The sequence below is a fragment of the Podarcis bocagei genome, assembly GCF_964188305.1.
Source record: "Podarcis bocagei genome assembly, chromosome: 10".
NCBI lineage: Eukaryota > Metazoa > Chordata > Lepidosauria > Squamata > Lacertidae > Podarcis > Podarcis bocagei.
In genome coordinates, this window is record NC_138135.1 from 34,549,724 (window position 1) to 34,601,195 (window position 51,472).

The 51,472-nt window shown below is 43.5% G+C and overlaps 2 protein-coding genes across 2 annotated transcripts; one reads left to right on the top strand and one right to left on the bottom strand.

Moving 5' to 3' along the window:
- Nucleotides 1-9,834: 9,834 nt before the first annotated feature.
- Nucleotides 9,835-18,673, bottom strand: PHF5A (PHD finger protein 5A). Its single transcript, XM_081209615.1, has 4 exons — nucleotides 18,394-18,673; nucleotides 16,422-16,445; nucleotides 13,707-13,873; nucleotides 9,835-10,338 (listed from the first exon to the last, which is right to left on the bottom strand). The coding sequence occupies exons 1-4, from the start codon at nucleotides 18,443-18,445 to the stop codon at nucleotides 10,249-10,251; spliced, it is 333 nt and encodes a 110-aa protein (XP_081065741.1). The 5' UTR covers nucleotides 18,446-18,673; the 3' UTR covers nucleotides 9,835-10,248.
- A 535-nt stretch (nucleotides 18,674-19,208) lies between these two features.
- ACO2 (aconitase 2) lies at nucleotides 19,209-40,861 on the top strand. Its single transcript, XM_081209519.1, has 18 exons — nucleotides 19,209-19,361; nucleotides 22,343-22,485; nucleotides 23,779-24,037; nucleotides 25,298-25,390; nucleotides 26,448-26,606; nucleotides 27,524-27,674; nucleotides 28,610-28,714; nucleotides 30,084-30,175; nucleotides 30,633-30,738; nucleotides 31,288-31,445; nucleotides 31,557-31,630; nucleotides 31,929-32,040; nucleotides 32,742-32,864; nucleotides 33,330-33,485; nucleotides 35,411-35,602; nucleotides 37,132-37,264; nucleotides 38,522-38,643; nucleotides 40,382-40,861. Exons 1-18 carry the CDS (start codon nucleotides 19,326-19,328, stop codon nucleotides 40,517-40,519), a joined length of 2,352 nt encoding a protein of 783 aa, XP_081065645.1. The 5' UTR covers nucleotides 19,209-19,325; the 3' UTR covers nucleotides 40,520-40,861.
- The last annotated feature ends 10,611 nt before the right edge of the window (nucleotides 40,862-51,472 follow it).

The window sequence follows — 51,472 nt, forward strand, 5'->3', positions numbered from 1 at the left end:
GCTTAGGCTGCATGAGAGATCAAGCTTTTATACTGAAGACTTTGCCCCTTGTAATCTGAGTTAATTAATCTGCAATAACTACCAACAAGCTTTCTTCCATACACATAATCATTTATGGAGACAGAAATGCTCCCCGCCCCTAAGGATGTGCTGAAGGTGGGAAAATTCCATATTTCCCACCCTTAAGCCTCACTAATGGTGTGAGTGGGTGGTTAGCACCTTTCACCACCAATTAGTGAATGTGAATATAGAGACAAGGGTTGGTAATTATATTTGATTCTACTCTGCTATCTTCAGTTAGGGCTGAGAAAGATTTCAGACTAAAGCCCTGGAGAGTTGCCAGGCAGTGTGGGTAATACTGAGCTAGATGGGCACATAGTCTGATTGGATATAAGGCAGCTTCCTGCCTCTGACAAATGAAGCAAGAAATATTGTATAGCCTGGTGGTATCTATGCATGTTTATTTGGAAGAAAAACCCATGATATTCAGCAGTGCTTACTTCTCCAGTAAGAACCGTAGCTTTGAAAAAGTATACACCTATTCTGTACCTCCTACTTTACTCCATTAAATGCTGATAATGTTTGTATGTCATCATACCAATGAAGGATATTTGAATTAGACTGAAACTGAACAATCTCTCCCCTTCCCACTGAACATTTTGGTTCACCCAGTCCTGTAACCCTCCTGTCTGGTGCTGTCAGATGCCAACTCCAGCCTCAGATGACACAGCCAACAGACAGGGGTGATAAGTGATGTAGTCCAGCATTAGAGAAATGCTCACTGCAGGGTCAGGCCAAGACATTTTGCAGCCTGAGGTGCAGCACAAGATGGTGCACTTCCATTTGATATACACAATGCAACTGGACTGGTAGCTGGATTTTATTTCATCACAGGCCATGGGGCAGTGGCCTCCGCCACACCTGTGGGAACCAGGTTCATTTAGGGCGGCCAGGCCATGTGGCAGGCGGAGCTCTGGCATCCAACAGCGAAGAGTGGATCTTGGAGCCAGGAGGAATGCCTGTGAGGCTGCCTCTGCTGCTTCCTAGCATCTGTTGCCTCATACGGCTAGCGGTAAGCGTAGGCCCTGTACAAAAATTGGGTTCTGTGCTTAGATTTTTAAAAAATAAACATGCTGCAGAAATTACATTTTATAAAATGACAAGCTAAACATGTTTAGGATGGATTTGTAGATTAGGGCAACAGCGCTTGTACCACGGAGTAGGACCACTATTTGTAAACACATTATTCAGTTTAGTTAAGAACTGCTTAATGTAGGTTAATTCTTATTATAAAATATGTACATAATTTTAGTCCACTAAATCAAAATTGTGTTGCTTTCCTCATTTTCATAAGTGATGGGCTTTTTTCAACCAGGACAATGATGATAGTAGCAGCTGGCTTAATTATGCCATAAAAGTGTTTCTGTGAGCTGATTCAGTGAATGGAGGATTATAGTCGAAATTTAGTTCTTATTGACTCAATTGGCTCTTAGTACCTGTTTATATTACATTTACCTCTCAGGAAAAATCCACCTGCACTTTAAACATACAATATTTTGACAGGTGAAATTGACACTCTATAATACTTGTCTCTGTAAATCAAATTAAATACTCTGCACTGCAGATTTCACTCATCCTTTTCCATGCATTGTTCCCAAACATTAAGTGGGTGTAAGTGGGGTAAGCTTTCAAATTCCTTGTGGCCATCCTAAGGAGAAACCACTCTGAGGAGGCTGGGAGAGCAATTTCAAGCCATCTTTTTAAGCCATCTTAATTTTGAAGTTCCTCTCAAACCTCTGCATGGCAAGAATCTTCTTTAAAGAACAGTAAGATAATTTCCTGCCCCATTGCTTTTGAGGGTGTTCTGCAGAATAGGCTTACCAAGAGAGAAATCCTATACATCGTGTGTACTCAAAAGCAAGCCTCATTAAGTTCGATGGGACTTACTCAAAAGTAGCGTTTTCCAGACAAGTAGCTATGTTAGCTGGTTCCTGCAAAAACATCGAAGAACCCTGTGGCACATTAAAGGTAAACACATTTATTATGGCATGAGCTTTCGTGAAAGAGAATCCGTTTCATTAGATGCAAGAGTCCTTTGGTGTGCAACCGATAACTTGTCTATAGCATTGGCAAAGTGGTGCTGGTGTGGAATCAGAGACAAAAACCTATTTGGCTGTTGTTCCTGTAGCTCTTTCGCGGAGCCATGCCCTGCTAAAATAGTCTTGTCATAGCAGGAAATTGGATCCCCGACCATAGGATCTTTCAAAAAATGGCAGCTGTTAGTTTCTTTAAAAGGGAGAGAGAGAAGGGAGGGTTTGCCCTTGCCTGGAAACCGTGGGCTAAGACTTTACAGCTCTGTGGGAAGCTTAAAACTATCTGCTTTTTGAGTGCGTGAACTTTCTTAAGAGCTCACTTAAAATGCGTGAGGTAGTCTTGGCCCCTTCCCCTTCAATCTATGGAGAGGGCACTCAGAGGCACATTGCGCAGTCTCAGGATACCCTCTCGCTTCACAACAACCCAGACCTTTTGCTGGCACGGAAAACAGATCCTGGGGCTGAGGGATCTCTGCGATCCATTCCCCAAATGCCGCCCCCCCCCCAATTTTCTTGGGAGTTATCCCCGTGGTTAAACCAGACTATTGAGATCTGCGTGTGCGCGAGCGTGTCCTATTCGTCGATCGACAAACCCAATTTTATTTTTTTCTCGTTGGAATCCGAGCGTAGAATATACGTATTTATTTGTAACACGGTGGCATAAGGGGTTGGCGTGCGCCATCAGATCTCCCCACTGGCTGCCTTGCGTTAAGGCACGCGAACTGCAGGCTGCACAGAAGCGCACCTCTATTTCCCTGTTTATTTTCATCCTTCAAATGCCGGAGGGTATGCAAATCAGCTCACAGCCCCTAAACAAAACCCCACAAGGCACGGATGTCAGATGGCATTTTAACTATTCATGGCGTACGTTTCCCCGCTCTCAATTGCAGGTGCTACTCCGCATGATTCAGGGACTACTTTTTCAGCACTGCGCCTGTGCATTTGCCTTCGTCGACGTAACTTCAGACGCAAGCACTGAGATAGGCAGAACAACCTGCAAGGTGTAGGAGCGCAGGCTGTTCTAAAAATAACAGCACCATGCTAGCAACAGCCTTCCCATTGGCTGGAATCGTTAGGGAGTTTGGCCCATCGGTCTGCTGCGTTAACCAGTAGGCTAAAAGCAGGGTGGGGTCGGCTAGGTTTGTGTGTAAAACTGGAAAGGCAACAAGGTTGCTGGGAAGTGTAGTTTTTGCCCGTAGGTTCTCTAGGCCTGAAGTTGCCAAACGAAGGTTAAAAACAAGACTTAAGGAACAATGTGAAGCTGTGCTGTTCAAAATAAGGGATGTGTTGTATTTTATCTGCTCTCATGGGCAAATATGCTGCTTAGTTTGTGTCTCCATAGAGCATTTCATTGGTTGTTTATAGGGAGGTGTAGAGACACATTCTGTGCATCTAAACCCCTATTAGCTATGGAAATTATTCTATGTTTTTCTTTTGCCTGTCTGTATAGCACACAAGCAGGAAAGCAGGACAGGTTTAGACTGCCCTGTATGAACCATTTGGGTCTTATAGTAGATAAAGTGTCTCTCTACTCCTTATTCCTCCTATTCACAGTTAAGCATGCGAGAGCTGCATTTACTACTTACAACAAAAGCCAGGGGCTTTGGCATAGTCCTAAAGCCAGTAGAAATATCTTCTACAGCATTCATGTTACTGATTTTTATCGTATGTTAATATTTATTTATTACACCTCTACTAGAAGCTCCAGAGATGTAAACAAGCATATAAGTACAATTTTGGCAGTCACATAATGAGTGTAATCCTAACTGCGCTTACTCGAAAGTCCACATTTCAATGTGGCTTGTTTACTCAAAAGCACAGTTCGGTATTGAGCTGTAAGGCTGCATTCTTAAATATACATGCTTGGAAGTAAACCTCACTGAAATTGATGCACCTGCTAGGGGCATACCATGGATGATTAATTAATATGAAATGAAATATTACTTGTATCAATAGGATAATTTGCCCTATATTATTAAAAATAAATTTGACATGTTTTAAACCTGGATTACTATTCCTGTTCTTCATTGTGCTGCTCATCTTCATTCCACTCAGTGGGACATTTGTAGTTTCCTATCCATAGTAGGAAAACTTGGTGGATTGTGCCCAGAGTGAACATGACAGCTCCACCAGTTAAAATAACAATGCATTTGTCCAAGAGGATGTTAGCAAACCTGCTAATCCAGACAACAGAAAGGTAGGACAGAATTAATATACAGTTATACCAATTTGACTTAAATGAGACTAAATATTATGTCCCTATCCTAAACACACTTAATGCAAGTCTTTTTAAGTTCAAATCTCATTGTTCAGAAGACTAAATGGAGCGCTCAAAAGGATATGTTTTTCAGATTTCATATAATCAACTCAATCTACATCTAGTAAAATGAAATTACAGCAGCATTTCTATACACATTTACCTGGAAGTGTCTTATTGAATTCAGTGGGACCTCATTTGTTCCATAAAAGTAAATGGACCTTAAGCTCATTTACAGCACAGTTCTATTAGAACTACTGTATCTTAAATCCTGGAAGCTCATATAATTAGAATGTAATAAATGTACAGCCCAGTATGCAATCTAGCATAACAGGTTATGTTCTATATGTAGGCTATATGATCATCATAATCATTATGTATATTAATAGCAAACTCAGTTGCTGAGTTACGACAGCTATGTAGCCAAAATGGGGCTACTGAAAATACAAGAAGTAAAAATATAAACATGCTTGAGAGAACCTGAAAATAAGCAAAAGTAGGGAAAAATAATTATATAAATTGTAATAACATTTTGTTGCAGGCCCCACTTGTAATATCATATTCTTTCGCCAGCATATTTGGTTGTTTATTAGGCAGACAATGTTCCAAATATTTAAATAAAGGCAATGACACCCAGAACTGTCCACTGACATACTATGTAGAGATGCCTCAAGCATTAATTTTTCCATGGTTCATGTGCTCTTTTTACAAAGGTGAAATATAATATTCCAGTCATCTATGCTATACTTGAAGGAATACATGCACCCTGAACCACTATGCATGTTTATGAAAAAACAGATCCTTGTCTATTCAGTAAGGCTTGCTCCACAATACATTGAAATGCATCTATATTTCCATGATCTTTTCATCATTCGTATCCATTTGGAACCAGTCAGGGAGAATTAGGAAGACAAACTGAAATAGAAAACATTTTCAGCAAAGACACACAATTTATTATTAAATCCAGCTATTCCTTATTTTGCTTCTAGTAAACCAGCCTTACATTAGACTGACCAGTCCAGTTTCAAACTGACACTGCAATTTATGTAGCTTTTCTAACAGTGCAATATCCTATACATGTCTACTCAGAAGTAAACTCCACTGACTTCAGTGGAACTTATTCCTAGGCGAGTATAGGATTACAGCCTAAGATTACATTTTAATTGATTTTAAATTGGTTTAAATTGTTTTGCACTTTTTTTAAATTTCCCAGGCACATGGGCAGCCCTAATGGTATTTTATTATATTATTAAATCAGTTTTTAGTATTTAGTAATTTTATTATTGTATTTTTTATCTGTAAATTGCTTTGGAACTTTTTAGTGGAAACTAACACACACATTTAATACACTTTAAAAATAATCCAGAAAACATAGTTAATATTGCTGCCAATGACTGAATAAATCCTATTCATAGGAGAGGAAAAACATTCCTTCCACCATACTAGCTTTGCTGTGAGTTTTTAATACCAAGAAAGACCAGTCAGTCTATAATTAGGTGTAACGAGCACTTACTCATTGCCCAGCATTCTTTACCTTTACATCACCTGACACTTACAACCCAAGGAAATTAGTTCTTTCCTGCCTTTCAAATGAAGAAACAGTTTGACAAGGAGCAGTTACTCACCATGAAGGTGCAAAACACAATATATACTACAAAGTCAGACTTATTCATCTCAAATCATCCTCCAATTTAGTTCTCTTTATCTTAAGACTGAAAGGTGAGAGGTGTGGACTTTTGTGAGGGGAGGAACAAGTCATTCTCCTCTACCCTCTTCTTGATTAATGGCATTAATAGGGCACCTGTGGCCATCCAGGTATTATTGGACTACAAATTCCATCCCTCCTGATGATTGATCGTGCTCACTGGGGATGATGGGATGAGGGCATCCAACACCATAGATTCCTCATCCCTCCTTTATGTCTATTTCCCTGAGCTGACTTACCAAGCTGGAAATCATGGGGCCAACTCTGTTTTTCAGTGTCTTTATGCCTTCCCTCAAGTGCTCACCTGACTTGGGAAAACTTGACCAGGTAAGATAATTGCTTCCTTGACAAGGATAGTTGGGATGGCAAAGTCTGAGAAGCCATGAGACAGAAAACTACTGAGTTGATCACACCCATTTTAAGATGGTTACATGTAAGACTCAGGAAGATGATCAGGCATGTGATACACATGATTAAAGCATATTACTAACGGGCTATTATGGGCCACTCCAGGTCTCCTCACATGAGCAAATTTCAGCTTAGTAGGTATGACTCCTTTCTTGGCCTAAACAAAACATTGCAAGGTTTATTTTCATAGAACTTGGCCAGCTGTGCATCTAATGGGACACAAAGGCATAGATGTGAACATAACAATGCATTTTAAGCAGGGCTAGCTGAAAGGTACATATATTCTCAACACCAGAGAGCACAATTTACACAGACCTTCATGCAAGTTTTGTTGTGTGTGGGGTTTTTTTGTTTTTACAAATTGTATTATTGTAGGACCAACATGAGTTCAGCATCCATACCATAAATATTTGCTTCATTCTTTCTATACAATAATCTCACAAGGCAGGCTTTGGGCTCCATTTTCAGAGGAAAAGCCAGGCTGAAATATAGTGACTGGATTTAGGATTGGTAAATGCAGGCTTGAAGAAGCTATTCTCCATAGAGGTTGCACTGGTTTTCAAATCTTTTAAAAACACTCTTTAAACTTTGTAACTGAAAGATAAGGAGCCCATGCTATTAGTGACTACACATCAAGTGGTACAAGCTTTTGAGTGCCAAGGTCGCTAAAAGTAGTGCACACTGTATCTTGGTAACATTGGTTTCCCTGGAGATTTACTAATGCAGGCCTGTATAATTTGTAATTCCTCAAGTTGAAAATAGCCCACCAGCCACATTATTGTGGCATGCCAAACACTCCCCCATTCCAATTTTGCAGGTCCAGGAAGGAAGTAAAATCAAGTTTATTGAGCCCCCTAGATGGCTGCCACATGTGCCTAGTGGAATTCATCCAGCTTGGTGATAAGGCAAGATGTTTAGTCTCATAACAAAAAGTTGCAAAGAAATCAGAATAAATTTCTTATCTGAGCAGCCTGCTTTACATTGTCACTTTTGTTGGATTTTTAGGCATTAAAACCAGTCTCTCAAACCTGGGTCCCCAGATGTTGTTGATACCAGGATCAGTGGTCAGGGATGATGGGGGTCGTAGTCCAACAAGTTTGAGAAAGGCACAAACACGTATCAAATTTGAGATATCTGTGCCAAGTAGAAGCAAAACTCCTCATTAACAAGACAGTAAAGGTAAAGGGACCCCTAACCATTAGGTCCAGTCGCGGACGACTCTGGGGTTGCAGCGCTCATCTCGCTTTATTGGCCAAGGGAGCCGGTGTACAGCTCATGTGACCAGCATGACTAAGCCGCTTCTGGCGAACCAGAGCAGTGCACGGAAACGGCGTTTACCTTCCTGCCACAGCAGTTCCTATTTATCTACTTGTACTTTGACGTGCTTTCGAACTGCTAGGCTGGCAGGAGCAGGGACCAAGCAATGGAAGTTCACCCCGTCGCGGGGATTCAAGACAGTAGCTCACATTAAACAAGAGAGTAGCTCACATTAAAAGGAATGTCACTTCTCTTTGTATCAAATATTTTAGTCTATAACATAAACAGTAGACCAAGACAAGAAATCCACAAATCATGCATGTCACAAGTCATGTTCTGAACACTTTTCATGCTTTTCCACATCATCTTCTTTTTCTTGCCATTTTCAGCCATTCCACATCATATACCCAATGTGGGGAACCTATGGTTCACCAGTCCTCTCCATTTGGCCCATTAGGTCATTTGGGCTAAGCCATGCCTACCTGCTTTATACCTGATATGATGTCTGATGTAGGACAGATGAAGACATGGCCGTGCCAAACTGGGGTTGTAAGCACTACCAATCTAGAGTACAGTCTTCATTTTGAGAATTAATTTCTCATAGAAGCATAGAATTGTAGAGTTGGAGGGGACTTCAGGAGTGCCTGGCGTGCTCTGGTCCATGGGGTCACGAAGAGTCGGACACGACTAAACAACAACAACAAGGGACTTCAAGGGTCATCTAGTCCAGCCCCTGCAATGCAGGAATCCTGCCCACAGCCATCCCTGGGAGGGCTCAAACCACCAACCTTCTGGTTAACAGCCAGACACAATGACCCATTGTGGCACTGGTGGCTACATGACTGGATAGATTTGCAATAGTTTGCATCTTGAGTCTTTTCATTCTGGTCCCATCCTCCCATCCAATTGCTCCCCAAAGGTAAAATATCTTATTGGTCCCCAGCACTAGCTCAGTAACAGCCTCTAGAGCCATTACCATTTTTTGTAAAAAGAAGAAAAAGCTTCACCCGCATTAAAAAAATAGGAAAGTCAAGAAATATTACGAAACCAGCTATAAAAATCAAAATTCCAAAAGTATGCTTTTGGAGCTAGTGCAGAGTACAGTGGTACCTCGGGTTAAGTACTTAATTCATTCCAGAGGTCCGTTCTTAACCTGAAACTGTTAACCTGAAGCACCCCTTTAGCTAATGGGGCCTCCTGCTGCCGCCGCGCTGCTGAAGCACGATTTCTGTTCTCATCCTGAAGCAAAGTTCTTAACCTGAAGCACTATTTCTGGGTTAGCGGAATCTGTAACCTGAAGAGTATGTAACCTGAAGCGTATGTAACCTGAGGTACCACTGTATACTGAAACCTGTTCCAGTTATAGCATTTGATAAACAATGTTATTCATGGCTATGCTGTAGTGGTGTGTTAATATGCTTTGCCTAACAGGCACAGTGGACTATAGAATTGAATAAGGTCAGTTAAGAGTGACCTGTTTTCAGAAACCCTGGAAGCAAAGGCTGAGGTCTAGGGTTGCGAGTATGTAGAAAGCTTGCTGCTTCTCTTGCCGAACCTGTTCTGTGGAGAGTAGCTTTCTACCATGTAGAGGCACCTTGGTGCTTAGAAGTACAAGTTTATTACCACACCTTTTACCACACCAACTATTTCCCTTCAGAGCCGACAACTTGTGCACAATGTCTGGCTGTGATTTGGAATCTGGTAATCACAGCTCATAACAATGCCATTTATGGGATGGAAGAATAATCTGGGCAGGGCAACACCCATCTTTTTATAGTCTGCTTCTCATGGGTCTTTTGTCTGTAGCAGCAGTAGGATGTCATTTTCCTGCTGCTGAACTAGTTCTATGTGGATAATTGCACTAGAACAAAACTGGGTAAATCTCAAATGGCAACTAGACTTTTTCAACAGTAGGCAAGAATGGCGGTTTTACAGCATAAGCACTTCACACTGATGCAAGACACACGTTAAGACAATATGAACTGCTGTTCTTTAAAGCCTTTCAGTGCTGTGGACTTCAAACTTGCCACTGTTGGAGGATATCATCTTATACATATCTAACAACAGGAGCCAAGAAAGAACAATATGGAGAGATTCAGAGACAGGACCCTCCATTAGAAGACTACTATAAAACTTTATTGATGCATAATTCACAAAGATGATGTGCCTTGGCTTACTTCAGGGAAAATATAGGCACGGTCATAACACTAAGTGAAAGGATCCAGTCAACAGAAATTTAGGTTGCTTATCTATAAAGGGGTAGATTGGAAGTCACAGGGGCTGAAATGTAAATCTCCTTCCTCTGAGACACAGATGCAATAAAAATGCTCAACTCCCTTGGTAACATTAGGGACCACTGAGGAATGGCAGGGAAGACAGCAACCTCCAAATTTAGTTTTACATACTAGTTTCTGCAACAAATTTTAAGGACTAAGAACAAATGAGCTGCTTTCCAGTAAGATGGCAGTCCTTTTTTTAAAAAAAGAATCCTTGCAGTCTCCAGCAAATGTACCATGGTGGAGATGGGATCACCTTTTCTTAAAGCCATACTTCTTTCGCTCATAGAAGAGATCTGTTTTTGAGCTGCCCAGATTGACAATCTTGGGACAGCCATCTCTCTGAAAAGGAACAGAAAAGGGATATAGTTAGAACAAAGGTAATGCTAATAAATGTATCATACAAGTTACTTCACAGTTCAGATAGGGTGTGCAAGAAAAAAACACTCAACACTAGACCCGATTCTGATACACATACTGGCTACAGATAGTTATGCCAACCTTTCATTTGAAGTCCAACAGAGATTCTGCCTTCAGGTTATAGACTCCGCTAACCCAGAAATATTACCTCAGGTTAAGAACTTTGCTTCAGGATGAGAACAGAAACCGGGCTCCGGTGGTGCACCGGCAGCTGGAGGCCCCATTAGCTAAAGTGGTGCTTCAGGTTAAGAACAATTTCATGTTAAGAACAGACCTCCAGAACGAATTAAGTTCTTAACCCAAGGTACCACTGCACACTATTTTAGGATAGTGCTGCAATTCAATTTTATCTACCAGGGGCGTATGAATTCTAGATCCAGAATAAGTTGCACAAAGCTCCTTTATTTAATCTGGCCTTGGTGTTTGGGGCTTTGCAGAATTTGGAGTGTTTTGGCAAAGACAGAGGGATTAAAAGATCCAAAGTCATACTCGGTAGACCCATGAAAAGCAAGATTTAAGTTAGTGATGGCTGACTTACTGCAAGTCCATTGATTTAATTGGTCTACTCCAAGTATGACATGGCTACCCAAAGAAAGCAGGCATGGACAGTGAGAAATATTAAGAGCTGTACAGAACAAGAATATTAAGCACTTTGCAAGCCCAACACAAAAACTTTGCTTCAGCTTTCTGCAGATACACCAGCATATTTTCAGATTTATCTAAACCACCATAAGAGCTAGAAAATGAAAAAGCAACAGAAAGCCAGTATGTGAGCTCCTCAAGAAGTCAAATAGCATGCTGCTGTTCAACTTTACAGAATTTGATGGCTTGAGGTAGTCCCTGAAGAAAGAACTGATGTTCTGAAATGCACTGAGCTGTAATGAATCTCAGTTGGCACTTTTGAGAAGCTTCTCCATTTTGCATTCTTTCTCATTTCTGTGGCACCTTACAGACTGCTACTGGCATGCAGTTTTCGAAACTCCCATTGTGACAGGGAATTTCCTTAGCGCGAGCAGTTTCTGAGCTCTGGGTACAGTACTGCGCCTAAGATTTCAGACTAAAAACTACAGGGTGGAAGGAAAGGAGGACCCTTTTCTGCCTCCCCACTTCCAGCTACTCTCTGAAGACTGGAAAAGAGACCCTCTGAAAAATATTAGGAGGGTTGGCAGGGGAAGGAGTAGAGCACGTGAAAAATGAACATAATACCTTAGCTGCAGTTCATTCATTTTCAGCTTTGTATGCTTGTTATAAAAAAAGCGCACCTAGACATTCTGTTGCTGCACCCATAACATAGGTTTAAGGTGCCATTTGGCTCCTATCTTCCATATCTCTGTTTCTAACACTACTGGCATGGCAGCTACAGGGTTAGGCAGGTAGAAGATCATTTGCTGTTGAATATGCCAGGGTAGTTTGGATTCAGGGTAGGCAAGGACTGCCTATTGTTCCAAGAGCTGCTGTGAAGGGATGAAGGAACAGTGCGTGGTACAGTTACAGCTGGAGGAACCCACCTTACAGATAATTTTCAGTTACATTTAAGCTGATAGATCTGTGAACTTTTTGCAGGGTACTGGATTCTCTTCACCAACCTACCCGCTCAACAGATGCAATATTTTCCTCAGTTTACACTTTGACACAGGAAATCAATAAATACCTCCCCAGTCTGAAGTGACACATTTTGTGCGTGCCCTATGCCACGTTTTCTGGAGGGCCACTTTCATTACTGTGTGATCAGTTGCAAAAGCAGACAGGGCGCCCACACAACTCTTAAAGGTGAAGGAGCCCTGGCCTCTTTTTCACTTGGCTACCCTACTGTATTCACTGACAAACTTCCCACAAGTATCGAAATAGCTTTAAAACCAGTTCCAACTGCACTTCATGGCCTCGCCATTTCAGCATCTGTCTGATTTGGAGAGGATCCTCTTCATAGAATTCCATCTTAACCTGGGTGCAGCAGTACTTTATGCTAAAAGAACCCATTGTTACTGACCCATTTTCTTCATATTGTCTAGCAGCCCTAGTGCCTTCTTTTCTGTCTACAGCTGAGACGAGTTTATGCACACATTCAACATGCACTCAACTGTAGAATCCAATGTCGACTTACTCATAAAGCATCTATCACACCATAGATGGCTCTAATGTCACAGCATCTCAAACAGTACTTTTAAATGGAGGTAGTCAATACACATTCAACTGCAAATCATCAAGTAATGTATATGCAAATTCAAAAAGCCTTTCCTTTTTAAAAAACCCCTCCTCCCAAGCTCTTCCTACACAGTTAGTATCAGACAGAATGAAGCTAATTGTCAGCTACTCCATTTTCAAGAGCCATGCTCTCTACTTCTGCTGATTTTTCAACTCAAATGTGAGATGGCTGGGTAGGAACAAGGTCACTTCTATTGTCCCTGCGTAGCAACCAGCAAAACAGGTGCATTTCACTTTATAGATAATTGCATTTCTGTGGTACAATTGGAGCAGCAAGGTGAAAAAAGAGAGCACAGGAGCTCCTGCACCTTTAAAAGATGTACCTTCCCTCTTCTCTACAACTATTAAAGATGCATGAGCCCTGACCTATTTTTCACAAGGCCACTTTAGAGTCAAGGCATTTTTTCCTGTACTCATTCATTGTTAAAACAGTCTGAATCTGCTCTTACTGTAAGGGTTTCTGGTACAGAAGAACACCAGCTCTACTGTGGCAACATTGTAATACCCACCCTCAGACAAAAATATAAGGTGTCCCAAATTCATAGAAGGGACCCTGAGGGTCATCTACTCTAACCCCCTGCAACGGAGGAATCTCAACAAGTGACATTACAAAGGAATTTGTAGGGCTGGTGACAAAATCTGATACCATTGCTACTTACAAACCACCCCACCCCAAGACTGCTAACCCAGATTGCTGTTTAGAATATTACTACACTACAACGGCTGGTAGTTGATACTATAATTTTATATTAAAGGTTCAACTGCCAATGCTGATTTTTATTTTTTAAACCCCTGTCCTTGTTCTCTTGTAATCTAAGGCATGAATGAAATCTGTCTACTGGTTTGCACCGATAAGTTATTTTAGAAGAGTTTGAAATTATAAATTATGTTCGTTTTAGGGCGCTTTTGAAAGAGACAAGTATGAATAGGCCTTTATTGAAGGTAGTGGACATGAGAGCATATAGATATTAGAATATAAGCATCCCAGGCTTCAGATGTTTACCAACACATGGGCGAACGATAATATTTAAGAACAAACAATTGCAACTTAGAGAGCGGAAAAATGCAAACCCCTGTAACAATCTTACATCTTTCTCCTGGATGGTGCATTCTTTACAGTAGTATGCATCAGAGACACCAGGACCTCCACATATCACACAGCGCCCTTGATAAGACCCATAGTTGCACTCATCACATATGCGCACCAGTGTGCAGGGCCGCACATAAGAGTCACAAATAACACACTTGCCATCACCTGCAAAATAAGTACACGTATTTCAAGTGAAAGAAAAGATGCAGGCAAGCCACCCACAGAAAGAATATACACAGCTTATTAGATTACCCACAGATCATGCTACAAAAGCAAGGCGTTAACTGGGTTTGCTTCCAGGCAGATGTGTTTAAGGTGGAGTTGCCACACCCCAAATACAATGGCTTGAGTTGTTTACAGATAAAAGCCCAAAGCAATTGGCATTTGATTGAACTTCTCCATAAACCAGTCTGCCACATTTTTTGAATTTTTTTAATCATAGGTAACACCAAATCAGCATCTCTGTGCAGGGATGAACACAGAATGCTGCATCACAGATACATCAATCATATAATGCCAATGCAATCTTCTACACTTGAAAGGTATATTCAGTCATCTTCTTTTCTTAATTTGGCTTTAGGAAAGGCTGAACGGGGAAGTGCACACATACATAATTGAAGCCATTATTGCTGTAGATAGCTCTGGAGGTATGGAACCAAAGTTAGCAAGTAAGTAAATAGCCAACAGATGGCAATGACAAGCACTGCCAGCCTGGACCATATCCAAGCAAATGACCTAAAGATGAAGAGCTTCATATCCCATTACCCTCGTCCATCTAATCTTTATTCCTACTAAGGACTTGTTTAACTTGCTCTTTCTTTCGGAAGGTGAACAAATTCTTTTTAAGAATGCTGCTGATAATCTCCTGGGTGACAGCTACAGTAGACCATCTCATAGTTTCCCCCCAGTACTGCTGTATTTCTAGTTTCGGGGATGGAGCAGGAGTAGGGAGCCATTTCATTTGTGTGGCAAGTAGCCCTGGGAAGCACCCAAGTGCAGCACGTTCTACTCTCTTACTCTGCATCCCTGGGCTGAAAAAGCATCTCTTTCCTGTCTGCAATAGCTTGTGTTGTTATCCTGTCCTTTTATGACCAGGAGAGACAGCATATGTTACCCCAATAGCGATATTAAGAAAAGCCATAATCTGCCCATAACTTCATCCTTTCTGACATCCTTTTATTCCTTCTGACATCTTTTACTTCTGCCTAGTTTCACCTCAAAATGCACACTAGCTAGCCTGGTCATTATGTGGCCTGAAGTTTTGCTTTCACTTTACAGGTACCTGTGCTTTTTAAGGACCAGAGGAACAGGTGCAATAGTGCTTTGGAGACTCCGGAGTGCAGGGGTGTGTCTTTTTTCAACACAAGGGCTGCATTCTTTTCTGGGCAGCCTTCCTGGGGCTACATGCCAATGGTGGGTGGGGTGAGGTGGGGCAAAAGTGGGCATGACACCAAATTTAAATTTTACCTTTGTAAAATAGCCTAGTTTCTATGCACACTCAATCAACCCTCTCTATCTTCCATCCATGAGTACAAGAGGAATTATCAGAGTTCAAGGACACATTCCAGCCAGGCAAGAGCTCCTGGGATGTGAAGCATGGTCAGTGAGATGTGTACTGGGGCGAGTTCCAGGCAGAAAGGCCTGGAATTTGGCCCCTGAGCCTGAATTTCGCTGCCCCTGATTAGCACACATGCTAATGCATGTGTGACTGTTACATCTTAAAATGCCAGTAAAGACAGCTGCAGAATATCAGGAATGCTAAGAGTGTTTTCTGTGGGCTGGATTGGACAAAAGTCCAAAGCATGATGTGGTGCATCAAGAAGCCTGTGGCTGGTGCACATCTTTCTTCTTTTCACAGGTGCCTTGCTTTCCTGGTCTGCTTCCTTGAAGTCTTAAGTTGCCAGTGCCAAACTATGGTTTAACGTTACATCTGAAACAGCCCATGGTCTCTTCAGACATTCTAAGTTTGAGAAAAATGTAGAAATGTAGCTACAGTAGTGCTGGAGCAACACAGACATCCCTGCTTAACATTGCAAAGCTCTTAGGAAGCATGAAGTTAAAGGGGGATTGGAGGGAATGGCTGCCATGTTTTGATACATTTTTCAACCCTTTCCTTTCTTCTCTTAAACTCTTACCAACTTTTTTCACCCCCTTACAATCTATATAGCATTGATCCACCATGACTACTTTATTTTTAAATTATCTAAAGTAAACATATAGGTATGTTGCCAATTTTTATATTCCTTCTCTTGGGTTTAGATTAGAAAATGTTTCAGACAGGTTTAGGTGAAAAGCTGAAGTTTCTCAAGTCTATGGCAAGTCTTGAACATCCAAGCTGCAGTTCTATACTAATTTGCCTGGGAGTACGTTTCAGTGAACATAGTGGGAAAATTCTGAATATGGAAATACAGGATTATACTACATGTGTAACTAGAATTTTAAACTTAAAATGGCATCATACTCAGTGCTTGTTTTCAGGGGGTACTCAAGAGTATGCACTAGCAACACCTCTTTTTGTTGTTAAAAAGTGTGGCACTTACTGTAACAACTTCATGGTGAGTACTGGCACTTATTTTTCTAGAAAAAATGCACAGGTTATACCTATAAGTGTAATTGCATTTTAGAAGGCAGACTTTACTCAGCTTGGAAGAAATCCTGATTCATTGGGCTCTAAATCACAGAAGACACACAGTATGTAAAAAGCTATACTCACATTTTTCACATAGTCGTCCAATAGCTGCAATAAAAATGGAGAAAAATGAATAACAGTCATTTGGAAATTCTGAAAGTTCCACATTATTTCTAGAATCTGTACAGTGGTACCTCGGGTTATAGACGCTTCAGGTTACAGACTCCGCTAACCCAGAAATAGTACCTCGGGTTAAGAACTTTGCTTCAGGATGAGAACAGAAATTGTGTTCCAGCAGCGCGGCGGCAGCAGGAGGCTAAAGTGGTGCTTCAGGTTAAGAACAGTTTCAAGTTAAGAACGGACCTCCAGAACAAATTAAGTTCTTAACCTGAGGTACCACTGTACTACTCTTCAAGATTAACCTCATATTCAGGTGGGGATGGGTGAACTATGAGAGAATAATAGGTTTTAAAGGCAATTAACTAAAATGTTTAATAAACACTTAACTTTTGGTATTCTGTGAGAAGATCCTATCCAGACTGATATTCGGGGCTGGTCCTATCCATGCTTAGTCAAAGGTAAACTGAACGAACTTTAATCAGTGAGTAGCTAGATACAGTGCAGAGGCAGCAAGGCCACATGGCACAAAGTACCTGAGTATATTTTAAGAAGCAGCCTTTATATTTTCCCTTTAGTTTCAAACAGTGGGACCTGTTTCCAGGCACGTGTGTTTAGGAATGCAACCGTAGGCTTTCACTGTTAATACGTTATTGGCAGGACTAAACTTAAAGCAAACATAATCTTTCCTCACTCTGCCTAATGTGTTTTGCCAAGATTAGAGCTTGTCATTTTCAAAACAACAGTAAGAATGTAATACTCATAGGGAATGAAGGCAAAGAATGCGCTATTTTGATGAAAATACAATAGCAAAGCCTCATGTCTTATGTACGTCACAGGCCGAGAGTGACGCAGCATCATGTAAACTTACAACTTCCAAAGGTAAATGAGAGGGCTGGAGGCCCAAAACCTGTAGTTGTATGGCAGGAAAATCTTGTAGCAAGTATGATTAAAAAAAATTAAAAATCCTTGCTGCTAAGAAGCAGTTAATAAAATATCAGTTAAAAGCAGGAGGGGACAGAAATGTAGGACATTAGATATGACTATGTGACTCATGTAAAACTGTTGTAACTGATACAACATTCATTCCACTTTAAGCAAGTACTGTATTTGGTTGCAAGAAGATCTCCTCTTTTGCAGCCCAGCTAGCTGAAATCCTTTTAATTAGATGCTAGTGATTGATCAGAACTTAAGTGTGCAAATCATGTTCTAATATTATACAGCAGGACCTAAATGCTTCCATTTACAAGCCACAATGATGCAGCAGATATACAGTACTTGTTTTTCCATCTAGGTCTGCTTATGACAGTTGCAGGGTTGGCAGACGAACACTGCACTGTTAAGGAATATCTGAGAGGGGGCGGGGGAGAGAGGAACAGTGATGGGCTCCAGAGATGCATATGTATGCAATATAAACCATCCTAGGGGCCAGTTGGCAACTTGAGGATGGGAGAGCCAATAAGGAGCAACTACTTTATACAGAACTTATGCTCTGAATTCAGCTGTCAGGGCTAACGGTTAAACGGACTAGACCTCGGCTGATTTAAAGCTCCTTCTAAAGCCACCTAAGCCTGCGACTATCACTGCATCTGAGGGCACGGAATCCCCCGAGTTCACTGCCGCTTGCGAGATGCGGAGAATGAGGTTTCGCCGGTCCATTTCTGAATCTCCCGCCGATCCGATTTCATTGGGCGGCTCCGACTTCAGCCACAACGAGTGAGGCCCAAGCGCGCCGGTTCGCAATTCCGTTTCAGACGTGAGGCCTCGCCGCGTTTTGCCATTTGGACCAGGGCAGAAGTCAGTCGAGCCTCCCGCCTCGGAGACCCGGGCGGTGTGGCCTTCCCGGCCGCTGCTCTCCGCCCGCCTCCCGCCGCGCGCGCAGCCCAGGCACCCCGAGGCTCCCGGTCCGAGAGAAAAGGGAAAGGAAGGGGGGCCTCACCCACGCCCGCCTGCTTGCGGCAGAAGATCAAATCCGGGTGGTGCTTGGCCATCCCTGAACCCCTTCGCCTCGCGCCGCTGTCGTTACTGGCCTTTCACCTTTGACCCCTTCAGGTCCTGGGGAAAGCGGAGGTCCTACACACTCGTCCACCTCCACACAAACCGGCTTTTAATTCCCTTTCGCGCGCTACCGCCCCGGGTTACCACACTCGAATATCCCGCAAATAAATAACCTGTTTCTTCGTAGCCCTTAAAATATCTTTAGAAGAGGGGAAATGCCGGCAATTTACAACTCTCTCTCTCTCTCAGGACCTTGCAGAGTACCGCCCTCTCGACTGACGTCATTAGCACGCTAGAGTTTGGACCCATTTTTCAGACGGGCAGCGTAGAGTTAGACTTGAAACGCTTACAGAGGCCTCAACTTTCGTTTGCTTTCCCTCTCTAAGGGCGGAAGTGAGAGTTGCTCATAGAAATTTGGGGAGGAATTTACTATGCTAGCGTAGCAACCCGAGGCAGAAATAAGATAATACTCCTAGTGTTGCTACTTTCTTTTTGTTTCTGGGTGAACACGCTGCTCCTCCTCAGTCAGCTATGCTAAGCTAATAGACTTCCCCATTGATTTGTACAGGCAGCCTTATTTTCGGTACTATTGTAGTTGGACAGGTTATACGTATGCCCACGTAAGCCCGGAAATTTCCAATTTTTTTAAAGGTGGACTTCTCTGCATTTTCTTATCACTATGTACTATTCTTGACGAGGAAACCGGTTTCCTGTGGAGAAGTCACGCCTGCGGAAGTACTTTGTTTCCACGTGCCCGCTTCTATTTAAAAGAAGACTTGATGGGCGCGGCTTAGGCCCCGCCTACGAGGCACGTCCTTTAAAACCCCCGTGTGACGCTATCGCGCGGCGACTTCATCTTTGTCAGTGAACAAAATGGCGCCGTACTGTGTCCTAGTCAGTCGGTTACAGGTGAGTCTGGTACCCGTAGACTCGGTTATGGGCAGAGCAAGCGGTAGAAGCTGAGTATAGCTGGCGGAGTCGGGAGTGGGGGTCGAGGCCTGCGCGCCCCTCGCTGCTCCTCGGGCTCGGCATTCCGCTTCCTCGCTGTAGGTCAATGTGTCCCCCATGCCGGTCCCGCCTGTGACTCCCTGCAAGCGAGGAGGGATGTTTGCTTGGCAGTACCATAGAAAGGCCTGGCATGCCAACCCATGTACACTAGCGAAGGCTTCGTGCTGTCTCCGGGGTGGTGTGCTGTCTGGTGGGGCCCCGCTCACGAACTCAAGGTGAGGGCAAGGTTACTGGGGTTCTGCACCGCCGCTGGCTTCCATCCACACTCGGCATTTATAAGCGACGCAATGTACCGTTATGCATGCAGTCGTATTGATAGATCGATTTTTATAACCTGCACACGGTAGGTGGCATAGGAATTCACTTTTCAGCAATAGGCCTCTTCCCTGTGGCTTGTTTCACACAAATAGTTCCTCAGATTTTACGCTACAAATTATGCACAGAACTTCTTTTGGTTAACCTCTGTAGCCCTACAATCCTGTATACACTCTTATTTGGGTGAGCCACTCAATAGGGTTTCCTTCTGAGTAAAAATGTAGAAGATTTTTCTGTAAAACCTATGCACCAAATAGTCAAGCTGTAAATGTTAGATGTATTGTTACTTTTTGAAATGTTTTGTAATACCTTTTGTTAAAAAAATTGGTTTGTTTCAATCAACCAAACAGCTCAGGCTTAGGCATGAGATGGACATGCATAACTTTGTTTGTATGCTGCCTTTCCGTAGTTCAAACCATGCTCAGGACAGTTTGCAACATAAAATTACACACATAACAAAAGTAGACACAAACGATAAATACCAAAAGTTCACAAATTAAACAATTTCCACATAAATAATAATATTTAAAATAAAGATACCAAAAAAAAAATTGATTACAGTAGCAACCCCACTCAATAAAACCCCCTAAAAAGTACCCCAGTCCAAGAGTCTGTTCAGCATCCTTAACTTTTGTAGCTGGTATCAATCAGGATCCTGCCCGCCCAGGCCAGGTGGGTAACAGCCTGCAGGGCAGGGAGCAGGTCTTCCAGGACTCTCAGCCAAGATGGACACCAACACTGCAGACAGGATGAACTTGAAGCTAAGATTGTTGGTTTATGAAAGAGATACCATGTGCATAAGGGAATACAGTGGTACCTCGGGTTAAGTACTTAATTCGTTCTGGAGGTCCGTTCTTAACCTGAAACTGCTCTTAACCTGAAACATCACTTTAGCTAATGAGGCCTCCTGCTGCCGCCGCACCGCCAGAGCATGATTTCTGTTCTCATCCTGAAGCAAAGTTCTTAACTCGTACTATTTCTGGGTTAGTGGAGTATGTAACCTGAAGCGTATGTAACCCGAGGTACCACTTTAATACTTACATTGGGGCCTTAATGGTGCTTGTTAATGGGTTCTGAAGACTCAAGAGATACTGTTGCTGATACCAGCCTGTATGATACCAGCTTTCATTTTCCCCAAGTATAAGTGGGACAAATTGATTTCTCGGCACCCCTACTTCATATAGCCCTCTTCATTCTCTCTACTTGTTGAAAAGTCTGCTTGCTTGACCATAATAAAGAACGTTGCCCAATCCACATATTCAACATTCATTTTCCCTGAAACAGTATCTTCCAATATCTTCCATTGATATAAAGTCAGGTCATATTAGGGACACTGAAGATCCAGTATGCAGCATACTGAAAACAGTTATTTTCTTTACCAAAACTAGCTCCCTGCACAGTGATGTTTTGTTTCCCCCCACTCCATTTATCCCTTAGTCACTTAAATTGAGTAAGAGTGTATGGAGGGGACACACTCTGTGATTATTTCTACTCGAGGGCTTGCATGCTACTTCTGAACAGTCAGCCCTGAGGGAGGAATTTGTGCTGGATCTTCTAGCTGTTTGGTCCATCAGCTGCCAATCAAGTATAAACCCTGCTGCTGAAGGTGGTAGATCATCAATGAGCACACTCTTATACTGTTAATGGATACAGGTGGTGACCATTCACATGGGAGTTCAATTCCTAGAATCCATGCACATGCGGAGCATGTATAAGCTCAAAAGAACCCGTGTCTCAGTGATCGTGCATCAATTGGACATTTCTAAAATGGTTGCCGCCTGTACAGAGTTCCCTTTAAAAGTACTGGGAAGCTGCTAGAAGCTAGCTGTATTGTGACTGTATACTACACAGTCAGAACTATACCGTATATAGTAGCAGTGTGAGGGAAAGCATTTCTGTTCTGTTCTGGACAGTTCCAATTTTATTTAAGAAGCAAGATACTGTGGAGGTGGCAAGCAGAGAATAGAATTGGAAAAGTAACAGCTGTGTCAGAGTTTTGAGAGGTATATGCTAACTTCTCAGTAGAATTTTGTACTAAGATTTTTCAGGACAGATTTATGCAAGAAATTGTGAAGGTGGCTGACCATTACTTGATCAGATTTGAAACTGAAAGCTGTTTTAAGATCTGCTGACTTCTTCAGTCATACAAGGACATAAAGACAGCTTTGGCTACAATCCTAAGTACCTTTACTAGGGAGTACCATTTGACTAAATAGGATTTACTCCTGAATAAGCATTATTAAGATTGCAGTATTGTGTTTGTCAGTCTCATATTAAAAATATCTCTTAAAATTTGAAAGCTGGAAGCTTGCTCAGGGATAGTGACAGCAACTGACAATGGTGCTAAATCTTTGCTTGACAAATAAAATAGTCACCTTGTAGCTTTAGGTGCCCCCTAATCTCCAGAATCCTAGTTGGAAGCAGCCAGTATCCTGTTGGCGGTAGCTGGTGAAAGCTGCTGGAGTTATCTTGCATTTGACATTCTGTGGCTTCCAAGTATTTCTCATTGTAAGGTCTACATTTCATTGATGGTGACAGCTAAGCACTCCCTTGTCTGCTTATTTCAGCAAGCCTTGAGTAAAGGTGTTCGGAGGTACCATGCCTCTCGTGTCCTGTGCCAGAGGGCCAAAGTGGCCATGAGTCAGTTTGAACCCAGTGAATTTGTGAACTATGAAAAGCTTGAGAAAAACATCAACATTGTCCGGAAAAGGTAAGAGTTGAGCTTGAAAAATTTCTTATTAAATGGCTGGGAGGAAAGCAGTTATTACAAAAATAATTTGTATGCAAGATTTTGTAGTGGTAGTGGAATACGGAATATTTCTGAACAGCTTTCATGTATTGAGGCTTGAATGCATGTGGTGGCAAAAATTTTTTATTTCAGTTTCTTTCCCCTTTTCCTTAAAACTGGTTCAGTTCAAAATATCAGAAAAGATTTAGACTTAAAGTAGTCTTAATTGCACAGGTTATTTTAAAAAGTGCTTGCTTATTTCTATTACTTCATTTTAAATGCTGCCATTTTAACTGAGCACTCAAGTGTTGAGTGAACTTGTGGAATTCTGTTCTGGGGGGCATATATTTAAAAATATAAAGCTTCTAGAAATATTTTCTGTTATGGATAGTCATTTTTGCATCTTCCAAGTTTTTGGTAACCAATCTGAGTATGAAAATAATTGCATTAACTGGTTCCTCATGAGTTGTCCTGGCTGCGAAGCTTTTAGACTCAAAGCAAAAATGACCATTAAGCGCTCTCGCCTTCAGAGCTGTGAGGTAATCATCGCCATAGATCCCATAAGTAATTTCACCCTACCTGTAGCATCTAGGAAACCTAATCAATTCATGCAAGCTGTTATCATGTAACTAGTTGAGATTTTAACCCAAAATAGAAGGTGAATACGTGAGTGAAAAACTGCTTCAAAAGTCATACAAATTATATTTATTTTACAAAAGGGGAGACATCTCAAATGAGAATTAGAGAAGCTAAATAGAACAGTTAGGAGTCAGTTCTGGTATAACATTCCTGCTTTTTAAATCCTGGTTGAGCAGGCAGTTGTGTGCCACAGGATTCTCTGATTTCTGTTATGCCCTGAATCTTCTGGAGCACAATTTTCCCTTGTTAGCTCTAACATTAGAGTGTATGTAGCATTAGGATCAACTGTTTCTAGCCATTAGCTCCTGAAGCTCTTTCCTCTAGTGACATGCTTGCGTGTAGAACCTGACAGTGAGCCTTCACCTGTGATGGAACTGGGATAAAGTAATGGGCTACAATAGGGGTGGAGAACTTTTGGCCCTCAAGAAGTTGTTGGAACTACAACTCACATCATCTTTTACCATTGACAACACTGGCTAGGACTAATGGAATCCAACCTGTCTGGAGGACCGTAGTTTCCCTACCCTGGCGCTGCAGACAGGACCTTTATGAGTCTCATGTTAACATTATGAAAGATGTGACGTGGTTAAAATGAAGGAGCTGAAGACATAAAGTTCCCTGTTTCCTTCCCAACAGATTGGACCGTCCCCTTACCCTGTCAGAGAAGATTGTATATGGCCATTTAGACGATCCTGCCAAGCAGGATATTGAGAGGGGCAAGACATATCTGCGTCTGCGGCCAGACCGTGTAGCCATGCAGGATGCCACTGCCCAGATGGCCATGTTGCAGTTCATCAGCAGCGGGTTGCCCAGAGTGGCAGTGCCCTCCACCATCCACTGTGATCACCTTATTGAAGCTCAGTTGGGTGGCGAGAAAGATCTCCGAAGAGCAAAGGTCATTTATTTATATTGTGCACCAGCGTTTTATTTACTGGAAGCTTGCAGCCAAATAATTGGCTTGTTTAAATCAATATGTGAAATTTCAGAACACCCCTCTTCCTTTTTGACCTATGGGTCACAATGCTGCTTATTAGCAGTCACTGGCAGAATTCCTGTTTCAGACCTAGCAACCACTTTCCATGAGGTTGCATCTAAAATGGAAGTTGGGACTAAACGGATGTAGTGGCACAGAGCAAGAGCCTCTAAACTACCATTAAACTAATGAAAGGTAAGCCTGCTAAATACAGGGAAAACCTTCCTAGACCCCAGAAAGCCATGAGGATCCTGCATATTTTAATATTTTCCAGTCTTGCCTTTTAAAATAACTTTCCATCTTGTCACTTCTTCCTTTGAAATGTTTACCTTAGTTTCCAAAACAGTAAGACTTAGAGCAATACTGCTGTAGTAGACACTGCTGTAGTTACGATAAAGGTATCTCATGTGATTTCTTGGGTTTGAAATGTTTCAGCTCAAGAATCTTTTTGCTCGTTAAGTCAGCAAAGTAATATCTGGAGAGTAACCACAAAATAATGGGAAAGAAGTGATTTTTTTTTGTTTGTTCTACATTTGGACTGTTGCATGTCAGGTTGAATAATGTAACAAATGTGCCCTCTTGATTCATAGAAACAAATCACTGCAGCATTTACAGAGAAAATCATCCTTCATGCATTATAATCTTTGGCATTGTTTTTATTTTTAATTGGCTCAGTCTATTACATTGGTGAGATCAGACACAGCATCTCATTTTGCATGTGTCTCGGAAGAATGTACATACATATATATATGTGTATTCTACAGGAAGAGCATGCAGTGTTTGAAAAAGAGTCAGTTTTTATGCAATTGTTTATATATGTCCTTAGCCATAACAAAAAAGAAAAGAAAACTGAATATATTTGTCTGCAACTCATGCAAGCTCTACAATTAATCTCTGTATGCAGACTTTTTTTAAGAACACAACAGACAGGTTTTGGTTATTTATCCTGCCTGTCAACATTTGCCTAGGAAAATTATAACTTATTGTAAATTGCAACCAGCAGATTAAATAAAGACCTGCTTGGTATCTGACTGGGATGTCATTCTCAAAATAAAATCTCTGTACAGAGTAAAATCAAGGAATTAAGGTGAGGAGTGGGGTGGGTGGCCTCTTAACTATTTGGGGTAGAAACCATACCAAGATCTTTACAGATGCACTTCATTTTTGTCTGTGTATAAACAGGACATTAATCAAGAAGTATACAACTTCCTAGCCACAGCAGCTGCCAAGTATGGAGTGGGTTTCTGGAAACCTGGATCAGGAATCATTCACCAGGTAAACTCTTTCTTCCTTAGCAGCAAGAACAGAACTTTAGTACATATGGCTTAGGAACATAGGAGGTGGACTTGCATTGTTTTAGGCCGTTGGTCTGTCCGGCTCAATATTGGCCACCTTGACTGGCAGTGACTCTCCAGAGGTTCAGACAGAGGTATTTTCCTGCTCTACCTGGAGGTGCTTAGGCATAGCCCATCCTCTCCTTCTTGAGAAATAACTCTCTGTACTTTGTGACATCCTTTGTGTGGGTGATTTTCAGTCTTTCATATGAGAAGAACTTGCAACTTCTTTTTTGGGGGGAGGGCGCATGTGGTCCTGCAGGGTGACTAATGTGTGCCACTCTGGACAGATTTTGCAGCTGTCCATTCAAGGTCATGCTGACCAGAGTGTAATTTGATATTTTGTTTTCTAGAACACCATTGGAAGGGTGTGTGGTTTTTTTTTTTGGGGGGGGGTCTCCAAAATCCAGTGTTTCTTCCCTTGTAGTCGCACATTTAAGAGAAAGTTGACAGGTTAGAATTGCAGAGTTGGACACTGCACCATGTCACTTGCATGTTTTTTTCCTGCTGAAATTCATTTTTGAAAGCAGGGACTTGAAAAGGGGCAGCAATGGATTTGTGCTCTCCACAATTAAACTGTGGCATTTTCTGTGCCAGAACTCACTCACTCTTTTAATGTAACATTAGTTTTCCATGGCCTGGTAGAAAGGCCTTTAATATATCCCATTAGATTTGACCTTGAGGTTAACTGGTCACAGTATTTTTTGAGCTATTTGTATTCTTATAATTAACTATGAATTTTTAGAGAGCAGGAGTTCAAGGGGAAACTTAGGAGATGGAAGCTTTTAAATTCATATGATGGTGTCAGCAAGCTCCTCTTGTGTCCCTTACTTACTTTCTTCCCTACCCTGAAGAGCATGACTCATAGCCAGCCCAAACTGATTGACCCTTCTGAATCTGCTTTAGTACTAGAAAAGTTTCCAAACCAATTTGGTAGTTATTACATCACCTTAGAGTCCTGCTGAGTTTGTCTACATAAATCTCTCCTTTTTTCTCAGATCATCCTGGAGAACTATTCCTATCCTGGTGTTATGCTTATTGGCACAGATTCCCATACCCCCAATGGTGGTGGCTTGGGTGCAATCTGCATTGGAGTTGGTGGAGCTGATGCAGTTGATGTCATGGCGGGAATCCCCTGGGAGCTCAAATGCCCAAAGGTGAGACAGTGGAGCATATAAATGTTGCCTCCATGCAGACAGTTGGGATAGGTGAACAAGAGGGTTCTTTCTAAGGGAAAAAAGAAAAAAAGGGGGGGATTTTACAATATCAAAATATGCTGGTGTAAACGTACCGTATTTTTCGCTCTATAGGAGACACCGGACCATAGGACGCACTGGACCATAGGAGGGGGAGAACAGGGGAAAAAAATTTTTCCCCTTGTTCTCCCCCTCTAAAACAAGGTGCGTTCAAGGTGCATTCACCTGAGTGTGTGGGGCTGGCGGTGGGGGGAAGCGCTGCTCAGCCTCAAAGATCCCTGAAGCCTTTAGAGCGCAGCGCCCTGCTGCCCTGCAGAGGCTTTGCGCGCAGCCGTCCCCAAGCTAGAAGAGCGAGACGGACCCCTCTGGCTTGGGAACAGTCTTGCTAGCCTCTGCAGGAGAGCGGGGTGAAGGCACCCCGCTGCCCTGGAGAGGCTTTGCGCGCAGCCGTCCCCAAGCTAGAACAGCAAGACGGAGCCCTCCGCAGCGCTCCGTCTCCCTGTTCTGCCTTTCGGCTTAGCAGCGCAGCCTCCATTCGCTCTATAGGACGCACACACATTTCCCCTTAGTTTTTGGAGGGGAAAAAGTGCGTCCTATAGAGCGAAAAATACGGTATATCTATTGCTTGCAAGTGGAAACTCTGAATTTCCACTCTTCCCTTTTTCTTATTCTTGTAGCTTGGAATATACGCTGATGCCACTAACTTTAGTTAAGCATACCTGAGCTTAATAGCAGATAAGGAATGTGAATCTCTGCTCCAAGAATCTCTCTTATATTTGCAATAAGGATATTAGGAAACAGCTATTTGAGAAACTGAATCTGCATACTTATTTTTGGAAGTGACTCTTTCTGCTAACTCATTTTATTTGGTTCTTCAGGTAATTGGTGTAAAACTGACAGGTTCGCTGTCTGGCTGGAGCTCTCCTAAAGATGTGATCCTGAAAGTGGCTGGCATACTTACTGTGAAAGGTGGCACAGGAGCTATTATAGAGTATCATGGGCCTGGCGTTGACTCCATCTCTTGCACAGGTAGGAAAAAAGCACCTTAGATCTAGAAAATTTTGGACCATGAGGGTTTGGGAGCTGGTGGTAATGGTCAGATCAGTGACTGAGGATGGAAAGAAATTGTTGATCCTTGGGAGTGGAATTAGAACACGACAAGCAGCCATTGGCTAAGTAGATCAGCAGTGTGATGCAGAAGAATCTGTGTATTAATCCCTAATTTAAACATTAAACATTATCGGTACAGTAGTACTATAACATAGCAGTTGTAACAATATGCTAAAGGTAAGTAAACATTTATCAGTTTCAGAATTAGACCCATAAGTAGTAGCAGTTGTCAGGACATTGCCTTGTTCACTTCTACATAGCTCCAGGAATCGATTATTTCAGATACTGTATCGTGATCTATTGAAATATTGCGGTGTTTAGCTGTGATATATCGCGATGCTGAAAACCAGATATCACCCAGCCCTAACCAGGAGTGGCAGTTTCATAGGTCTGATGGCTCCAAGTGGCTCAAGTGAGGCTTGCTTTTCTGTAAATTCATGTCGTCATGCCCAAAGAGGTGCTATCTAGAACCACACAGGTGGTTGTGTTTGGTCACTACCTGGGTCCTGTACTAAAAATACATGTAAATCTATAGAATAATTTTTTAAAACAGTTATTGGTAGTAAAATGTGACTTCTTTTCTTGGAAAAGACAGTACTGCTGCTATTAGAAGGGGAAAGGATTGCAGTACAAGTAGTATATTAATCAAACTATCTAGTTTTTTTAACTGCATACCAAATCTCTGCTTTTAAGAGAGATTTTCTTATCTAACAAGCAGTAATATCTGGCTCTTGGCTGTTTATAAACTCATAAGTAAAATGGTGGACTGTAACAGGTCAGTATACTGACTTGCGAATGGCTTTAACTACTTGGGTTTGAATCTCACTTGTATGGATCACTTATTTCAACCACAGGAATGGCAACTATCTGCAATATGGGAGCAGAGATTGGTGCCACCACTTCGGTCTTCCCTTACAATAACCGGATGAAAACATACTTGTCCAAGACTGGCCGAGCAGGTAGGAACTTGTGGAAAGACGTCAAGGGGTCATACAAAACGGAAGGCATTTTTTCCTTTTCTTCACTGTTCTGCCTTGTGTGAAATTACGTCTTTCATTTGCGGGCTGTTTGTCTCTTATTCTAATTAAATGGATTTTAATTTCCAACATACTGCAAAGCCAAGAGGACTTCTGGGAAATACCTAAGGAAATGAAGCTGTAGAAGACATTTCATTTCATGAGTTAATGGGATAAAGCAAATCATGAATTCAAAGGGCTGCTCCCTTAAATTGTTTAACTGAACAGAGATGGTAGGCTATTGAGAATGGGATGGGGGGGGGGGAGAAGGAGAATTGAACTGCGTCATGTCGTTTAACCTGGGGCAGAGTTGCAGCTTGTGTCCTTTCCTCAGTTCATGTTTGTTTTAGGCAAACATCAACTGGTCAGGGCTCTTGTAGAAGGTAACTTATGCTATGCAGTTACAATCCTCTTAAGTAAATGTAGCTAGAATGAATTAACTTTATTGTTGATTAAAACATAACTGTGCCAGTTTTATAAACCACAACTCAGAGCTACATTCTCCAACCTGATGCCCTCCAGCTGTTGGTGAACTAAATCTCCCACCAGTCCCAGCCAGCATGAACAATGATCACGGATGATGGAAATTGTAGTCCCAACAACATCTGGAGGGCACCAGGTTGGAAAAGTCAGGTTCAGATTATTGGAAATAAGCCATAACATATACCTGGTTTGTGTGCTTCCTCTGGCATGAGGAGAATGGAAATGTCCTTGTCCCCCAACCCTTTTGGGCCTGGAGGCACATTTTACAGAAGGAAAATGCTTAGAATCCCCTCCCCCCAAACAAGCACAACATCTACAGTCCCCTAAACAGATTAAAAAAGGGGGAAACATTCTCCCAAAATAGGCAACCCTCTCCCAACCAAATAGCTCCAGAAAAGCCCACAACTTAAATTTAAAAAAGAAAATGGGAAGGACAGGAGGTCTTGTTGGCTACTGAGAGGTGTGTACAAGGGTTACAACCACATGGGGGACCTCAGATCAAACTATAGTTCCATGTTGTGGAAAAGCTCCATGAAGCTTGTTTCATTCAAAGGTACCCAAAACAAGGAAATACAAATCCCAACTCAAATGATGAACCAAAATGCAAAATTGGGTACGAGCATATAAATTTCCAAATTAATATGCAATGTGTATAAATGTATATAACTTTAATCACTTTACATAAGTTTAATGTACAAAATATGGTGAATGTTTACTATCAGTCCAGTCCTGGAGAGCCCAGTCTAGGGACCTGTTCTTTACTGCTGACTGCCTTTTGGTTTATCTCCCCTTGACCTCTGCGTTCAGCTTTCTCCCTCTCTGATTTCAGCGATTGCTAGTTTGGCAGATGAATTCCAAGAGCACTTGAAGCCGGATCCTGGATGTCCTTATGACCAGTTGATTGAAATTAACCTCAACGAGGTAGGATACGCTTGCTATTTTTAAAGAAACAGTTCATGCAGGAGACCTAACAAGGGCATTTTAGATGATATATTCAAATGACATTGCTCAAGAGATTTGACATAATTCCTTTCTAAAGTTTAGTCTATATATCAGTAGGGAATATTGACTTGGAAAGAAGACAAGTTATTGTAGCAACTTGAAATAAGGAAACTGCATATCTTGCTGACCTTTTCACTCCTAAAATCTAACCTAGACTTAAATTTTTCATATATTCTGCTCTTCCTGGTCCATTCTTCCTAGACTGAGATTTCTCAACTAAAAGTGCCTATTTAAGAACAAACATTTTAAAGTGCTTCTTGTTCATGAAAAATTCCTGTCTTGCCATCGTGTATAAAAATCGTGTTCTTGCAATGTAGTGGTGATTATTCAGAACTTTCTCAACTACTTGTGACATTTCCCCCCCCCCTTCCTCAAGCTGAAGCCCCTTATCAATGGGCCCTTCACTCCAGATCTGGCACACACTGTAGAAGAAGTTGGTGCTGTGGCAGAAAAGAAGGGCTGGCCAGTAGATATCAGAGTTGGTGAGTAGCACTTTTCCCTTGCTGATGATTCTCCAGGTAGCTTTTCTCTCCACCTTGAAAACTGAGGTAACGTTATTTCAGCTGCCTCTAAGCGTGCTCTTCATAACTATCAAGCCGGTTCCAGGAAGGAATGCTCCGTCTATCAAGTATACAGGTAGCTCCAGTCTTGCATGTTGGGACTACAACAGAGTTTGAAGGTCCTCATTGGCTGTGGTCTAGAATATGCAGAACCCTCTTGCGACAAACCTGTTCTGTAAACATGAACATTCAGTATCCCACTAGGAGTCTTTATCCTTTCTTCCTTTAAGGAACATGCTTGAGCTATTTCACTCTCAGATTTAATTCCAAGGGGAAGCCGGCTGTTTTTCTCTTGAAGTGTTGCTCTAAGATACTAGAGGTTAAGCAGAGAGCCTAGCTTGGAAATCTCTGGCAAAATAAGTACTGATACATTACACGCTTCTTTAATTTCTTTTTTTCTTTTAACAGGACTTGTGGGTGAGGTTAAACATTTGGAGGTCTCTTACTGACTTTTCCATCTCATGTGCACAGGTCTGATTGGTAGCTGCACCAACTCTAGCTATGAGGACATGGGGCGCTCTGCCGCTGTGGCAAAGCAAGCGCTTGCTCACGGGGTGAAGTGCAAGTCTCAGTTCACCATCACACCTGGATCCGAGCAGATCCGGGCCACCATTGAGAGGGATGGCTATGTGAGTACTCTTGCGATGGCGCATCGTGGCCAGTATGTGCCTCCTGAAGAGTTAAGATGAAGACCGCCACGTAGTTTTCTATTGGCTAATTCTGTTCTTTACCTTCTTCAGTCGAAAATCCTGCGTGACGTTGGTGGAGTGGTTCTTGCCAATGCTTGCGGGCCATGCATAGGCCAGTGGGACAGGTAAGAAGGAATGCATTAAACTGATTTCCCATAAGAAACAAATCCTTTTACATTGGAAATGAAATGAATGCAGATAAAGTAAAAACTTGCAAGCAGAGATCGTTCTCCCAGATCTCAAATGAACTGGTTAGCGGGAAGAAGAGGTTTTAAATTGTTTTTCAGCACAGCTTTGGGAACGCTGGTTGCAGAGCAATACAAAACTTTGCACATGGACAGTGAACAGCTAGCTATTCATAGCTTCAGGTCTCACATTTTCTGTAGATCTTGACAAGCCTTTCTCTTTTGCTTGACTTTGCAGAAAGGATACGAAAAAGGGAGAAAAGAATACAATCGTTACCTCCTACAACAGAAATTTCACTGGTCGCAATGATGCCAACCCAGAAACACATGCTTTTGTAACTTCACCAGAGGTATAGTATGCATCAGGTTTATTCTACAAAGGGAGAGGGAGGCATCAGAAACGACCTGCTGCATTTCCTTTGGGAAAAGGATAAGTGGGCCTTTGAAAGCTCCAGAGCTGAAGTGGGGGAAGTATAAGAATTGTGGATAGCTTCCTTGTGCTTTAAAACCTAGTGGTCCACAAGTCTTTTCGAAATGAGACTACAAATACCGTATTTTTTGCTCTATAAGACTCACTTTTTTCCTCCTAGAAATTAAGGGGAAATGTGTGTGCGTCTTATGGAGCGAATGCAGGCTGCGCAGCTATTCCAGAAGCCAGAACAGCAAGAGGGATCACTGCTTTCGCTGTGCAGTGATCCCTCTTGCTGTTCTGGCTTCTGGGATTCAGAATTTTTTTTTCTTGTTTTCCTCCTCCAAAAACTAGGTGCATCTTATGGTCTGCTGCGTCTTATAGAGTGAAAAATATGGTAGTTGTTCACTTGATATTAAGCTGAGGAGATTATGCAGTCAGGGTTGGTTTCAATCTTGAGCAGATAAGTCTTCCTTGTACCCTCACAATTCATGCTAATAGTAGGCTTTCCCTAACAAGTATTTCCTTGTGAGACGTCTGAATTATGGTAAAAAAAATTAGATTGGAATTTTTAGAGTGACAGAATAGATTGAAATTTAGGAAATGGGCTTCTCTCTCACCCATAACAGATACTTTTTTCAGATTGTAACAGCCCTATCACTCGCCGGCACCCTGAAATTTAACCCAGAGGTAGACTTCCTGACAGGTTCTGATGGAAAGAAGTTCAAACTTGAGCCACCTGATGCTGACGAGCTGCCCAAACTGGTAATCTTCCCACTTCTTGTCAAACTTGCTTCCCATCTTACATCACCAGTTGGTAGGAATATTATTAAAGGATGATGCATTGGAAACAATGTTTTTGCCTCAGTATAGCTGTTTAAATATGAAAATGCTCTTAAGGTGGTGTGTAGAACATGAGTAGTAATCCCACTGGACAGAGACCGTTGTCTTATCTGAGTGAGATAGATGTGGGAGGTGGGAGCTGGCAGTCAACTGCAATGGCAGAAAAGAGTTGAAACTAGGGAAGATCACATGATTCAAGGAACACCTGAAGATGGCCGAGCAGAGAGATAACTGATGGGGGAATTCCTTGAGATACCCTTTCTTTGTGATCCTGAAATACAAAAGATGTGGCCTTGTATGAATACTATGAATTTGGGTTTTTTTCTCTTCTGGATAAGGTTGGCTTCCTCCTTACATCCCTTTGCTTTTAATAATAATTTCCTTCAGGAATTTGATCCAGGACAGGACACCTATCAGCATCCCCCCAAGGATGGCAGCAGCCAGCATGTGGATGTGAGCCCCACTAGTCAGCGCTTGCAGCTCCTTGAGCCCTTTGACAAGTGGAATGGCAAGGACCTTGAAGACATGTTAATTCTCATAAAAGTAAGGAGGGGAGGGAGCCTGGGTGGGGATTGGAACTATTAGTTGTCCACTCACAGCTGGAATTGGGAATGCCTGCTTCCAAGGGTCCAGTGTCACACACTTCAGGGATGTTCTGAGGTATTCTTGTGCCGGAGGTCTTCTCATCTGGGCAACCCGGGGAGGTCACTTCAGTGCTGCTAATGCAGCGGGTTGGCTTCACCCCGGAGGCATACACCTTTGTCTCTCGGGAAAGACAGATGCCAACAATGTGTGATGCCTAAATTTCCCACCAGCGGAATCAATCTTCAGGGTAGATTTAAACAGTAGAGCTTTTATTGGAAGATTTTTTAAAAATGTAATTGTGTTACATATCCAAATGTTCCTGGCAACTCGCAGCCCGTAATTTATAAGGTGGGTTCTTGAACTTTATATCACAAGCACTTTGACCCCTAACCACACTGTTCAAGGGTAAGTTCCACTGATAATTTTCAGATAATCTCTTGTGATTATGAGGTTTAACCGTTTGCCAATTCAGTAGCTTTTAATGGAAGATCTAGGCAAAAGTTGGGTATGGACGGGATTAAACATATGGAATCTCCACATTGGCATGAAAATCAAAGGATGCCAAGAATACTAAATTGGGGAACTGGAAACCCCAAAGCTTGCAGTGGTTCTCTATATAACATAACAAATTGGAATAAAAAAGCATATCTCCCTTTGATCATATAGGGTTGTATCCAGTGTTAGTTCTACTCAGAGTTGAACCATTGAAAATAATGACCATGCATTAGGTCCCTTAATTTCAATGAGTATGTTCCAATTAGAACTTAGTTGGATACTAGCACAGAAGGCAGCAGCCAGACTGCTGACAGGAGCAGGCTGCTTGGCAACATGTCGCTTGATGCTGAGATAGCTGCACTGGTTACCAGTTTGCAGCCAGGCCAGGTTCAAGGTTCTTGAGTTAACCCTAAACAACTTTGCCTTCAAATACCTTAAAGGACCGTCTGGTTTCTGATGGTGACCAAGGTCTTCCGATGGGGCAATTTGGTGGTCCCACATACCCATGAAGTTCAGCTAGCCTCTGGTGGGGACCAAACCTATAGTGCAGCACACCCTGTCCTGTGGAACCCCCTAGCAGTAGAGGTTCAGTGAGAGTCATCCTTGCTTTCAGGCATCTTCTGAAAGCTATTATTCAGGCACACTTTTCAAATGTGAGATTCTTTGCCAAGCTGCTTGTACTGATGTGTTTTTTATTGTCTCATTCTGCTCTTAAGTTGCATGCCACCTTCCAATATCTTATATGAAAGTGCAGTTTTAAAATATTTAAGTAATATGATTCACAATTGCTTTAGATCTCCGGTTGGAGGTTGAATTTTGCACATTTCATAAATAACGCAAAGGGTGATGAGAATCCAGGCATTGAGAGAGTTTTGCTGCAGAGTGAAGTCAGTAAGTACTACAAGCCAAAAGCTCTGCCTCACATTTGCACCTGACTCCATCTTAGAAATTCTGCATCATTAAGGTGTTTTACTTCTAATCCTATAAACTTTAAATATGCTACTTCTTGATCCAGGATTTACGTTTGCAGGGATCAAAGCCCACCGGCAGCTTTTACAGTACGGTTGCTGCCATGTAGCCTTATCTTGTCTCATAGGGTGGAGGGTGCCTGTTTAAGACTGAAGGATATATACAGATAGTAACTTATCAGTAAACAGTCCAGAAAGCGGATGGGTTGGAACAGCCTCTTCACATTTCTGATTGGACTTCAAGCCCAGAGTTCTGTGCTTGTATATAGAGAAACAATGGGCTCCCCACCAGAAGAAAACTGTAAGGTGTTAATGTCATTCATTACATATAAAAATTTTGAAGCCCTTGAAACTGAAACATGCCTCATGTTGTCAAAATGCTCGTCCTTTATACCAAGTTTCTCTTAACTTGTATTCCAGGTGAAAGGTAAATGCACCACTGACCACATTTCAGCAGCCGGCCCCTGGCTCAAATTCCGTGGCCACCTGGACAATATTTCAAACAACCTGCTGATTGGAGCCATAAATATTGAGAATGATAAGGCCAACACAGTGAGGAACGCATTAACCCAGGAGTTTGGACCTGTTCCCGACACAGCCCGTTACTACAAGGTGAGACTGCTCTAAGCACCACAGGGGTATGAAGGTGAATAGTTCTTAGCCACATTCTCACAAATAGCATTGCTTCCTTCTCAAAACTCATTTCTGCAATTTAAACACCATAAAGCAGGAATAAAATCTCCTCTTGACTGTCCTGCAATTGTATAAAAGCCACCATATACAGTGGTGCCCCGCAAGACGAATGCCTCGCAAGACGAAAAACTCGCTAGGCGAAAGGGTTTTTCGGTTTTGCGTTGCTTCACTAGACGAATTTCCCTATGGGCTTGCTTCGCAAGACGAAAACGTCTTGCGCTTTTTTCTTAAAGCCGCTTGAAGAGGCGCAGTTGCGACGGACCGTGCTTCGCAAGACGAAAAACATCGCAAGACGAAAAGACTCGCGGAACAAATTATTTTCGTCTTGCGAGGCACCACTGTACTGTAGCTACTGTGCTTCAGGCACGATGTCCTGCAAAAAAGGCTGCTGTTCCACTTCTAGACACTAGAGGATGCTCTGGAGCCAAGGACTCCAGCCGGTTTGGTCAGAACTAAGACAGTCCTACAGTTATATCAACTGTTCTGTAAGAAGGATCCCATGAAAGGAAGGAGAGGAGTCTCAGGAATGTAAGTAATAATAAAGATTGAAGCTGGACTGTCCCCTCGACAGGACTATCTGCTACTTGCTGCCCTGTGTGATGGCTCCATATGGCTTGCCACATGTTGGTTTTACTCATTTTGTGTGTGTTTAATGTACTGAAATTATTTGTACGTTTTATTGGAAGCATTGTACCCTGAAAAGTGGGATATTAAAATAAGAACCTGAGAAGAGTTCTGCTTGGATCAGACCAGAGTCCCACCTAGTTCAGCATCCTGTTCTCAGTGGCCACCTAGATGCGTGTCGGCAGCCTGCAAGCAAGACATGAGTGCAACAGTATTCTTTAATGAAATATCGTTTGTTATAATTGAACTAATTAACTATAGTAGAATAAATTAACCAAACTAAATAAATGCAACATAGGGAAAGGTCTGGGTAGGAAGAGGGGTTACAAGTCCTTAGATGCCCACAGTTTTAACCACAAGAACTAAGGAAGCATGTTTAGCTCTTCCCTTCTTTCTTACGTGCAAAATAAACTTAACTCTGTCCAGTAGTTACCTATTCTGATTGCCTTCTTGTGACTTGCTGCTACAATTCATGGCCTTCAGTTTCTTTTCCTTCAAAAGGTTACATGACATCTTCTTATTCCCTGGTGATCACTCATAGCAGAATAAGATTGTCTTCCATGAACATGGTCTTAACAGTGAGCCTGTAAGTGACTGTGGAGGCCACATGTCCTTCCACAGTGGGGACATAGGTTTCCAGGCAGGAGTTGATCATGGTGAGGGCTTGCCAAACGTGCCTTCCTCTTAGCACGTTTCTCCCTTTTGTCCTGAGTTTGAGTGTCTGATAAGCCCTGGGATAAACCTTCATTCCTGCTTTGCCACAGCAGTCTCTTTCTTTCGGAGTACTAAATGTTTTGTGTGTATTGCATCTGCTTTGTTCACAGAAAGAAGGTATTAACTGGGTAGTGGTTGGGGATGAAAACTATGGTGAAGGCTCAAGTCGGGAGCATGCAGCACTGGAACCACGACATCTTGGAGGAAGAGCCATCATTGTCAAGAGCTTTGCCAGGATTCATGGTGAGAACCCCACTTTTTATAGAGCCAACTGAAGTGATACGGAGGTTATGCGTACGGTTGGGTTTTTGTCCAAATCCAAACATTTGCTCCCTTAAGAACTTGTGGGTGCATACATGCTTAGATCCACAGCTATGCACTAGTGGTTTTCTGTAAATGTGTATCACCTCTGTTGTACTCAAGATCCTTCCACCATATATATCAAAACTTACATGTCCAAAGTGGAGAGTAATCAGCTTAGTTTTTGTGCTTTAGTTACATCAGGACAGTTCAGAGGGATTCCCTGAAGCAGAGCTGGTGTCACTGTGAACAGCCAGCTGTGGAAACCCTGGCACATGTAGTGTGGCATCTCTGTCTTTGTAGTTGCCCTAAACAAAATTTAATAGCAAAGTGGTTGGGGGAGAAAGGGACTGTGAGGATAGGATGTACTGGACTTCTTGCTGACAAACCAAACCCATAGGATTATGTATGATCTAGCTAGATTATTGAGTTAAATTATAAGTAGTAGCATTTTACCTCTTTTGCAGCTTATTGTAGTTTATTATTACAGTTGAAGTGCAAAATGTTGGATGCTGCAACATAGTGTGATTCTGTTTTAATCATGCTCTGAGTCATCTACTTTTTATGGAATTTGGTAACAGATTTAGACCTGTAAATGCTTATATCCAAATGGCTAATGGTACCATCTGTGTTCACTGATCACATGTATGGAATCCAACAATATAGAAGCTAATGTTCTTATCTTCTCTCTAGTTTGTTGAACTCTCATTGCAGATAATTGTGTACACGTATTAAGGGAAAGAGGACCCTTCCATGATTATTTTGTTGTAAAGAAATGGTCCCCAATTCAGGGAGTTCCTTATTCTGGTGTAAACTCCTCAAACTATAATCCTAGGCCTTTAGACTTAAATTCCTTTTATATACTTTCTCCCTGAAAAACTGCTCATGTGTTCAGTGGCATGTTAAAGTAACAAAACTATTTCTATTGGCTGCACATTTAGAAAGCTGCAGTAGTGCATGAAAGCGGGTTAACAGTTCCAGTTGAAAATCTTAAATGATTTGCCTTTGGGATATAGAGACTTGCTTCCCTTTGTTTCTTCAGTCACATTTACTAATTTTGCTTGCTAGGATATCTGTTACTGCTTCTGTAGATGAAATATAGACTACATTGAAAAACCATTCAGTTACTTCTTGCAACAGGCTGCTAGAATGTGTCTTAAAAGTGTTCTGCTGACTGTTTAAGTCCGATGTTCTTAACAGAAACCAATCTGAAGAAGCAAGGCCTCCTGCCACTAACCTTTGCTGATCCGGCTGATTACGACAAGATCCACCCTGTGGACAAGCTCAGTATTGTGGGTCTGAAAGATTTTGCTCCTGGAAAGGTAATGGCCACAGTTTCTCAGCAATAGTCCTTCCTCTCCCTGCTTTTCTGCTGCATATTTGTAGTATACAGCTGTATATATCAGGGCTATTGTTCCACTTGAGTAGATCAATTTCTAAAGAACTTCTATTTTTTAAAAAAAAAATGCAGTTCAGATATTCTGGATTTCTCAGAGGTACCTGAACAAGCAATATACAGTAATATCTTCGCTAACGTTCGCCTTGTCTAGCATCCATTCCGGCGAACGTCTGTGGCAAACCCCGAAGTACCGGAACAGGTTACTTCCGGGTTTGCCGCTCATGCATGCACAGAAGCGCAAACCGCTCCACGTGCGTGCACAGACACGGCACTTTGCCCTGCGTCCTTTTCGTCTAGCAGCTGGGGCTCCAGAACAGATCCTGGCCGCAACACAAGGTACGACTGTATTAGAAATCTAGAATCTTGGCTAGATTGAATGGATGAACTTCTTTACTTTGTACAGTATTCAAGTGCTTTTCTGTGCTTATGGTTCCAGCTTCTTCTTTTCCCATAAAATGGTGCAAATATTTTGCTGCAGATCAAAGTGTAAAATCTTGTAAAGGCAGACCTTTTTGCACAGACTTTCTCTGACCCATAAGACTGGGCCCTTATATTACCAAATTCTGTATTTATAATGCTATGTTTGCTGTTTTGCTTTTTGTTTTATTGACACTGTTTTACTATTGTAGTTTCGTATGCCACTTAGAGATTTGAAATATCCAGTACAGTGGTGCCCCGCAAGACGAACGCCTCATGAGACGAAAAACTCGCAAGACGAAAGGTTTTTTCGTTTTCGAGTTGCTTCGCAAGACGAATTTCCCTATGGGCTTGCTTCGCAAAACGAAGCTTGCCCCGCAATCTCCGGGGACAGAGGGGAAGGCGCGCGGCCATTCCCCTTTGTCCCCGGACCCCTTTTGAACCAAGGGGCTGCAACGGGGAGAAGTGATCTTCTCCCCTCCGCCCCTTGCTTCAAAAGAGGGGACAGAGGGGAAGGCGTTCCTATGGGAAACCCTGCTTCGCAAGACGAAAAACTCGCAAGACGAAAAAACTTGCGGAACAAATTAATTTCGTCTTGCGAGGCACCACTGTAGTTCATAAACGCTTTAAAATTATCTGGAAAATGCATAATTTATTTGGGGACAGATTTTTGGGTCTTTTGCATAGAATTCTTGCATTTGAGCTCTGATCTTTACCCATAACATCTAGCTAACGTTAACTGGATACATGATCTGCAATACAATGGTACCTTGGGTTACATACGTTTCAGGTTACAGACTCCGCTAACCCAGAAACAGTACCTCGGGTTAAGAACTTTGCTTCAGGATGAGGACAGAAATCGTGCAGTGGCGGCACAGCAGCAGCAGGAGGCCCCCGTTAGCACCTAAAGTGGTGCTTCAGGTTAAGAACAGTTTCAGGTGAAGAACAGACCTCCAGAACGAATTAAGTTCTTAACCCGAGGTTCCACTGTACAGATAAGTAGGCAAGTCATGTTTTATGTAGACAGTTGTGAATTATGTTAACTAAATGGATAGTCCTTTAAAACAAAATATCTGGGTATCTCACCTCTTAGACTCAATTCGGCTTGCAAAAAAACTGGAAGAAAAATCAAATGCATTTTTTGACCAGGGTAACTGATAAATGATGCCTTTAGCTGTCTGACGGAACAAGCTGAGATGCTTAACCTAGTCCTAGACTTCTAATTTCTCTCCTTTCCTTCATAGCCCCTGAAATGCATCATTAAGCATCCTAACGGGAGCCAAGAAACAATTGTTCTGAACCACACCTTCAACGAGACTCAGATTGAGTGGTTCCAAGCTGGTAGCGCACTCAACAGAATGAAAGAGCTGCAGAAGCACTGAACCTAGACAAGTACACACATCCAGTGGACCGGATGACTGTCTCTATAAAAGTGCAATTCCACTACGATTCTTGACAATTAATGTCTGTGATCAAATGTTAACTTAGCTTCCCCTTTATTACAGTACTCACTTGCTGACATTAATGAGAGTACTCATTTTTGCATTATCAGGTTCTGGCTTCCATAGCTGCCTATGTTTGGTGCATTTCAGTTGTCCCATATTGCTTTGTATTTATATTTACTGATGATTTTTCTGCCCGATCATTTCAGTGATGGCAAAAGGATAAAACATTAGAAGATTATTGTTCTTGTGGAAAACAAAATAAAGATTGTGACTGACTCATCTAGTCTTCATTTAGTATTCCTACTAGCACTCTGCTCAGCTTTGTAGTGGATATAGGCTGTAATATGTGGTTGAGGAGTCCCATCAGGCAGCATACTATAAATCCTAGAATGTGGCCTCTATGTAGAATCAAGTAGCTTTTGTGGAATCTTCATTTTAGTTAGAATTTTGTTTGTCTTAAAGGTTTCAGTAAATATCTTGATATAGAGTGCAGCACCTGTTGCACTATTGAACCAATACAGTATTAAGATTTCCCAATTGCAGGAGATTTTACTCACATTTGGCAGGAAGTTCCATACCTATCCTTGTTCTACATATCTCTCTGCTCCTCTTCATGCTTTCTTATTTTGATACTTTCTTCAATATCTGGTTTTAAAAGGAATAAACAATTGTACAATAAAATTCCAACATAATATAGCACACTAGATGAACCTGCTATTCGAGTTTTCTCCCGGCTACAACTATTCAAAAAGGGGAATGAATCCCCCTAGGTTAGAAATCTAACATACTTGCTAGACCTCTGCTGGAACACCCATTGGATATTGTAATATCTTGGCTTTGGGATAACTGTACATTGGGGTGGCTGTAATTTCCCATTGAGAAAATAATGAGTTTGCAAAAAATCCCCACTGACAGCTAAGGATGATACCCCTCCCAATTCTTCCTTCAACTGCAGTTAAATGTTTTAAAATGTAATGCAATTTTGAATTACTGCACAGAAAATGACAAGATTATAAGACCAGTACTGTGTCTAAATCATCTCTGAGGTCCCCCATGACCTGGGGTTAAGCCATCAAAAGCTTATTCATGTATAACAGCAAAAACTTGGGCTTCCTCCAACTCGGCCCTCCAGATGTTTTGAGACTACAATTTCCATCATCCCTGACCACTGGTCATGCTAGCTAGGGATCATGGGAGTTGTGGGCCAAAAACATCTGGAGGGCTGAGTTGGAGGAAGCCTGCTCTAACAGATCCAAAGACTATTCTGGAGTGACCCATGTAGTTGTCATATTCATAATTGCTCTATGGCAGCTACATTAAAATCGGCCAGCTTTCACAATAGCTGCCACAACCTTGCTCCTTCTGTAGCCAAATAGAAATAGTTCCAGGGTGTACATAGATAACTAAATTTTAATTGATGCAGTGCACATTTCTTGAGTGACTTCCTCACATTTCTCTATACTCTCCTATGATCTGGGAATACTAGTTAGAATGCTATTATGGCTTTCTGATACGGAGGACTTATATGCTCCGTGCTTTTGATCAATCTCACATTCAGTTGTTGCAAAACCACAAAGACTAAGTGCTCAAAATATAATACACACTGGGAAGCTGCCTAACTACTATATTATTATTTTCCTGAGTTCTCAGAGGCCTGCGATAATGTGCCCAAGTAATGGAGTAGGGATCCCCCCCCCACTGCAGCACTTAAATACAAATTATTCACTGCCATATTAAAAACAAAATGATGAGCATGAATTAGTTGATACTCACTGAGCACTTCTAAGAATGGGTTTCCCTGCTTAACTAAAATGAACCTGATCTTTGCTTCATGGATGGAGGATTAGTACCCCTCCAGATATTTCTGACAATGAGCAATGCTGGCTGGGACTGATGGAAACGTCAGTCTAGCAACCGGGGTGGGGGGTGGGGCACAGGTTCCTCACCTCTACAGCAAGGTTCCTTCCACTCACTTGTCAGTCAGATACACTGCTACTCTTCTGCATCTGGAACAGGAGAAGAATCCTAGATCAGGTCAAAGGTCCATCTAGTTCAGCATCCGGTTCTCACAGTGGCCAGCCAAATGCCGATGGGAAGTCCACAAGTAAGGTGAGTGCAATGGCATTCTCCCTTGTGATTCCCAGCAACTGGTATTTATGTGGAGTTGCTGCACTAGTCCACTGGAGATAAATGTGGTTGGGACATAATTAATTTTAAATTGATATTCTGCCCTTCATCTGAGGATCTTTCTTTGGCGATCACTCGTAGCCGAGTAAGATTGTCTTCCATGAACACATTCTTAACAGTGAGTCTGTAAGTGACTGTGGAGGCCAATTCTGGATCCCCATGTCCTTCCACAGTGGGGACATAGGTTTCCAGGCAGGAGTTGAAGGCCAAATGTGCTTTCCTCTTAGCATTTCTCCTTTTCACCTTGAGTTCATGCTTCTTCAAAGTCCTTGACACCTTTGGTAAAGGCTGTTCTCCATCTGGAGTGCTTGCAGCTAGTGTTTCCCAGTTATCCGTGCTTATGTTACCTTTTTTAAGATTTGCCTTGAGAGCCTCTTTAAACCTCTTCTGTTGTCCATCGGTATTTTGCTTTCCATTTTTGAGTTGAATTTTGCACCAGATTGTTTTGTTCAGAACTGATCTTCAGTCTCTGAGTAGCACTTCTAGGTGCCTTCAGAATTTTTTGTGACCTTGCACTGCCTTTATTCATGCTGCATGTGCAGAAACGCCAAATGTACACTCAGGTGCTATAAAGTCACTAATGTTGCTGTTCTTACTTCAGGTCAGCAGAATTGTAGCCTTCTAATGTTGCAGTAGCAATCTTGCCCATATAGCTGGTGCAAGAGCCTCATATTGTACTTCATTCCAGTCTTGTATATACATGAATTGAAAAAGGGTGACACCATTTCCTGGATTTGCCACTGGAGAGCAGGAAAAAGCATGGCTACGTATTCTAGGCTTTCTGTACATAAATGCAGCACCCAAAGAGGGATAGATAAGGCTTTTTCGACAGGAAGATTGGAACGATTGCTGCCTAATACAGGAAGCAGTCATGGTTATATAAATTCCTCCATTATATCCAGCTCTCGTGGATAGTCTGGATTTCTGAAGTGCTCCAGTCTTATTTAGATGTGTGACTGTGCCCTTCCAGTATATTTCAATGGGACTTAGCCTATTTTGCACAGCAGAATATAGCCCACCCACCTCACCAAACTGAGAATAATAGCAGCCATTTTCTTTCTCAGGAACATAGTAAAGGATTAAGGAAGGGCAGCTGAATTAATTCCTGTTGCACTGTAACCATTCCAACCTTCTTGCAAACTGCAATCTGGAGACCATTTGGACAGCACAAGGCCCATTCATTTGGTCAGGACTTGTGCCAATAGCACTTTCATGTGGCTGCCTGTTTGTACAACACAGTTCCAGACCAGACCAAAGGGAGATTGACAGCATTATGAAGAAGGGCCGAATCCCTCTTCCTGTCACAGCTTTCTTTATTGGCATTTCCAAGACTAAAAAACCAGATTGTTGCTTTTCCAGACTGCTAATCCAGTGTGTCAGAAGTGCCTCCATCTACTTTACATGCTAAGGTAGAAATGGTGCCTGCAATACTGGAAAAAATGGCTGCTTGCTTGTATTCCTCTTCTCACAAAATGCTTCTCAGGTTCTACATGAAGAAAACACAATGCACCTCAAGTGGCACCAGGAAGGAATCTTCCCCAAACTTTGAATTATCGGAAGGGGGTCTAGCTTGAAAAAATTGGAGGAGAGATTACCTGGTTGGGGGGGGAAATGCATTTTTGCATTCCAAAAGAAGATAAACTGACAGCTTTCAAATCAGCTACCATGAACATCCCAGTTCTTTTGTCTGAAAAAACAATGGAGAACATTACCCAAAAAAAGTTAATTGTGTATTCTGACTGAACATAGAATTGACATAAGATTGCTTGGCAGGGGTTTGGACTCGATGGCCCTTCTGGTCTCTTCCAACTCTATGATTCTATGATTCTACTGTATATGGAAGGAAACCTTCCAAGAGCAAAACACACACATTCACATGTTTTTTGGCTTCCTAGGGGGTCTCCAAAGGAATTCACAATCATACCCTGCTCTGCATATTTCTCAGGAATATTTCCACTGATACTTTCTTGTTCCCTTCAGAATAAGGTTACCAGACGTTCCCGTTTCCCGGGGACAGTCCCTGGATTTACAAATCAGTCCCCGTACAAAATCAATTGAAGTTGAAAAGTGTCCCTGGATTCATTGAAAAAAATCTGGTAATCTTACTTCAGAACCCCTCTTCCAAAACATAATCGCCCCTTGTTCATGTCCATGTTCCTTCATTCTCCCCTTTCACCCATCCTCATTATTTCCACTGTCCTTTAATCATTCTCTTCAGGGCATCTCCTGCCTCTCTTCCCCTCCCCCTCCTCCTCCACCTTGTCCGTGTTAAATATCCCCCTCATGATATCCTTTCCCCAAACTCCATTTGGCATGTCAACCCTCCCTCACATTTCCCTCAGAACTTCCTCACCAATTCTCATTCTCTTTTTCAGTCCCTCCCCAGTCATTACCCCCAATACCCCCTTTATTGTATCCCATTATTCTCCTCAGGAGCCCCTTTTCCAGGTCCTGAGAGCTCCATACTACCTCCTTGTTCTCCCTGTTATTTCCCTCAGGAGATTCAAGACCCCTTTCTTTTCTTTCAGGTTCTCTTCTGCCCCCATCAATTTAGCCACTCCCTTTATTATTTTTTTGCAAGAGACATTCACTCGCACTTTACCCTTCCTTCCTTCCTTCCTTCCTTCCTTCCTTCCTTCCTTCCTTCCTTCCTTCCTTCGTATTAAGTAGTGGGTTGACATAGCAGCCGGCACAGCGATTTCTTCAAGTAGCTCTTTTATTAAGATAAGCTGGAATAGAACTGACTGCGAACAGCTCAGCCGGCCTGTATTTATAGGCAGCCGGCTGTCAACATTGTAACCACAACAGCTCAGAGTTCCCGCCTAAACTAACTGCCGCGGACCTGAGTGAAAACTACCTACAGACCTGAGTGAAAACTATATACAGTATCCCCCTGTTGGCCCAGGGTGAACTACACTACATAACACCCCTCCCCACCGAGATAAGGCGTTAGTTACAATCGTAATGGTTTCCTTATATACAGCACTACGCGTAATGGTTCAATTAGGCACAAAAGCATATCGGTTACATTTCCCATACTTAGACCAACATTGATACCTGTCCAACCACGTAGTCCTTTAAATGAGTTGGGCGCTTGGAAACTCTGCCAGACCGCCGGGGACTGGTAGCCAAGTCCGGAGGGCCACACAGTTCTCGCTGAGGCTGTGGTGCGACCCTAGGTGGCGTTGGAACCAACTCCCCTGGATCCGCTGCTGTGGGTGGAGCCTCCGCAAGTGGAGTGGTCTGAGTCTGTTCTGAGACGGCTTGGTTCGGCTCCACGCTGGCAGTTTGCGAGGGAGGTGTAGGTGGGGCCTCGCCATCTGTACGTGTCTCTTCTGGAGCCGCAAGCGCAGTTGGGGGCACCTTGGTAGTGTCTAAGTCGCCAACCCTGCGCCTAAGCTGGTCTATGTGCCGTCGCCACAAACGTCCGTCTTCGAGTGCCACCTGGTACGAGCGAGGTCCAGTGACTCCCACTACTGTGGCTGGCACCCAAGGAATGTCCCCCACATAGTTCCGGGCAAAGACCTGGTTTCCTGGGACAAATGACCGTGGTGCGTTGGCACAGCCTGGGGGTTCAGCCACGGCAAAGTCTGGGTGTAGCCGGTCGAGAGGTGACCTGAGGCGGCGGCCCATAAGCAGTTCAGCAGGACTCCTCCCTGTGGCCGCATGAGGAGTGATGTGCTGCACGAACAAGTATTCGGCGACCCGCTCATGCCAGTCTCCCCGGTCCAGGCGCGCCAGTGCCTCTTTTGTCGAGCGCACCATTCTTTCCGCTTGCCCATTGCTGGATGGATGAAAAGGTGCCGTTAGGGCATGGCGGATGCCCAGTCCCAAAAGATACCACTCAAACGTGCCTGACGTGAACTGCGGTCCGTTGTCAGAGACAAGGACATCAGGACACCCATGCGTTGCAAACAGGCCTCGCAGCACCCGGATGACAGCTTCGGTAGTGGTGGAGGGCATCAGGGCGACCTCCAGCCATTTGGAATAGGCGTCCACCACTACCATAAAGGTCCGGCCGTGAAAGGGGCCAGCCAGATCGATGTGCACCCTCGACCAGGGTGTCTTTGGCGTCTCCCAGGTGTGTCCCTTAGCTGCCGGTGGTGCAGGCCTCGACTCTTGGCACGCTTGACAGGCGGATACCCGGGCAGTGATGGCATCGTCCATATTAGGCCACCAGACGTAACACCGAGCCAACGCCTTCATTTTGACAATTCCCGGGTGGCCAACGTGCAGAGCCTCCAGGACGCGCTGACGGAGTCCCTGGGGAATCACGACGCGGTCTCCCCACAGCAGACAGCCGCGATGAGCTGAGAGTTCATGTTGTCTGGTTGCGAAGGGCTGGAACTCCGATGCAAAAGGCCCTTGTGGCCACCCCCTCCACACCCAGTTGAGCACCCGGCTGATGGTGCGATCCTGGGCAGACGCGGAGGCCACAGTGGCAGCCGATACAGGCGCTGCCGGAAGATCCTCAATCAGGAGGAGCGATGAAGCTGGAGCCGGGTCTTCCACAAATGCTGGAAGAGGGCAACGGCTGAGGGCGTCGGCATGGCCCATCGATTTCCCCGGGCGATGGATGAGCTGGTAATGGTAGGCAGCCAGGAAAACAGTCCATCGCAGCATGCGTGGTGAGAGGACCGGTGGAGTTGGACGATCACCGGCGAGGAGGCCCAGGAGTGGCTTGTGGTCAGTGATGAGGTCAAAAGTCCTGCCATAGAGGTATTCATGGAACCTCTTCACTCCAGCCACAAGTGCCAATGCCTCCTTGTCGAGCTGGCTGTAATTCCGTTCCGTCGGAGATAGTGTCCTGGAAAAGTAGGCGAGCGGTGCTTCTCTTCCATCTGGGAAACGGTGACTAAGGACAGCACCGATGCCAAAAGGTGAGGCGTCGCAGGCAATGACCAGCGGCCTGGATTCACTGTACTGTACCAGCACACTGTCTGAAGAAAGGAGAGCCTTGACCGTGTTGAAGGCCGCCGTCTCTCGATGACCCCAGGCCCAAGGCGTCTTAGTGCTAAGGAGTTGGTGAAGAGGCTCAGCCACAGTGGCTTTGTGGGGCAGGAACATGTTATAAAAGTTCAGCAGCCCCAGGAATGCCTGCAACTCCGTTTTGTCCTTTGGGGTGGGGGGCCTGCTGGATAGCGCGGATCTTGGATGTGGTTGGATGAAGGCCGGAGGCATCGATAAGATAGCCCAGGAACTCTACCTGTGGAACGGCAATCAGGCACTTCTCCCTCTTTACCTTGAGCCCGGCCTCCTGGAACCTGGTCAGCACAGCACGGAGGCGCTCAAACAGCTGCTGGTGTGATTCTGCAGACACCAAGACGTCATCAAAATATGGTACCACGCCCGGAAACCCTTGCAGGAGACGCTCCATAAGGCTTTGGAAGATGCCAGGAGCCACACTCACCCCGAACTGCAACCGGCGGCAACGGAATGCCCCCCGGTGGGTGACGATCGTCTGGGCTTCAGCAGTGGCATCATCGACTGGCAGTTGTTGATAGGCTTGGGCAAGGTCCAGCTTAGCGAAGACCTTACCCTCACCCAGGGAATGCAGCAGGTGTTGGACAACAGGAACCGGATAAGCGTGCTGCTGAAGTGCCTTGTTGATTGTGCACTTGTAGTCAGCGCAGATTCTCACCGACCCATCTGGCTTGACAGGCGTGACGATGGGGGTTTCCCACTTTGCGTGGTCAACGGGCTCCAAAACTCCTTGGGCGATCAGTTTGTCCAGTTGTTCGTCCACCTTAGCCTTGAGAGCAAAGGGAACCCGGCGTGGCTTAAGCTTGATGGGGGCGACTTGTGGATCAAGGCTAAAGGAGATGGGCGTACCAGTATATTGTCCCAAGGTACCGTCAAAAACCTCGGCAAAGTCTTTGACCAGACCCTCAGTCTCTGCGTTAGAGATGCAGTTGATGCCGGTGACTTCCAGGCCGAGGGCATCAAACCAGTCTAGCCCTAGGAGGCTTGGCCGCTGACCTTCGACCACCACCAACCGGAGCAGGCCCGAAAAATCCTTGAAGGTGATCCGGAACCGGCCAACGCCTACCACGGGAATGTCGTTTCCCTGGTAGTCTCTCAGGTGTACGCGGTGAGAGTCGAGTTGCCTTTTGGATACTCTGGGTACCAGTCTTTTGATGGTGCTCCATGACACGACGGACAGGGCAGACCCGGTGTCGATCTCCATGTCACATGGAGCTCCTTCAATGAGCACCGTGACGTTCAGCTTGCGTCGCGTAGACGAGTCAGTTTGGCCAATCGTGGTTCCAGACGGGCAGCGGCAGTTGGTGAGAGCGAAACAACTTTCCTTGGCAGACTGGAGTGAAGACTTGAACTTGCAAGTCGATGAAGGGGGGGGTGTCAGACGGAGCCGATCGGCAGACCTTAGCGATGTGGCCCCTTCTGGAACACCTCCTACAGATGGCGTCTCTGAATCGACACTTGGCACGGGAATGGTCGCCTCCGCAGCCAGCACATTCCGGTTGGCCCTTGGACTTCTGTTGGAGCTTCCTGCGCTCCCGCTTTGTCTGGTGCACGTCATCGTCTTCACTGGAGGATGCCTCATCACTGCTGGCCTCTTCATGATGCACCGGAACTGGCCCCCTAGCAAGACGCGGGCTGCTGGACTTGCGGATCTCCTGGGCGGAGCGTTCAGCAGCTTCTGAGGCCACAGCCTCCTCAATGGCTTTCTGTAGCGTGAGGTCTGGCTTGGCTAGGAGACGCCGTTGCAGATGGATGTCCCAGACCCCGCAGACGATTCGATCCATCAGGGCATCGTCTAAGTCTCGGAACTCACAGTGCATTGCAGCCTGTCGCAGGGCGGTGGCGTAGTTGTTGATTGACTCCCCCTCTGCCTGGTTCTGGTGGTAGAACGCATGGCGGGCAGCAATCTTGGACGGCTTTGGTGCGTAGTGGTTGCGGAGCTTCTCTTGGATCGTGTCCCATGGTGTTGCCTGGACTGCTTCAGGCGCAACCAATGCTCGGGCCGTCTCAAACACCTCAGGCCCACAGAGGCTGAGGAATAGGCCCCGCTTCCGATCCACTGATACTGCTGTCAGCTCGTTGGCTTGGAGGTAGCAGTCGAACCGAGCGAGGTAGGAGTCCCATGACTCAGAGGCTGGCGCAAACGGCGGTAGAGGCACAAATGAAGCCATGATTCCGATGCCGGCGTGAAGGGCGATGGATGGAACACAGTGCTCTAGCCAGAACAGTCAGCTCTGAATTGGTTCTGCCCAGTGATTTCGCTCAGTGATTTCGCTCTGTGATTTCGCTCTGTGATTTCGCTCTGTGATTTAGCTCAGTTCAGAGGCTGGCCGCATCTGGCTGTGCTCTGATGTCCATCCAATCCCACCCTCGTCGCCAGTATTAAGTAGTGGGTTGACATAGCAGCCGGCACAGCGATTTCTTCAAGTAGCTCTTTTATTAAGATAAGCTGGAATAGAACTGACTGCGAACAGCTCAGCCGGCCTGTATTTATAGGCAGCCGGCTGTCAACATTGTAACCACAACAGCTCAGAGTTCCCGCCTAAACTAACTGCCGCGGACCTGAGTGAAAACTACCTACAGACCTGAGTGAAAACTATATACAGTATCCCCCTGTTGGCCCAGGGTGAACTACACTACATAACACTTCCTTCCTTCCTTCCTTCCTTCTCGCCTTGCTTCAAATGGGTACTTTTGTTGCCCTGTTTGATCTCCCCTGCCTGTCCCTCTACTGCCCATTTGTTACTTAACAAATTCTAAATAAGCTTTCCCTGTTAAAAGGATTTGTGGCTGGTTGCCTGCTCTTCATGCTGGGCCATAGAACTATAATGGTGAGAACATGTTGTTATAAATTTATTGGTGTCCCCCTTCCCGCATCCTGGTTTTAAAAGAGGAAGCAGCTACATTATAAAAAAAATAAAAATTCCGGCACTCTTGAGCTGCTCAGATGATACAGCTTGACTGACTAGCTATCTCAGGGATCCTGGATGAGTTATGATGTCAACTCCAGAGGGACATCAAAACTGAGATAAATAATTTTGGTATAAAATGCATGTTACCAAAGGTCTTTAAGCAGAGGCTTGACAACCAAATGTCAGGAGTGCTCTGGTGGTGTTTCCTGCTTGGCAGGGGGTTGGACTCGATGGCCCTTGTGGTCTCTTCCAAATCTATGATTCTATGAAATATTTCTTGTGATACAGCAAGGAGTCTGAAAATATGAAAGATTGCCCAAGACTCTTGGGAAGTATTGTCAGTCAGATTAAGCAGTATTTGGCCATATGGACCAATAGTCTGACTCAGTATAAGACCTTATGTGTTTATAAAATCCATTAAGGAATTGTTTCTGCTAACATGGTATCCTAGAGTCAGTTAAACGTATCACAGTGATTTCGCTCAATTTTATTTACAGACGCCTTACAAAGAGATTGCCAGTGATTGCAAATTCTGAGATTTCCTATTACCTTGGGTTAGAAAGCAAAATCCCAAAGCTATTAAGAAAAAAAGCCTCGAGCCTATCTAAAATCAGTAGCTGAGTCACTCAACTCCCAAAAATGGTTCCACTCTACCATAATGGCCCAGTATAGCAGTAAACACATTCCATAGGCATTAAATTAATCATTAATTCTACACACACTCTCTTGTTTTGTATTTATTTACATTGGGAACTTGCTTTCACCTTTTTACAATGCCTAATTGTATTAGGCAGTTTTACAAACATTT

Bases quoted from the DNA above. Each gene is read 5' to 3' on its own strand.
- PHF5A (XM_081209615.1), bottom strand. From the start codon at position 18,445: ATGGCCAAGCACCACCCGGATTTGATCTTCTGCCGCAAGCAGGCGGGC. The intron at 16,446-18,393 runs GTGAGGCCCCCC...TTTTTATTGCAG, and splicing joins CCGCAAGCAGGCGGGCGTGG to CTATTGGACGACTATGTGAA. The intron at 10,339-13,706 runs GTAAGATTGTTA...GTTCCTTTTCAG, and splicing joins GCACCATCCAGGAGAAAGAT to AGAGATGGCTGTCCCAAGAT.
- ACO2 (XM_081209519.1), top strand. From the start codon at position 19,326: ATGGCGCCGTACTGTGTCCTAGTCAGTCGGTTACAG. The intron at 22,486-23,778 runs GTAAGAGTTGAG...CCTTCCCAACAG, and splicing joins ATCAACATTGTCCGGAAAAG to ATTGGACCGTCCCCTTACCC. The intron at 38,644-40,381 runs GTAATGGCCACA...TTTCCTTCATAG, and splicing joins AAGATTTTGCTCCTGGAAAG to CCCCTGAAATGCATCATTAA.